General features: G+C 41.6%; 2 protein-coding genes and 1 long non-coding RNA gene across 3 annotated transcripts; 2 read left to right on the top strand and 1 right to left on the bottom strand.

Moving 5' to 3' along the window:
- Positions 1-9,363: 9,363 nt before the first annotated feature.
- On the bottom strand, positions 9,364-22,352 carry LOC311424860. Its single transcript, XR_014686215.1, has 4 exons — positions 22,327-22,352; positions 11,047-11,146; positions 10,864-10,937; positions 9,364-9,490 (listed from the first exon to the last, which is right to left on the bottom strand). It is a non-coding gene; the product is annotated as an uncharacterized lncRNA (long non-coding RNA).
- An 11,250-nt stretch (positions 22,353-33,602) lies between these two features.
- OBI1 (ORC ubiquitin ligase 1) lies at positions 33,603-56,039 on the top strand. The gene is made up of 6 exons (XM_084506767.1): positions 33,603-33,826; positions 38,211-38,346; positions 39,403-39,494; positions 41,139-41,387; positions 44,381-44,469; positions 53,690-56,039. Exons 1-6 carry the CDS (start codon positions 33,755-33,757, stop codon positions 55,182-55,184), a joined length of 2,133 nt encoding a protein of 710 aa, XP_084362893.1. The 5' UTR covers positions 33,603-33,754; the 3' UTR covers positions 55,185-56,039.
- A 7,562-nt stretch (positions 56,040-63,601) lies between these two features.
- On the top strand, positions 63,602-65,664 carry POU4F1 (POU class 4 homeobox 1; the record flags this gene model as incomplete). The annotated part of the gene is made up of 2 exons (XM_084503259.1): positions 63,602-63,780; positions 64,600-65,664. Exons 1-2 carry the CDS (start codon positions 63,658-63,660, stop codon positions 65,662-65,664), a joined length of 1,188 nt encoding a protein of 395 aa, XP_084359385.1. The 5' UTR covers positions 63,602-63,657.
- Between the last annotated feature and the right edge of the window lie 6,261 nt (positions 65,665-71,925).

The following is a 71,925-nucleotide window of genomic DNA, read 5'->3' as shown; positions in this document are numbered from 1 at the left end:
GCTATTCTACCTGATTCTGTCTTGTTATTTAGACAGGCATTTGACACACAGAGTAGAAAATTGTTCATCAACTTGCTCTTCCATAAACCACTTCTACTGGAAATTGATATCTTTAAAGCATTTCAAACACCATTGTTTACAGATTATTGACCTAACCTTATACTCTTTAGCAGGTTTGCCTTCCTTATCACAGATAATTAACTTATTTGGGTAAAATGAATGGCAGGTGTACAAAATATTGCAATGTAAGACTGTTAACATTCTATGACATACTATTCATTAGGAAAAAAAAAAAAAAAGAAAAAGACATGTTAGTGTGGCCTCCTTGAGGAAGAAAAATTTGGAAAAAAAAAAAAAAAAAAAAAAAAAAGGATGGAACTGTCAATCTCTTGATATTAGTGGACTAAATTATTTCCAAGAAGAAGACTGACACTGTTGTTCATATCTCCCTTGGCTACTACCAACACTTGATGCATTACATCGTATGGGTTGGAACGTTCACCTTTTATCCTGGTCTAACCTTGGAGAGCAGGATACCTGAGTTTATATCTATGCTAGAAAATGAAGTTGGCCACCATCTATTTTCTGGACATGACTGAAAAGCACAGTGCATATATACCAAAAATCATCTTCCTCTTCCTTCTTCCAAAACACCTACTGGGAACCATTGCTGTCTCAATCTGTATTTCCCAAACAACACTCAAGCACTATTTGGGAGAGAGCTAGTTCACCCCAAATTATGTCTATTGACTAATGGCTAATTTCAGGTGAGTGCATGCCAACGTTGGAGTCTGTGATTTGGCTCTGTTCAGCTTACTGGTGCAGATGTAGCTGACATGACTAAAACTGGGAGGGCATGGACCTTACCTTGCACATTACTCACACTAAGAAGCACAGCTGGAGCTACTGGAGGATCCCCTGTCTCAAAATGGGAAAGAGCGGCCTGCAGCTCCCAGGAGAGTGGATAAGATGTAAAACTTTTCTTCTTAGAGCTCACTCCTCTCTAAAGATAGGCAGTGCAAGCATACTGGAATGACTGTAAGTAATGGGCTATTAATTCTCATTTGTGAAATGAGACCATATGATATCATTTTTTACAGTGATGATAAAATTGAAACATTAATTATTTCTATGCCAGTTAGGAAGTAGCTTATGTTATGGACAAATGATTCTGAACTGTTCTCTACAAAGGCAAGTGTTCACAAACAGTACATCTGGACAAAACAGAAACCAAGTACGCCTATTTCTCAGAAAACAAAGCATTTAGAGATTGCCACAGGATGTGCAAACTGTACAGTCTGACACACCACCCATAGTTTTCTATAGAATGGAAATCTATTCAGGTTAAGAAAAGGACAATATAAGTCAAGCCTGAGTAAATGATGTCCAGAGTCCTTATCAGTTGAGTTTTTCTTTAAACAAGAAAAACATGTCACTATTGGTTAACTCTGCATGATGTTTAGTTTCAGTGAGAACTAGGAAGACCTCTTTTAGGTGTGTATGTACATATGTATGCACATACATAGTAGATGTATCAATAAAGACACAGATTAAATATACACGTACATACCCATGAAGATATATATTTCCAATTGTGCACAAAGGGGAACAGTTTTCAAAATAATTTTAAAAGAAATGGATTTAACTATTTTACATCTCAGCTGAATTAGGGTCACAGTACTTTGTGATGAGTGCGACAAGCAAACTCCATCAGTAAAAAATTTGCAATTGTCATTTCTTGATGTTAAATACATGTAATGGTTAACTGCTTGTTTCTCATTTCTTCTGCTGTTTCACCATAAAAATATAAGTAGATGTAGTTTCTGACCTTTGCCCTTTCCTCACACCACCACCTGCCAATGAAGACATTCCACAACATAAATAATTAATGCTGTCATCTTAATTCCTAGGCTGCTACCAAGAAGCATGTCCTCTTAACAGTTTCTTTTCTGTTTCCTCAGTCATTGCTGCATCCTGATGAAGTGCAACATTAATGTAACATTAAAGTGGCAAATTTAAACACACACAAGTGTGGAAATGGAAGCATTACCACTCACAAAAACGCTAAGTCCAGTATTTCTGACACTTAGCAAAGGTAAGATATTGAAAAGAAAACAAAACAAAACTGCTAGCTAGCAGGAAAAGGAAGTTGATTCCATACATTATAAAGACTCAATCATTATCCATGCTAAAGATGCTCAGTCTCTCTTGTGATTTCTGCTGTATTGTTGGCAACTGTAAAAGTTAAAAAATAAAAGTTTTTTAAAAAAAACATGTGGTTACTCAGATGTGCTCCACAGCTTTACAGAGGAGTTGCAGTACTGTTACACCATACTGCTGTGTTGTTTGTATTGCAAATTGGCAACTAAGAGCATTGCCTGTAATACTGATCACAGACATTAGAATTATTGGAGTATGGGGATGGTACCTACTATCGCTTTTAGAATCACCTACAGGAAGCCTAAATATACAGCCTATTTTATTGATTGCCAGAAAGGAGTAACTTGAAGAATCATTGCAATGCAAGATTGGCAGTCTCCAAATTTCAGAAAATATCTCTTTGTTCGAGATGTCAGGGGATGGCCAGTCATCAGTTTGCAATATTGAAATGGAAATTATTGCTTTGTCTTGATTCAGTTGCCTTCCATAGGCACCTAGAGCCATCCTACCTGGACTTCTGCTACTCCTACTGTTCTCCCATAATTCCTGTGTTATATGTCCCAGCCCCCTGTAAGTGTTTGAGATACTTTAGGGCATTTAAAATGGCCTGAACAACCTTTGTATGGGTCTGAGCCCTTAACAATGGAGTACAATTCAACTAATCTAAAACAAGTATCTAGTCTAACCTATTTTTCCAGTTCTCAAGTCTTTATCAGTGGAAAAGTACAGGCATCCTCCAAGGTTCTTCAGTCCTTACTGCAGTAGATGTCCAAGATGATTGAGACAAACTGTCTTTAATAATGTAAATTTGCCTTATTCTGTCCAGGAATACAAGACTTATAACAAGTAACTATTCACTTATTTCTCTAATAAATGTAATTTTAAATATTTTCCTAGAGATAAGCATATTAGAATTAGCTTGTATTTTATCCTAAAAATTATTTAAAATAAGGTATATAGAATCCTAAAGTTACTGAAGTCTTTAAACCCTATTTTGACTTCTATTGTATTTAGTACCTTGTAAAGTTTTCAGCTTTCAATGGAACAAAGCACTTTTTTCCCCTTAATATTCAAAATACTTTATTCAGAATGTGGAAACAGGTAAAATTTACAGTTCTGAGAAGGAGTATCATGAGGCCTGCTCTTGAGTTACATCTCCCAATTCAAAATTATTGGTGCACACAGATGGGCCTGTCTTTTATTTAAATATAAATTTCTAGAGAATGCAGTAAAGATTAATTTCTAGAGAATGTGGTTTTCTAAAGCTGCAGTTTTCAGCCTTTTTACCATACTGAAAGTCCCAGTGGAGGTTCCAACCTTTATATAAGAAATTTAAGTAAAGCACCAATAGCAGCATTTTCGTATTTAATTTAGCATGTGTGCATATTTGTTGATGGAATCCTAAAGATAGAGTATTGGTTAAATATGACAGGTTACTAGTATACAATTTTAAAATATAGAAGGGTAAGAACATTTTCCAGATCTACATTTTGAATTTAATTAATTGAATAAATTAGCATAAACAAGCTGATAAATGACCAACCCCTTCACTGGGGACTGGAAGACAAGATGTGTGAAGCCACAGCCTACCAGACAGCAACACCCATTAAATAGATTTGGTTTGCTATGTGACTGTCTTTTTCTAAATCAGGATTTCTTAAAACTCTGAATAATATTTTAATATTTTTTATCTATAATCAGATGAGATGAACCCTACCCAACATTTTGTCTGAATCATTATACATGTAAAAATAATTGGAAATCTCATCACGAGATTCAGAAATATATAATAAACACTACAAATAAATTTATCTTCATAGCACACCCTGTGTTATCTGAATAATTCATCTTCAAGTGTACGAAATAACATGCCCAAACTCATATTGTTATTCTAAATGAGTAACGCTGTGAATCTTATCAGAAGAAAGCGATCAAAATTTATTTACAGAGACCTTCACAATCTTTGGGAACTCAAGAAGCATGTTTCAGAAGAAAAGTCCATCTGATAACAGAGAAAGTTTCTTACTGGAAGTTCTAATAAAAACTATTGATGGGTGAGTGGCCTTCAAGTCCTCCATCACTTTTGTTTGAGCATAACAAAACTGGAAATGGAAAGAAAAATAAATTGATCACAAAAGTAATGTAGACAAGCAAGACAATCTTGTCCCAGAACAAATGGTTCTACCATAACTATCAATTTCACAATGGCACCTGTACCTTCTTAATGGACTGATGAATGCAATACATAATGGCCCACAGAAGTTATATACAGTGTTTCTTCAAATTTTGATGATGACATCTCCACATCCACTGTTGAAGCTTTTGTGTTTCTCCAGCTTCTCAAATGCTAATAAGTTAAGTACCTCTAATTTCATGACAGACAAAGAGGTTAGAGGCACCACTACACTCCATGGTAATTCAGCAGTAGAAGAATAAATATAGCACAGGGGGAAAAAAATTACGCATTCACTGCCAGTACCCTGGAGAGTGTAAAAAATAGTACAGTACAAAACAAATATAAACATGTTATTTAAAGTCATAGAATAAATAAATAAATAAATAAACAAATGAATGAATAAAGGAATGGAGGCTAAACCAGATTTCCATAGTAAAGAAAAACTACTGAAAGAAAGACTTAACTGTGTTCATGCATGCAAGAAGACTGGAGCTCAAATATGTGACAGTTACAATGAAAGTACTTGACACTTATGTCACTCATTTTTAGGACAATGTCTGACACATCTGCTCTAATACTCAGCTTTCACTACACAGGCAAGCTATACTGTATTATAATGAGTCTTAGACAATCACATCAGGCTCACCAAGGACTGGTTCCTTCTAATGACAAAGAGATTTAAGGGAGGGCTTGGTTTTAACAAATACTGTGAAAGTGCATTGGACACCACTAGCAAAAAGGGATGCATATCCTTCACTGCCTAGTGACCTTGTTCAAATGTCTCCCCAAGCTTTGCCTCTAAGTCAAATACACAGAAGATCCTATTCACCTGAAGAAGGTCAAGATTTCACCATGTAAATACTGGATTGAAATACAAATCAGGACTTCGCTGTTATGCAGAGGGATTTCTCAGTATACATGTATATTTACCAAGTCCTGACACTTTGACCAAGAGTTACACACCAATTAATTTCTGAATATGTTTAAATCATGAGGTCTGCTGAAATTCACAAATTTCCTTCACTCCCCGAAGTAGTTTAATATCATCCTTAAATTATTTCCATTTTGCTTTTTTAGTATAACCCTTGACAATGATAAAGTCTCTTGTATTATATCCTACAAGCGTGCTTAATAATCATTTGGTAATTTACTCGGAAATGTTTTCTTCTTACAGGTCATGAATTACTTGTGTACAATCAAATAAAAGAAGTTGATTTTAAGCATGCTTATTTTAAGAGTATGTTTTCCACAGGACAGATTCATAAAATGCTGGCTGTCACTTTCACTAGGAAAGATGAAAAACAGTCATCACAAAAGGGATTAAAAAAATAGGTCAAAGCTCAAATTTCTTCCACATACACTTTCACCTGTTCATCTGATAGTTTTGCTCTTCAAGAGAAATGAAAGACATCAAACCTTTCCTCCAAATCAACTGAAACACTGCAAGTCACACGTGGCTATTGTCGTCCACATGAAAGATTCTTTGTTTTCAGCTCATAAGAGCTAAATGGTTTGTATCCATACATTTGTTAGAAGAGCATGAAAAAGTAAGCAAGTGGATCTGCTAGAACTGTAAGAGAAGGAAAACAAGAAACTCTAACTAGCACAATGTAAAAGCCACAGGTGCAAACATTTCAGATACCAGCATACAAAAATAAAACAAACAAACAAGTATAAGTCAAGGGTGTTGGTAGCAGCTCCAAACTAAATATGGGTATTTATAAGGGAATAATGAGCAGGATTTTGTTGCTCCAGTGTAAGTATGTAGGACCATTTGAGACACCAGCATGGGAGTGACAGATACGATACGGGACTTCTGAGATCTCAATGCTCTTATTTTGGCAAGGTGGTTTATACAGGTTATCTCAAATATCAACTCTATCTCATCCTAGGTGTCTAAGATGTCATCATAGTCCACCTAAGTCCATCCCAGTTTGGGGAAACACAATACCTTTATAATTTTATTAGAATAAATACATTCTTTAAGTGCATGGCTATGTCTTACTTCAAAAAAGTTGCTTGTACACTGGAAGTTTCCAAGGCCACAAGCTACCAAGACCCAACACATCTTAGGAGCTAAGGCCTTCTCACCTGTTAATGAAAGAAATCTTACAGATGAGATTTAACAGAGTCACCCGCTGATGCATTTCATATCAAGGCAGGGTAGCTGGTGTGGGGACTCACAAATAGTACCACTGCTTGGAAGATTCCTCCTACTAATCATATCTTCACTCATACCATGCATTCATATCTTCACTGGGAAAATGCTGGAGTACTACAGTAAACCCATACCCAGTTTATCCAGGGTTCTGACTTCTGAGTTCTCTGATGACCCACATTGCAAAAGTACTATTTTGCTCCTGGGACCTTGTTAGGAATGAACCATCTAACACCCTTCAAACAGAAAACAAAACAGAAAAACAGAAAACAAGTGGAGTATGGGGGATAGACCACTGACAGGAGCACGGATTAGAGGCAATACAGAGGAGATTGATCTAAATTTGATCCCCTCAACCCTGCACTTGCCTGCTATGCTGGAAAAAAAAAAAAAAAAAAAAAAAAAAAAAGTCAGATGTACCACTTTTTCCATAGGCTAAGGATTATTCCCTAAGGCAGATTCATCAGGCAGTGCTGATTTAGCCTTAAACACTAACCCCAAGAGAGAAATGCACAGCTTTCTTCAACTGTTCGTCACTCCACCTGGGTTTTTCATTGTACAAAATATAGGAAAAAGCCAAATAGATTGCACTGTCTTTCTAAACGTCACACTTAACCCATGTGTGACAAATGAAAAAAAAAGTCTTTAAGGAAGGTAGATTGTGGGCTGTAGATTGTGTTCTGTCATTAGCAATATTGCAAGCAAGACCTGCTGTTGAAAGAAGCTGAGGAATCTGAAGAATAAAGGGCAAAACTGATAGCAGGAGAATTATGGAAACAGGAAATGCTGCAACTGGAGGGGACAATCTATCTCAAAAGATTATTTACAATTCAGAAAGATGAGAGCCAATGTTTGTTACCTGAAAGGAGGAATTCAGGGTACAAAAAGGAAGGAAAGGAGGAAGATAGCTCAGGCCCTGATTTCCAGGAGAACCTAGGAAAAACACATTACACCACTGACTTCTCTATTTTACAAACTAACACTTTTTACCTTACCGATTTCTTTTCACCTCATCCTGTTGCATGCAACCATGCATCTACTGTTGTGAAATAGAAGTCAATGTCAGCTCAGGAGAAGTAAATGTCTGGATTCACAGAGACACATAGAACCAACATGTTCTCACTTTGGGTCTCTTTTCTCTTCACAAAGGGTGGTTTCTCTAATGCTGCTTTAGATAATGGAGGAGAGATGGAGAAATGTCGTGTGGTGTCATCAGAGTTGTTTTAAGACTCTACAAGACAATCAACCAATATAGTGCAATAAACACAGTTCTCATATGTTTATTTTTTGTAGATGTAACCTCTTCTGTTATTACAACTGCAAATTATAGTTAAAAGTCCACTGTATGGTATATATTAATTCCACTCTAGTTTGTCACAGTTGCCATTGGTTCGAAAAGAGTTTCCTTGTACTAAGAGTTTATTTTACAATTATTAATTAAGGATTGAAAAAGGAAAAAGGAACAATGTTTAAGGAAAGAAAAAAAAAAAAAAAAAAAGTGGTCATCTTCCTGGAATACATTAGCAAAGTCTGAGCTAAATTAGAGAGCTGATAAATATATTAGCAAAGCACCAATAGTGCATAATGAAATCTTTTAAGGAACATAGGGAAAAGGAATAAAGTTATTAAAAATAAATGTCTTTTTCTACAATGGTACATGCAAGGGGTCTCCACAGTATTAAAGCATATAAAAATAATGGAGAACAAAATTGAGCTGTGAGCTCTGAGATTTTCTACATTTGCTTATTTTTAATGTAGAATTCAGGCAGGTGTCTAAGGCGCTATACTACAGTTTTATGTATAAATGAAACAGTAAGTTTCAGTAACTTGAAATTAATTTAGATTAAAATTAAAGTTTAGCTCCAAATGGAATTGAGTTATGAAATAGTCCTGTCAAAAATGAATGGAGATCTAAATTTTAAATGTCTATTGGCTAACAGAATAGTGGAATATAGGTTAAAGACTGTGATCTGAATCCCACGCTTACTAAAGAGCATATAAAACCAAGCCTTTAAGGAGAAGTATCTGGCCCATATAAGACATTATTTCATCTTGTTACCAAGTTGGTAATATTTACTTTCATCCGTTATTTTATAAGTACAAACTGCTTTCAAAATGACACCGTACAAATCTTAATCTGACTTTTATGTTAATGTTTCTGAAAAAATGTCAAAAAATGAAATATATATTTTTAGACTCTACTAATGCTTTCAAGCCACATTTGCTTTCTTTATTTAAAAACAAACAAGCAAAAAAACCCACATCAGTTTCATTATGTCAGTACTATCCTAATCATTTGGATATTTTATTAAAATATACATCAATAAGAAATGTTAAAAATCAGAAGTGACATTATTTTGGAGGGTGAATTGCTAATAAAGCAACACAGATTTTCATCCTGTGTGAAACAGCTGGACCATGACGAGATCACATTAGCACTAATTAAAATGATATTTTTTGTGCAGTTTTTGTTAATCCAGTTTCATTGGACTCAAAAGGATTTTTGAAATCTGTAATAAAGGCTATTATGTAACCTTACTCTGGTTCTCTTGCATCAGGTTACTGTGTGAAATTTCACTACAATAAACCATATTTTCTTAAAACTCTCACTCAGTAAAATCAATATTTAGTTTTTTACTATTATAGCTGTTTTTTCCCAATATATGATCCTCATTTAATTAAAAAAAATTAAAGCTCTAATTTATTTTTGCTTGACGAACAAGAAAAATATCATATTAAAGACAACATTTTGCCATGTTTCTCTTTCTCCCTCACTTTCCTGGGTCCCTGTTGTTCCCAATGTATAATTTGCAAAACATATTGCTTCAATACTTACAATGAGAGAGGCGGCCCAGCTGTGGGAGGGAAAGGACAGCAGTCTCCAATATTACCATAATAATCTGCCTAAGGTCCCATGAGCCCTCTGGAGTATACAATTCTCTATACTGCAGGCCCCAGCTGGAGAATGTTCTCTTGACATGTATGCCAACCTTTGCCTGCAGGCAAAATAAAAAAAGGCAGAGAAGTAATCATGAAAATAAAAAATCTTGTCAACTGTGGTAGGATGCAGTTTCCATGTTTTTTTGCTCACGTAGGCAGTCATTGTGCTAACAAAATGATAGGAGACTTAAAAAGACTGCAGCTGTTATATGTTTAGCTGGAGAGGGTAGAACATCATGTGCCACGTTAATTCTGCAATTCTAACTTTCAGAAAAAAAATAAGCAGTGATATTGTATTACTGTCAATATGCATGACAGCTTTATTTACCTCCTTTTCCAATGGCTGCTCATTACAGGATTTAAGCAGGAAAGTGAAACCCTGACAATGTTGTGCTAATTGCAAAGGGCCAGACTGTGATCCTCTTTGGGTTGTTTTTTGTTTGTTTCTTTGTTTTTGTTTTGTTTTGTTTTGTTTTGTTTTTTAGTGATGAAGGCTCTCAGGCAAACAGTCTTGCTGGCTCAGTGGGACTAATTGGGAAGTACATGCCACTGTGAAAGGCATGCAATTGGCTTAGTGAACTTTCCAAGTAAAAATGCGTAACTTTAAATGAAATAATGCAATAAACAGAAAAAAGTTTGGTTAAAAGATTTATGTATAAGATCAAAAACCAAATATATGCTTTTGCTCTTCAGTTTCAAAATCAGTTTTTTCCAGAACCCAAGGTCTTTCTTCTGATTGCATTCACATGGATGTAAGTAAGAGGAAAGCAATATACAGAGCTTAAATCAAGTCCGACATAGCTGCAGATTTCTGAAAAATAGAAGTGGTCTTCTGTAAAGAGATAAAAATTGTGTGTTTACCAGTTGTGTGTACAAGGCTGTATTTTCAAAACAGTGTTGTCAAAGTATGATTATTTACTTTTTTAACCCTAATTAAAACTAACCTAAGATTTCCTTTTATTTTCCTTTGCCATCAAATGGCATAGTATTTGACCTCACTTTAACCCTGTGCATTTTACAGGTGTACTCAAGGTGGAAAATACCAGTACCCAAACTGAAAGCCTTACCCTGAAAAGTCTGAATGAGTTCGGAATATAATGTCCATCAAAGAGAGTCATACGTTTCTTTATCTAATGATAGAAAGCTTTTTTTCATAGAGCAGATTTGTGTAGTCATAAACCTGTATGCAAGAAGAGTGAAAATGTCTGTGGAAAGCTAACAGGTAAGAAAATTGCTGATCTGCTGCTGGAGGCTCAGAGTACACAGGCATGAGAGAGACCCAGAGACAGGCTGCTCCCAGCAAGAGAAGTTTCAATGCAATCACCATCTTCCTCCTCCCTTCCTAGTGCCTTCTGCCTTCCTACTCCCCACTTTCCTTTACACAATTAATACAGGCAAGTCTGTTAATTTCAAAGTATTTTTCACCTACCTCTGTGTGTACATGTATATATGTGTGGGTTTTTTTTGTCTCCAAAATCACTTTGCCTCCTTTCTTCAAGGCATCTAGAAGCAACAAGAACATGTATTAGCTTAATAATTGCTCTTGAAGGATATGTACAGCAGCGAGTTAAAGAGTTCGATTTGTTGTCTGAAAGTGGAAGTCATTACTTACGCTGGGTGGACTTGGGAGAGACCTTGTCTGTCTGGCACATGAGTAAGATCATTCTTTAAGTCTGCAGGCTCACAGGCCAAGTGGAGCTTAATTGAAGACGCTAGAGAATTTAAAATGAGGAGAAAATGAAAACAAAATAAAATATATATTAAATCTACCGGGCCAGGATTACACAGCATAGAGAGTATTCCATGTGGATGTAAGAGAAAGAAGGAAGCATGGCCAAAGCATATTTATACAGACTTTAACAATGCTCCCTCACAAGATTACTGGAATTGAAGAATGGGACTCTTTGGAAATATGGGGCTTTTGGAGTCCAAGGCACTACTAGCCTTTAAGAGAAGTTTTTATGTAGTGCAGCCCTGGATATAGGTGTCTAAACTGTATATTTGCATTTCATTATGGACAACGCAGTCCATGAATAAATAAGATCCACGTCTTACCATGGAATGAGTAGGAAACCCAGTTACTGTCATTGTGGCTGAGTTAGGTATATAACCTCGCTATCATCTGTGTTCTTACAAAAATGAATACAAGTTTGGGGTGGCATTTCCTCTCTGTCTTCTTACTTGTTATAACTATTACTGCTTGTTACATGGCTTGTGTTAACTACTTACTCCTCTGAAGCCACAGCTCTCTCAGTAAATTCAGCATTCCCTAGTGCATTCCCTGGTGCTGGTGCTGTGGTCAACTTACATTGCACAGCCCAAATGAGAGCAATTAAACCCAGACTGTACTACTCTCTGCAATAGGGTGGCGCTATCCAAGCTGCTTACTGGGAATCAGCATTGGCCTTTCTAAACTCCCAAGTCATCCCCAGTTTGGGAAAGCACTACTCAGCATGGGCCAAAACCACGGGCAGAAAGACTTCCAGTGCTACTTACCAGTACAAAGGTAGTAGCATGAACACATTTTGCTTGTATTTGAAATAAATTTAATCAAAATTTTTCAGGTTAGTGAGACCACCATAAATGCAAAAGAATAGTTACCATCTCACAAAGCTACTGTAAATAGTTCAAAAAAGTAGGCTATAAATGGGTTACAGATCTTTGTGAAACATTTACACTTTATTTGCTGGTTCAACCACTTGAAAATAAATAATGTTTGACATGAAATGTCACTGTGACACAAAAACAAAATGATTTTTCAGAAACTGTAAGAGGAATGTATGCTAGATTAAAAAAGTATGGTTGGTTTTTGTCTGAGACAATTTTATCAGTTCCAACCAGAAAGGACATATTTGGACTTACCTGAATTTGCACTTTCCTTCAACTAGGTCTACTCAGAAATATTAGGCATGGCAGTAAGTATTTCAGTTGATAATCAATGTATGTAGGACAGAAGGCCAGGGTCAGATTCCATTAGAGATAACAACAACAAAAAAGTCTAGAAGAAAATGTATTTTGACAACTATAGCCCTCCCATAATCTCCAAATTAGACAATTAGACAGTTCCATGTCTTTGTCTTGATGGTAGGGATAAAAGTGGGGGTTTTGCACATTAATTTTCTCTTGCTTTCTTTACTCAATGGAACGAGATAGACTGGCTCAACCCACTTACATCAGGCACCTATTTTTGCATGGGATGAAATCTGGAAGTCCATGTGTCTCTCCAATGAGAGCCTAGTCAGCTAGCTGATTAGACAGCCAAACTTAGGTAAAATGAATGTTGTGTTTCTGTTACTTCAAGATGGTTTGGAAAATCCCTCTAAGCATGTACTGAGATGTGCCAAGCGCCTTTAAAAATCCAGCTCCTGATCTTTGCAAAATCCCAACCACCTGTGTTATGTACTCAGTTTGCAAGTACTTTCCTGTACTTTACAAACTCCCTTGGCTCACGTCAGCAGAAAATATTTGCAACCAGTCCAAACAGCTCCAACTGCAGATGCTGCTGAGAAGCTGGCTCAGCCATGCAGTAAGAGGTCGGCAGCCAGCACAATACCTTAGGACACTGACAAAAGCAACAGGAAAGCAAAGGATGTATGCATGCAGCCAAATTGTAGTCCTGTTATGATGGGAATCAACTGGGCATGCCACAGCAGCTAGCAAAGACATGGTGCTGAAGAAAGGTATGGTGGGTGTCTTCCTAAAGAAAGGAGATCAGAGCGGGTGTCCAAATAGAAGGACAACATGAAAATAAGTATTTCTACCCTCCAGTGAGTGAGACAAAATTGCAGATCCATTATATTTCTCACTTTTAGGGGCCTTCAGCACCTATACTCAGCCATACAACAAAACAAAAATAGTTGTGACTTTGGTGGTAGGGAGTCTCCCATGTTTCCTTAAAAAGAAAGTAGTACAGAACTACATATTCATCTTCCTGGAAAAGTAAAAGCTTTGTATCCTATGTTATTTGCTACAATGCTTATCCCAGATGGGAACTGCTTGCCCATCAAGGGAATATGTGCTGAACACAACACACTGTTGTACTGTACCCTCAGAGGTATGAAAGCAAAAAGAATAGAATAGTTAAAACTGAAAGACTATTGCAAGTCTGATCCAAAACCCACTAGAATATTGGATTTTAATGAGTTTTGATTCAGTACCGGCAAATTTATTCCTGAGCGTGAACAAGAGGTTTGTAAGTGAGCAGCACCACTTCCATGAGGAAAACAGGAGGTTTCTAAGAGCAATATGAAGCATAGTAAGCAATGGGATGGGCTTTTAAAATTACTAAACATGCTTAAAAATAAGGTTATTGTTTAAAGTTAGAAAGTTACTGATAGGTGCTTAAAAGAAACTTAATCCACAAAGAGGAAATTAAGTATAAATTGCTAGGAAAAACAAACAAACAAACAACAAACAACAACAACAAAAACATATCAGAGCAACTCAAAAGATGCAGAGATTTTTGTTTGGAAAAAGAGAACTGGGAGTACTGAAAGAAAGCAGGATTATGGTGTTGATAACCAGAGGAAAAGAAAGTTGTGTCAGGCCTCAGTCTATTCTGTTTCTGATTTGTATAGTATCAGTTAATTTATTCTCTCCTTCTCTATGTTCCCTAGTGCTGTCAACATGCTGGGCTCAATTCACCTCCTGTTCAAGAAAGATCATGAAGCTGTGACTGAGTTGTTTGAAAAAGGAAAACTGACTGTGATAATTCAGATTAATGTACAGGCATCAGTTTTCCTTGGCAAGCTGTTAACACAGATGCAAGTCTTTACAGAGGCTCAGCTCTGCTACCCAGACTCTCCCCTCTCTGCTTCCCTAGCTCCCAGTGGAAGTGAAGGGGACAGTGCCAGGCCAGGTCATTTTCCTTCTTAGTTGCTGTCCTTGACATCCACTTACAAACCTAAAAACATATTTATACACTATTTGTTTTGCTGTCATAACTAAAGCTTTCCATCAGATACAAGAATCTCACTTCAAAATACACCAGAAGATTACCTCTGTCTCTGAAAGCTCTTGGGGCCAAGTCTAATTTACTTCTTTAGGGTCAAAGGGAGGGGAGAAGCTAGTGATGGAAATGTCATTCACTGGAGGGCCAAAACTAATAACATTGCACAGAAATAAAAATGTAAGTCTGACCAAAAAGGAAACATAAGAATGTAACTCATACAACCATAACTCAAAAATAAGAAAGATTACCAGATCTGTCTTTAAAAAAAAAAAAAAAAAAAGACAACTTATTTCCTTGTCTGAGAGATATAACTAAAATAGTGGCTGCTCCTAAGCAAGTAATATTATTATTATTATTATTATTATTATTATTATTATTATTATTATTATTATTATTATTTGGTGGTGGTGGTGCTCAGAAGGCTGATCTGAAAATCTGAGTTTACAGAAGCCATTGATCCAAACCAGGGCTGTTGGCTTGGTGGATGCAACAGTGATGCTGAGAAAAAGAAGCCTCATCTATGGTGAAGCAAAAGTTAGGGAACTGTGGCTTCTGCATACATAGAAAGTTGCATGCAGACAGAGATTTGAGCAACCACAGGACAACTTGAGCAGAATTTAAAATCTCTAATACAAGACTAGTTAATCCAGAAATCCCAAATCCAAAACCTAGGTTTAGTAGCTGAAGCATCTCAGCATCAAATTCTGAATATGTGTGAAGTTCTGCTACTGGGAAAATGCCAGATCTGAAAGAGAGCCGCTGGGATTCATGAACTACATGAGAAAGTGTAAGTGCTGCATGGTTTTCAATTTCCATGCTTTAGAACCCCTTACAAAGCAGTGTGCAAGTAGCATAAGGGAGTTGGTGTCACAGAAAAAAGCATGCTCAGGTTGTTTGCTTTACACTGCTTAAGCCAAAACTTACAGCAAGAAATCAGTCCTGCTAAGGCCACACTGCCCATTATTAAGGTCCAGGGACATGTTCTGGCCATATCTCAGCTACACACTGGGAGCACTAGGCCACTGCATGCAGCACTCTCATGGTTGTGTTTTTTTTTTATGCTGCTATTATTACTCTGAGTTCAATTTAAGGAAACCCAGGCTGCTGTCTGGGCAGGATCCAGACTACTCCCCAGTCTGAACGATGAATGGGACATGAACATTCCCTCATACATGGAGGTTAAGAAGTAATGCTGCTGAGGGTGTGCTTAGTCCCACGGGTGGCAGTAACTGTGATCTAACAGGCCAAGGTTCATGCCATATCTTCGCCACTCCTCCACGCTTTTTGTTCAGAAAAGAAGTTTCTGCACTAGAAACATCAAGCAAATGAACCTTACCACTGTAACTGCCCCTTCACTCCTTCTCCATTCTCTCATTCTTCCTGGTCATCCCCTCTGCTGGCCTCCAGGCTAATGAGAACAATCATTAGCTTTTTCATTTTTTTTCCTGGGAAAGATATTTGGACATGAGTAAGTAACAGTGCTGCTGTCCATGATGAACAGGAAGGTATGCATTCTCAGCCAAGGAAAAATCCCGTGGTTATTCTTTGTATGTTACCCATATGTTTGTATCCTTTATTGAAAAAAGGGGGCCATGAGGAACCTGCTTTCCTTAAAGACACGTTTGTGATATTGAAAATACATATATATTTAACTACTTTAGTAATTAATCTGAGTTCCTTACATTTATATATCTGCTCTTCAGAGTCAGAAATAATAAATAAATTCAATATTAATTTATCTATAGATAAATTAATAAAAAATAAAAGTTGTGTTGCTCTGAGACAGATGCCAGCAGCATCTGGATGGTTATGTAATGGTTTAAAGCATTTTGAGAACCTATGATACAACTGCAACAACAAAACCCCCACAATGTGACTGCACTATTTATTCAATATAAGTCTATACAACATGCTGCATTTCCATGTAAAGAATACCTTATACTGAGTATACCAAGTTGTAGAGGTAGGTGAGATTTGTTGGACCTCTTCCACCTTCCTGCCAACATAGTATCATAACGTATTTTAAGCATACTTTTTGTGCTTTGTCCAGTCTAGATTAAAAAGAAACTTAGTGTCTAGAATTCCTTCAGGGATTGTTCCACAGCCCAAAAAATCTCACAGTCAGTGTCATCTGATGTTAGCACTCTATTTCTTCCTCTCCACTACACCCTATTACCCTTAACTCCCTCTCAGACCATCTACTATCCCAACTCTTCTGTATTGCACCTGGGCAATTGCATCCTTCAAATTCTGTAGATCGCTATGAATGTCTCCAGTTTTGCTTTGCAGAGCTCTACATCACTCTTTTTACATATTTTAAAAAAGGTTATAAGTTGGTGATGGTATCAATGTATAAAGGAGTTTAAAAAAAAAAAAAAGACAAATGGAAGTGGGGTTGGAATCTGGAATGCAAGAAAAGGTAGACTCGTAGAAAGACACAGAAGATAAAAAAAAAAAAAAAAAAAAAAAAAAAAAAAAAAACAAGAGACCAAGAAGGGTTGATTGCTGAAATAAATCTGCCATGTTTGTTTTTTTTTTTAACCAGATCCATGGAAACTAGTCATCCAGGATATAATCTTCAAATATGTTGTGCATCACAATATCAGTGAAGTTTATTTACATTTGAAGTATAAAGAAATTCTGCACTACATTTGCAATAACAACCTCATGCTTCCCTAAAGACATTTGTTTGAATTAGTAGATCATCTGAATTAGCTTGAAGGTTTGTTGGGTTTGCTCAATGTTGTCAACAGAAATAAGCAGTCCTGTGTCCGTACTGCTTTGATAGCTTCAGCTGAAGGTTTTTGTTAAAGAAAACACTGGTGAAAAGCACGACTTGTTTATTAAGCATTTTCATGTGCTTGTTCAAGCAAGATGTCTAACAGCAGAAAATAACAATAAAGTTCTGTACATGGGATAGTGCCTATCAGCACCCATCTTGTTCATCCTAAGGGGTGACCTCAGGAGAGGCTGTCATTCACCATTTCTGATGGACATGTTATGATTTTATGCCCAAGTCATGATTCTATCAACTAGTGTTTTCTTTACAAACATGGATTCCCAGTCAGGCCACAATTTGATGTGGAATAGCCCTTATTAATTCATACAGGCCAAAAATTAAAGCTGGGTCACTGCCAGAAAATATACCTTTTCAACAATCCCTTTCAAACAGTTTCCTTTTTGCTTTTCATATAATTGTGACAGGATCTGGTTAATAAATAAATAAATAAATAAAAAATTAAAAAAAAGAAGCTTTGAAACAATGCTCACTACAGTATAATTCACCTAGTATTTATCTTTCCAGATTCAGTACCTCTTATTTGATGTAAAAGAATGCAAATGTTATTTTTAAGTTGGAATAAGCTCATCTTTTTATTCTACCATGACATCATGTATAAAAAAAATTATATCTATCCTTTTATGAGTATAGTTTAATATTAGAATGCCAGTATTACTGTTCTAGTATAATACTTTTTTATGCCATTTTCCCTTATGTATTATTACCCTGAGGGATAACTAAAGAAGAATCTCTAGAGTTCCTTGTGAAGCCTTTCCATGAGCTATTTTCATATCGTGGGGCATTGTTTTTTGTTTGTTTGTTTGTTTTGTTTTGTTTTGTTTTGTTTTGTCTTTGTTTTGTTTTTGTTTTTTCAGGAAACTTCATTCATAAGAAATTCTGAGGTTGCAACCCAGCAGAAATCAGCTTGATTATTCTTTGTACTCTTCTTCATACTCATATTGATACCTTGTATCAATATAAGACAATATTAACTAGACACTTAGGAATATTTTTCTCCTGTACAAAACCAATATCCATATGGCTAAGTGTAACATTCTAAACATGAAATAGTCAGCCATATTCTCATGTTCAATTTGTCTTAAAAACACTCTTCTCACCAGAAGTGGAATTCTATCCACGATTGCAAATGTCCGTAATTCATGTGCAAAATTCTTCCTTGTGATAACTTTTTTTTTACGTTATAAAATTAACCTTTAAGTGCCATTTCACAATCTTCTGGTGCTAGAAATGTGCAATTTGTGCCTAAAGGAGGTTTTAGCTTTCCAAAGGAACATCTGACTTTCCAAAGGAGCATTTCTCACAAACTTTGGCTTTCCAAAGGAATATGTCTTGTTTTTTCATCCTGTCCTGTTAGAAAGTAGAACACTTACAATCATGTAAAGATATATATACATGGAAGAAGGACTATCCAAGGTGGCTTTGCAAGGACGTATTTCAGACAGACTGCAAATGTTGGAAAATATGACTATATGAAATGTGTGCATTGAAAAACTTGAAAAGAAAGTTTTTCTGCCTTCAGTGGAAAGGTAATTTAATCAAACTTCGGACTGCTATCTCAGTTCACCAGCCCATACAGATCTAATATACAAAAGACCTATCTTTCCTCTGGGAAACACAGCCAGCTGCAAGTACTCTAGGTATACTCAACTCTGTTCACGCAAACTTAAAAGCACATTTATATTAAACTATTTAGATTAGAAGTAACATATTTACAGTGTAATGGTATTGCTTGTACAATGGCATATCATGACATCTGCATCTGTTGGTAGGTAGGTAAGCAGGTAGGAAAATAGAAAGGCATTTCAACAGATAGGTGTGGTCTCACAACATGACTATTAAAATGTGGTACCCTTGGCAGCAGAAGTGGTCATTTAATGAAGACCGTTGTACATGTAAGTTAGGTTTTAACTTTTGTAAACACCACCTAGTTGCTATGGCTGGAGGCTCTGTATAAATCATTATATATTCAACAAATATATTCAACAATTTAGACAAAGTCAAGAAGCAGGAAATCTCCGTTTCCATATTTAAATCTGCCTCCATTTACATAATTTCTTTATTTTATTAACTTGCCAATATATGCACCCCATCTGCATACTGTATTGAAGATGTTTGGTTTTTTTGTATCCTATAGTCACAGAATTTCGTATGGAGCTGTAGGAAAATAAATACAAGTTGTAGTGATGGTTTGTAAACTTTCTCTAAATAATCAGATCAACAGAGATCCATGAACAGATTAATAAAATTGCTGCTTATAAGGGACAAGTTAAGGCTTCAAGTCACAGACAAATTAGGTCTTACAGAGCAAGCATATATGGTCTCTTCCAAGCTCACATGGGGCCTCTTCCAGAAAGCTCAGGATTGAAAAAGCCAGCCTACAAAGCCTCAAGCACCTGCTTCAAACTTAATGCTAGTAATCACATTAGCATTAGTTGAACTTCTCTTGTGCTTAAACATGTGTAAGTCTTCACAGGATTGGTATCTAAATTCAAATTATTAGACTTTTATGGAATACAGAAATTGCAGACTGTATAACTCTTAAGAAAAAATGCACTTTTAGGGTTGATTTTACTCACCTAAACAGTCCAAAGTTCTAATAAAATGCAAACAGAATAATAGCATAAAATTATTCTTATCCCTTATTCTCAGCAGCATCAGTCAATGAGAAGAAAAGACTATAGCCTATCCATATTTAATTATAAAGAAGGTTTCTCTCTGATTAATTGAATCATTAAGCATGCACAGATACATTTCATGGTATTAAATATTAGTTACCTTCCAGTATATTAAGAAGTAAAAATCAGAGTGGATTAAATGGGAAGAATTATTCTTAGTGTACATCTTGCAGTGCATAAAACCACTCACTTGTTTCCCAGGAAACGAAAAGGAAGCACAGACATTCAACACAGAGCAAGAAAATGCATGCAGTCTGCAGAACAACTGGAAAAAAAATAATCTTGGCCTCTCTTTAATTTATGTATGGTTTTAGCCATTGTACTGTTTATTCTAGCCTTTACAAAAGAACAATTCCAGCATTTCTCATATTCCTGTACTGGCATTTGGTGTAGGTATTAAAAATACAATAAAAATACTACTTTAGGCATGAGACGACATGGAAAAACATATCCAACCAAAATATCTGCATCCTATGTTCACAGTTGGGAAGGATTGATCAAAATGTTTTTATTTGAAAACCCTATTTTTTAATTAACAAATAACTGCATTAACAAATGCTGGCCTCAGCTTACAGGTTTATAAATGTACATATACAGAATTGACACCCAAATAATTGATTTGTATCGATAACTTCATTAAAAGAAAGTATAATGAAGAAAGGGGAAGGGGAAACTCAAAGAAAGGGTGTCACTCAAAGAAATGACAAGGCTGAGAGAATAGTTTGGAGTATTTTTTTTTTATTTTTTTTAAGCTGCCATGCTGTGCCTTTCACAGCTGCCTACACTTCATGTCATTAATAACCAGTAAATAAGATCTGCAGGTGGGCATATAGGGCACCCTGAGCCAAGAAGCTGTAGCTAAGGCGTCTGTCTCTAAGATGGGTGGCCAGGCTCATTTGCACAAGGCTGCTTATGTTTCCATAAAGAAGTGTAACCCTACTTAGCATAGCTTCAGGGAAGCTGCCACAATACAGAGAATGCTAATTACTGTAACCAACTGGCAATGATGCATCCAAAATTAAATGGCCTGTGACTGAGCAGATGAACATTTTTTATAGCCCTAAGTTCAGGGAACATGGATATTCTGTCAAATTAACAGACAGTCTATTTGGTCTTAATAGGTAAATTGAAGTCTTTTTTTTTTTTAAAAAAAAAAAAAGACGTTTAGATGTGTTATTAAATTATCAGTGTGAGTACAGTTCTCCTTCCAGTTTAAAGGCATCCAATTTGAATCTAAAATACCCATAACCAGCAAAAATCAAAACATACAAGAAAAATTCATGGCCCTTGTAAACTTCATTTTCAGGAGCAGATGCAACATGGCCTCTGCTCCTACTCTAGGTGCCTGCTCATCTCTTTGTATTCAGACAAAATTCCCACTGAACTCAGAAGAAGCACTTGAGCACAGAGGCCTCCGGGCACAGGCACTGCAGGCTGCCTCCCCTGAGGTCCTTGGTCTTCAGTTCCAGGGAAATTTGGGGGCTTTTCAGGAGAATATCATAAGATCAAAGTTTTTGCTTGACTCTCTACAATGAGCTTTAACAAGCAAATCAAAGCAAAGGCCAGATATAAGTAGCCCTTGATTCTTGCTGATCGCACTTCACGAATGAATTACCTACGTATTTCAGCAGAGATGATACACCAGTCCGGCTTTCCTACAAGCACTCTCAGCAAATATATGTATTCATCAGCTGCCTTTACCATCCTCTTTTAAGTCACCATACCTGTATTCCCGAGTAACAGAAAATACTTGAGAAGAGGAAAAAAAAAAAAAGTAAACTATGGAAAAGGAAGTTCAAAAAAAAAAACACTTTTTATTGTCCGAGTGTAATCCTTTTCAAAGGATGTTCTATAGCAAGCAAGGCTTACAAAGAAAGCAATTGGTGCAGTATACCTGGCAGAATGGTTCATTAACAAATTAATCCGTAAGCAAGTGGCTGGTTTCAGGGAAAGCAGAATTGTAATCAAGCCTAGCTTTGTCTCCCCCCAGATGATAAACAGATGGACCTAAAACCCAATGAACTTAGGATATGATTACAAAAATGTCACTGAAATCAGGGCCTTTAGTTACTTGTCAGAGTTCCTTTTTTTCTGCTTTTTGCTGATCATATTGAATTGAAACACAGATGTCTCTTCATTCCAGCTTCCTAATACAAAGTATGGGATTCACCCCATCTGTCTTAAGACATATTTACAGTGTCTGGTCTACTCAACCTAGGGTCCCTTTGCAGTCAATAGAGAGAAACTAGGCCCTTTTAGAATATAATTCATCTAATCTATTTAGAATGTTTATCTTAAGAAATGATGCATAATGTCCTAAAAAGCTCTGTTTCTCTGCAGTGACTCTCAGAAGTGTTTGGTAAGATTCGGTCTTATGTCAATGTCTACATCTTTTGGCTGGGTAAAGAGGCATCTACAAAAAGCCTCTCACTCATTTTTCAGATACCCAAGATGAAAGCCGCATACCCTTCATGAAGGGTTCTTCAGGGAGTTCCTTAAAGAGTGAATGCACCTGGGAGAAGTCCCCTTCGTGGCCACTGGGACTTGTGCAGCCTCCATCTCTGTCATCCACACGAGCACAGAGAGACAGGGGGAGCTGCAGGGACGAGCCAACCGAGGAGTGAAGCTGGCAGAACAGCTGCAGCCACCGTTCAAGTGGGAACTGATGGATATTGATAACATTGTCTGAATACCTCTGCAGTTTTCACAGTGGACCCTCTTTCTCCTTTGCTTATTGGCTGCTTTCTCCAGTTGCTTCGATCTTTGCTTTTCCATTTTTCCATTTACCTCCTAACATAACCCCCCTGGATAGATTTAAAAAACAATAACACAAAGCTTATAAAACTCCAGCAGTTCCTGGATGTATGTTATATCCTTCCCTCCCTTTCTCTCTTGTCTATTTCAGAGCTGTACAGCAGTCTATTTCTTAACTGTGTTTTCCTGAAACTAGCCTCAGAGGCAAAGTCTGCATTTACCTGAGCTGTGGTGTCCCCCGAGCACTCTGAAGTCTCTGAAGTCGTGTCTAACAAGCTACCATGAACTATTAAAAATGGGGTGGAGTGTTTCCGTTTTAATCTGGTAACATTGCCATCACAGAAAACAAGAAAAAATATTTGTATGTTAAATGCTTTTGTAAAGTTTAATAGCAACGAAGAGACAGAGAAACTGAGACTGTAGACTTCAGAGGTAAGTCGAGCAGGAAAGACCTGGGACTTAGGGTCCGCAGCATCTTGCATATCCTGCTGACAAACGCCTGGTCCTGCAAGGAGCCATATACAATGCCCTTGTTACCACCATACTCCAGAGGTCTCTGACTCTGAGCCAAGGGTAAACACATGCATCAGTAAAAGGCAAAACAACACTATTTTGCATTTTTAACAAAGAATCTCTTTGAAAGGCTTTCAAAGATCAGGTGAACTTACTAAATCAACTTAATCTAATTAATATGAAATTCAGAGAGACAGAAATATCTACTGCATATACTAGCAAGAAAGATAATTTTTTTCTCTTACATATATTATGAAGTTAAAATTATCTCTATGAAACACACAGCTTTGCATATTCTAGATTAAAATAACTGTGTATTTAGGGAGATTTTTTTTTTTTTTAAAAAAAAGCATTTCCATAAACTAGTAGCTCATATTAAGCTACAGGATTCATTCTCAGAAGCGCTGAAGTTGTTGAGCAGTGAGTTGCTGAAGTTGTTGAGCAGTGAGTTAGTGACACAATATTTCAGTGCAAAAACTCCAGTTGGGCCATTTTGCAGGTGTTGCAGCAAAAAGCCAGGAGGAGCTGGGGCACTGTTACAACCATATCTCTCTATTGTTTTGCAGCTTTTCTTTATCTTCTTTTCTGCCAGGAAAGACTGTCCAGGATTACTGAGTTTAGTACAAAACTTAACACACTGCTCACATTCGCACTAGCATCTGTCAAAAAACACAGGATAAAGAGACAGCTGGTTCAGATCACCACACTATTGTAAAGAAGTGCTCAGCAGATATTTACAAGATCTCCTTAGCATCCCTTTAATTTGAAGGTATCAGCTGCAACTGGACTCAGAAACATGATTCTGACTTTGCATCATGCAGAGAACAGACAGGGATATCTTAAGGATATAAATGGCGTAATTTAGCACAATCCACCACTTCTAGCACTCCTGTGCTGGACATAACTGTACCCATAGCAGAAAATTACATACAAACACTCCTTAATTTGCCACAGTACAAAACAAACAACTTATGTCCATGATCTTGATGCCTCATGGACAGAGAAAGCTAAAAATGACTTTGACTTTGCAGCATACAGATGAAGAGAACAGGGGTGGCAAACAGATCAGAGAGAGCAAAAACTTATTTATAATTTAAGATCTTATTTACCAATCTATTTATGAATAGCCAATGTTATAAAACAAATGTGTTATTTGGATGGTCTCTGTACATTGCCTTTGACATAAGCCTTATGGGACAACTCTCCTGAAAGGGCACAAAAACTCTGGGTACAACTGAGATTTAAAAAAAAAAAAAAAAAAAAAAAAGGTCTGAGAACTTGCTGTAGACTGATTTCATTTTTATGGGAAAAAATTAGTTCTGTGGATATGCCACATATGAGAATATTACACAATATTTCAGTAAATGATTAGTACACTTTGATTGGTGAATAGGATTCTGAAAAGGAATTTGGAATTCAAGGACCTGAACTGTGTGGTTGTCAATCTTAGATATTTCAGTAGTGACAAAACTGATCCCTTCTCCAAATTACACACCAGTATCAGCAAAAATAAGGATTGCTGACAGGGGTTCACACAACTCCACTTTGTATGGATGCTGAGGAGACCAGACCCTTCCTAACAGCATTTTTATTTAAAAAACCTTACAGAGTTCTTTTTATAAATGCAGTTCCTACAAAAACAAGTATTGGGTTCACGCCCAGGCATGAAAGATGCAGTAGCAGACTCTGCAAGAGCACTTCCAGGTACCTTCCCCATCCTGGAATGGGTCACTGTGTCGTGTATGACCTCAATGACAGGGACTACAGCAGGACCACAGCACACTTGATAGATGTATCCACAAGCACACCTACTCACATGGCTTGTCTGCAGCTTGGGAGAGGCCAAAGAGCAGAGCAGACACAGCACTGGATGGCCATCAGGAACCCATTATTACTTGTGATGGACTAAGAGGAATCAGGAACACAGCCACTGAGGGTGGGTCAGGAAACTCCAGTGCACCATCTTCTTCCCTTGAAAAAATCCACATTTACTTTCAAATCACTCCTTTTGCCTGAGATGACAGCGGCTTGCAACTTCCAACGAAATAGGCTTTTTACAGGTGACAGATGCAAGCCAGAAGGCCCTACTGGTAAACACTGTGGGTACACAGGACCTTTCAGGATGAGGTGACAAACCTGCCGAAAGGTGGCACAATGTGCAGTGCCTGCATTGTTAGCTGGCTGCTCAAATTAAATTTTAATAGAACTTTTAAAAATAATTTCAGCGTAAACCACAATGTATGGGAGTAAGCCTAAATTAATAAAAAACTATCTTTCAAGAATGAAAAATAAATGTAATCTGAGATCAATATTTATGAAGCTGTGATTAATTGACTGATGACCAAATGATTACAAACTTCTGTCTGAGGCAGCTACTCAAATGTATTAGCTTTGATGGAAAAAAATTAAAAAAAAAAATACAAACTGGGTCAATGAAAGAATGCATTCCTAATCAATTTTTAATAGCACTTAAGATTTTATGATTTTTTAAACTTTCCGTTTAATAATTAATCAGAAAAATGAATCTAATTTAAACAAGGTGCTGTAAGGTGTTCTGTATCTGTTTGATGGTGTTCTTAATGAAGAAATTCAATTAGGGCTGACTTTTCATTATAAATCTCTGGTTTTAAGGAATGTTCTGATTGGCTGGTAAACATTTGAGATGGGGAGAATAACTGAGGTGAACCGCACAGCTCAGCACAAGCTACTCATTAAGATTTTACACCATTAATTCCAGCTTTCTATTGCTTCCAAAAAAAAAAAAAAAAAAAAAAAAAAAAAAAAAAGGTTGTGATCTCTATGATCTTTGTAACTTTTTAATATCACAGGGGGACAGATCGTCCAATGTTGGCATGCATCATGAGGTGTACTTCACCACTCTCATAATCATAGTTTAAACCAATCAAAGGCCTGTCACAATTGCATGCATATTTTCATAGAATGGTTTGGGTTGGAAGGGACCTTAAAGATCATCCAGTTCCAAGCCCCCCCGCCAAGGACAGGGACACCTTCCACTAAACCAGGTTGCTCAAAGCCCCATCCAACCTTGTCTCTAACACTTCCAGGGATGGGGCATCCACAGCTTCTCTGGGCAAACTGGTCCAGTGCCTCACTACTCTCTGAGTAAAGAATTTCCCCTTAACATCTGTCATGGTTTTACTGAGGTAGGCATCTGAGTTCCAACCACGGCCACTCTCTCACTCCCCCTTCTCAAAGGGGAAGAGAAAGAAAAAACAATGCAAAGGGCTCAAGGGTTGAGACAAGGATGGGGAGATTGTTCAACAATTATTGTGACAGGCAAAACAGACTCAGAGTAGGGAGATAGTAGAATTTATTGCCTATTACTAACAAGCTAGAGAAGTGAGAAACAAAGGAAAGAAACCAAAAATGCCTTTCCCCCATACACCCTCTTCCACCTCCTCCCCCCAAGCAGAACAGGGGAACAGGGTAATGGGGGCTGCGGTCAGTCCCTAACGCTTCATCTCCGCTGCTCCTTCATGGTCACTCTCCGACGCTGCTCCACGTGGGGTCCCTCCCACAGGATGCCATCCTTCCCAAACTGAGTCTGCAGGGGCTGCCCATGGCCAGCAGCTCTTGAAGAACTGCTCCCACATGGCTCAGTACCACGGGGTCCATCCCCCAGGAGCAAACTGCTCCAGCACGGGTCCCCCATGGGTGGGCGGCAGCTCCCCCCAGGCCCCCTGCTCCTGCAGGGGCTCTCCATGGGCCGCAGCCTCCTCCAGGCCACATCCACCTGCTCCACCAGGGGCTCCTCCACCCATGGGGGGGCTGCAGTGTGGAGATCTGCTCCATGTGGGACCCATGGGCTGCAGGGGGACAGCCTGCTCCACCAGGGGCCTCTCCACAGGCCGCAGGGGAATTGCTGCTGCCTGCCTGGAGCACCTCCTGCCCTCCTTCTGCACTGACCTTGGTGCCTGCAAGGTTGTTTCTCACGGCTCTGGCCAGCAGCGGGGCCCTTGTCTAACATGGGGCAGCTTCTGGATTCTTCTCGCAGAAGCCAACCCTATGGCCCACCCACTACCAAAACCTTGCCATGTAAACCCACTACAACACCTTATCTAAATCTCCCCTCTTTCAATTTAAAGCTGCTTCCTCTTGTCTCATCACTATTTGCCAACATAAAAAGTTGCTATCATTTTTATAACTGTCCCTTAAGTATTGAAAGGCTGCAATGAGGTCTCCCAGAGCCTTGTCTTCTCCAGGCTGTCATTCAGGCCGTGTCAGTGCACAAGACCATTCATCAATCTCTCGCTTGGATTCCTGGATAATACGCTGCCTGGTGAGCTCTTCTCGCAATATGTCAATGTGCTTGAAAAGTTTGTCCATCTGGGCATATTTACACCCATGACGCCCACCTACCTCTGCCTTCAGTCCCTAGCGGGTCTTCCAGATTCTGGAGTTCCCTGAACCTGAGGGTCTGGGCAGCTCCTTCAGTCCTCACAAGGTCTGTCTGGGTGTAGGCATCTGCCCGGGGAGGTTGCAGCCCCTCTGTCTGGGTTTCAGCCTCAGCCCAGCAGCTGCGGCAGGTGGACATCATTTTTGTTTCAAGTAGCATACTGTTTCTTTTTGCTCCCAGAATAGAAGAAAGTGGCCTGTCCAATATTTTCTCAGTGATATATCCCATATCAAAAACTCTGGCGTAAGGAGGAACATTCAGTAGTAGCCAAAATTCGCAGAATAATGGCCCGATCCTGAAGCTGTTCCCTGTGTGGCCGAACAGAAGTACAGGTCTCCTTAAATCGGTTAAACCTTTGCAGATGAAAGGCTTGGAGAGAGGTTTCTCTTGCATAAAAATTAGATAAAACGCACCCTTTTCTCTGTTACACTGCCTATTTCACTAAGACTCTGTATCTACTTGTAAATAAGCACAAGATGCAATGCTCAGACTGTGTACCCATACGACACATACCTTTTGATAGTTATGGCTCTGCCTGGTGCACCTTTGGGTCATTTCAACCAGCCTTCCACCAGACAGCCACCAGGCACAGCCCAGCACGCAACACAAACCTGTTTTTTATTATTATTATTATTTTATTTTTTTCTTTGTAGGGAGTGAGCTTAGGCAATGTGGAGCACCACATGGCCCTAAGATCAGAGAGCACCCCTTGACATTTTGCTTTTAGCAGGATAGACCTGGCTTTAGTGCGTGTCTACATGGTATTGCAAGGTGGCCATGAGCCTGACCTCTGCCCAGGTCTCTGCTAGGGCAGAGTGCCATACTACGTGCAAAAAGGCAGCCTCCAGCACAGTGTGGGCAGAGCTCAACAGAACTGCCTGAAAAGCCCGTGGATATATCCTTAGGCTAAGACATACAATTACAGGTGTGTCAGAGAGAGCTGGCACAGCATAATACTTCTGGAACTTCTTCTTGCCCTAGGATGTCATTCTAATATAATTCAGTTTGTTCGGATAAAATATTCATCTGAAAAAGAGTCTGACAGGAAATCAACCTCTTACATGTGCCTCAAAAAGAAAAAGGAGCATAGTCTAATCTCCTAGGCATGAGCATAGTCTAATCTCCTAGGCATGCAAGTTGCACCAACTTCAGATATAACCCAGCATTTGTATTTACTCCTTTGGTTCCTTGCTGACACATGGCAAGAAAAATGAAGGTGTTAGAAGGGCAAGATCAAAAAAAGTCTCAATAAGGTCATAGAGAACAGGGTTTTTCTTTTCTTCACTTCACTTTGGGCACCTAAAAGTAAGAAGCCTAAGCTAGTTGCTTTAAGTCCCTTTGTGGACAATGCAGCTTGAGAGTGGGTACATTCTACTTTACAATGAGATGTTACTGCAGTTAAACTCAAAAAGAAAGCTGCATCTATAAACGTAATTTGTCATCTTTGATTGTTTTGTGTGAAAAAGACTAACTGCACTAAGCTTATCCAAGGCCGCCAATGTCAAGCATTATTAAATTGCTAAAGTGAGGCTCCTACTCTGCCCCCAGCTCACTTACCCAAAGGGCAGAGATTTACACTCTGGCCTCTGGCATTCTTTTCATTTCCTTTCTGGTAGCACAACATTTTTCTACAGTCAGAAACAAAACATTGTTTTAAAGAGAAAGCCAAAATTCACCTTTGTTTCAAAATGAAAACTGAATGGGAACTCACAGAGAACAAGAGTAGTCTACCATACAGAGAAAGTTACAAATTTCCACTGTCCTCTGAATGGCACCAGGAACCAGCGAGGCAGATGCTGCTGCACAGGAGGGTTGTCACTCGGCAGGGCTCGTCAATAGTAAAATCCTGAGCAGGGGGGCCTGTCTTCATCCTTATTGAAAGTAATTGGTTTAAAGCACAACAGTTTTGAATTTAGGCACTGGAATCATAAGCTTAAATCACTTCTTTACTCTTGGGCAAATTTCACTCTACATTCTCCTAAACCAGGCAAAATCACCTGGGAAGCCCTTCTTAAGAGCTAAAGATCCAGCCTCGTTTCTTAAAGGCAAGCTCTAACAGACTTCACTGTTGCAGAAGCAGATAATGACAGGGGATACTCTGGCTTGGTACAGCTTGACGGCATCCAGATATTTCTACCTCAGCAGAACGAGGGGAAAAAAATAGTGTTTTACACCTATTTGTGCAGGTGTAAACGATGACCTTCAACTTAGGTTTTCACAACATAAAGACATACATCCAAACACCCAAATTATTAGAACCAGTATAGATGCATTAGTTACCTCTTGCTTACCACATGGGCTAATTAACTGAGACAACGCTGTTCACATGCTCACCTGTGCTCCTAGCTATCTCTGCATAACACGTTGGTGGGAAACACACAGATCTAAAATATAAGTGACTCATGACTTTAATCCAAAAATACCAATGACTTCATTCAGCTTCAGGAGTCAAAAAATTATAGATGACTCCCAAGTTTAAAAGAATTAAATAGCTCAATTTAGTGCTCTGACCAGCTTATCTCGTCCTAAGTTGGTTCCTTCAAAGTTCTCATCAAATAAACTTTTGTTTTTAATAAGTAATGTTTTTTATTTTTGCTGTTCATTGTCTCAAGGTTTCCAATATTTCAGGCGCACATGGCTCAGTAATTTCACAAACAGAGCCCAAATCCTGGGATGTCATCAGTGGTTGGGTTCTTGGCTTTCGACCTGTCCTTTTTCACCCTTTCTCTGTACATGTATTAGCAGTGGCCAAACACTGATCTCCTACCCATTTGTTTGATCCTTATGCCTAAGAACTTCAGCAAACATAGCAGGCATCCCAGGAAGGTTTTTATCTGTTGCATTCTATTTTGCAGCCCTGTGTGTGTCCCCACCACTCAGTACTACAGTGTTAAGTGGCCTGGACCCTTTAAAGGCTTGTTACCTCCTGTAGTCGTATTATATTTCTCAGCTCCCCTTAACTGCAGCAGATTGTTACCCCTCCAGCTCCCTTCTTCTCACTCTCTGTGTTCTCTCTCTCTCCCAGCACTACAGAATTAAATATTTTCCATGCCCCTGAAGAGTCGGTAACATCATCCCATAAATTTCAACTAAACCTCAGGCACTACTAGATCACAAATAATTTCTGAAGTATTTGTTCACTGACTAGGCATCCAACTTCAGCAGAAATCTGCTAAACAAATAAGTTTAACCTCCTTACTCAGAAAATGTATTCCTTTTAGCAGCTTATTCAGAGAAATAAGCTCCTTTATGAGCCTTTTTGTTTAAGAGAAAATATATACATCTCAACAGATCTTGTCCTCTAACAGGTCACTTTCCGGTTACGTACAATTTTTTTGAAGTGGTGGAAGTTATGCTGTTGAAAGGGTTCCTGCTTCATCCCAGATTCATTTTAAAGGGTTTCATGTGTCAATTCTAAGACATATTTCCTTGTTTTTGATTTCTCTTTCATGTATTTACCCTTTCTGCTCTTTTTATAGTCAATTTCAATAAAAATCAATATACAAAAGCAGCAAAGAAAGATAAATAACAGGGGTTTGTTGCATTCCTGAATGTTTTGCTTGCTGCACAATAAATTCACTTAACTCACACCATGCTCCAGTGGTTCCCTTTAAAGTTCAAAACCAGATAATTTTATACTTTCGAAAATCCTCCAGGCAGCCTCTTACCTAATCAACAGGTTGATCATGCCAGGTCTAGAAGTGTCTCCTCACAGGAAATGTCCCCCTCAGCCTCTAACAAATAATGGTACACATATTACGTCGCTAATTGATTCTTTTTTTTTTTTAATTGATATTAAATCAGTTTTTCTGAAACTTACTAAAAAGTGATGCATTTTAGCAAGTGAATATTCAACTTTTATCGAGTACAGCTTACTCAGAACTATCCTTTCCCACCTAGGAATACGTTACCATGAAAGCTGCCAGGCACTGTTGGCACTGCAATGTCAGTACGGATTAGTTTGCTCACTTTATTTGCAGTAACTCACCTATATCAAATTGAAATGCACCCGTGCAACTCTGCTGTGTCGGTCTAAGATACTTTCCTTGTTAATCATTGCATCCACAACTTTATGCTTGTTTGAATTAGCTGCTCAGCATTCCCAGCATTTATCATGTGGTGCAATGTTAAATCACTCAGGTCTGTAATTTTCAGCATGCTGTGGCACGTTTACAAGAAACTACAGGGATCCCGGGACCGAGGTCAAGCTAACAGACTCCTACAAGCCCTGTCCCACAAGCACTGCTTCCCAGCTGCTGTCAGGCAGCCTGGAAAGCACAAATCCTGGACTTGGAGGGGCGTTGGTGGAAGCAGGGCAGCTTCCAAGTTTTCATCCATGGGTTTACTTTTATGAATTCTCAACAAGTCTCCACTGGGCATTGTTAGTCAAGCGTTGATGCTCTTGCAGGGCTTTCAGAGTCACAGTTTCCTCTTTGCCCTCACAGCCACAGCTGCATGGGCCATGAAAATCCCACCAACTAGCAACCTCTTGAGCAAGGGGTGAAAGGTTTTGGCTGACTAGGCTGTGTGGGAGCTGGCGGTTGACAATGGACATGAGGTTGTAGAGGCACAGGGCTGATCCTGTAGCACTGGGGAAAATGGCCAGTGCCAGCCAGTGCTCTGAGTAGTGGGGAAGGGGGGGTTGTGCCCTGGGTAATTTAAATCATAGAACCATCTCGGTTGGAAAAGATCTTCCAGATCACCAAGTCCAACCATTAACCTGAGCTACTGAGTACCATCACCAAACCATGTCCCTTAGTGCCACATCCATGTCTCTCAAATACCTCCAGGGATGGGGCTTCCACCACTTCCCAGAGCAGATCATTCTGGTGCTTTCCATGTTGGTTGACCACCAGCTGAACATGAGCCAGCAAGTGGCCAAGAAAGCCAATGGCATCCTGGCCTGCATCACAGGTTTAGATTGAACATTAGGATGAATTTCTTCATAGAAAGGGTCATGCGCTGGAACAAGCCACCCAGGGGAGTGGTGGAGTTCCCATGCCTAGAGGTACGAAACATAAGAAATGTACGGACATGGCATGTAAGGGACATGGTTTAATGATGGGACTTGATAGGTCAGGTTGTTGGTGATCTGAAAGATCTTTTCCAACCTAGATGGTTCTGTGATTCTGAATCTCTTCCAGGTGCAACTTGAGGCCGTGTCCTTGCATCCTATCACTTGTCACCTAAGACACTGAGACCCACCTCACTGCAACCTTCTTTCAGATAGCTGTAGGTAGTGATGAGATCTCCCCTCAGCCTCCTTTTCTCCATACTGAACAACTCCCATTCCCTCATTTGCTACTCATAAGTCTTGTTTTCTGGTTCCTTCACCAGCTTTGCTGCTCTTCTCTGGACACACTCCAGCACCTCGATGTCCTTGTACTGAGTGAGAGCTTCAAACTGAACAGGGTATTTGAAGTACAGCCTCATGAGAGCAGAATACAAGGGGACGATCACCTTGCTGGTCCTGCCGGCTACACTATTCCTGATGGAGGCCAGGATGCCATTGGCCTCTTTGGCCACCTGGGAACACTGCTGGCTCATATTCAGCCCAATGGGATCCACAGCCCAGCCCTGTTTGTGCTATTTCAGAGCAAGAGGGACAGTGGAAAACAAAAAAAAAAAAAAAAAAACAAAAGAACAAAACAAAAAAAACAAACAAACAAACAAAAAAAAAAAAGATGTGGAGGAAGGCATGGGGGAATTAATGGGATTTAAAATGCTGGCGTTTAGGTGGCACAATGAAGACCATGGAGAGAATGGTTTATCGAGGCAAGAGTGGTTTACTGAGGCAAGAGTGGTTTACTGAGGCAGGAATGTTTTCCTGAGGCAAACACACACCGCTGTGGCCCCACTCCATCCAGACGCCTTTACCAAACTCTCCCCACCACCCCCGCTCTCCCCTCATGGGGCCGAGCCATGGCGGCGCTGTGTGTATGTGGGGGTGGGGAGGGGTGCCGCCATGAGGGCGCTTCCCCCCTCTCCTTTCCCGGGGGGGGCGCTTCAAAAGCCTGCGCGCTGCGCTGCGCTCCCCCTCCATTTCCCCCCCCATTCCCCTCCCCAGCACCGGGCGGCGGCGGCTTGGCCTCGCCGGCTTGCCGTAGCGGGGCCGCCTTAGCGCTGCCTGCCTGCCTCCCTCCCTCCCTGCCTGCCTCTCTCTCTCCCTCCCTGCTTGCCCGCGGTGACTTCCGTGCGGGCGGCGCCGCCATGTCGCAGCACGGCCCGAGCGTCACGCTGTCCCTCACGCTGCCCATCACCTGCCACATCTGCCTGGGGAAGGTAACGGCCCCGCGGGCGGCCGCTGCCCTCCCTCGCCGCCCTCCCTCCCTCCCTCTCTCCCTCCCTCTCTCCCTCCTCAGCTCCCACCCTGCGAGGGGCCCGGGGGTGGGTGCGGGGCGGGAGGGGCTCGCTGACACCCACCCGGGGGGGACGGGGGGGAGGCTGGGCTCAGCCCCGCTGCGGGGCCGCTTGGAGGGGGGGGAACCGGGGGAGACCCCGGCGGGAGCAGGCACCGGTGGGGTTACACCACCCCCACCCAAAAAAAATAAAAAATAAAAAAGACGGAATTTGGACGTAGTGCTTTTGGGGTGAAGCTTTTTGGTTTTATGGGAGGAGGGGGTATTCCATCCCAACAGGAGCTGGGATGCCGCGAGGCTCGCGTTTGGTCCCCGTGCGGTGTCGTGGAGGCCCAGCGAAACAAAGAAGAGGGGTGCAGGACCGAGTGGGTGTAGAAAGTGATGAGCAAAAATCGGAGCTGGCTGGAGGAAAAGAAAAGTTTTGATTTCCTTTCTCTGACCCGAGAGGGTCCCAGGCGCGGTGCTCATCTCTGGTGTCCGCTCCCGGTATTTGCTGGGCGCCGGGAGCCCCCCGAGCCGCCTGCGGGGCTGTCACCGGTTGCTTCTCGGAGCCTCCCCTCGTCCCTCACGGTCCCTTCGTGCTTCCTCCCTCTCTGCAGCACGCCTCATAAAACAAAACATCGATTGTTGTAAGGGCGAAAATAACCCATGTGTTTGTGTCTGTTATTTACCGTCCCTTCTCTTTCTGCCCCACGTGGGCTCGGCTCCGAGGCCTTTTCTGCTTGCGTGGTCTCAGAAGACGAGGAGCGGTGGATGTGTCAAGCAGGCAGAGCGCTGATAGTAGAGGTGGTTGCACACCTCTGTTTCTCCAGTGTCTTACCTGTGGCAGAGAGTGATGCTCTTAGCAGCCACGTTGACTCATTTCTTGGCTTTCCAATGGGACATGAGCAAGCAGGAATGCACTGCTGTTATCCCTTGTATTTATTTAATACAAATGGAGAGCATAAGTTTATTGTGTCTAATGCAGAGCGGATACTCCTCAACAAGGAGGAGAGCAAAATCAAATTGATAAGGTACTCAGTGTTAAATCTTATCTTGGTGGTTTTCAAAATAATGTCAGCGCTTCATAGCTTTGCTGTGTAGTCATTCGTCTTTTGCTATGGAGCCACTGGCTCTTCTCAAGCCTCATCCTTCCACTTCTCTTCTGGAGTTGACCAGGGACTGATGTAACTGAGTTTGTACTGGAAGAGATTTCCACACTCTTCTTTCATGGTATCTTGCACTGAGGTAATTTATTAACATTATGTAAGTGGATCTAGTGGTGACATCTCTAATGAAGGTCTTTGAATGCTTCCTTTTTCAGTTACATTAAGTTTCAATTTTGCCAAAGTTGGCTGCTTTGACTGTCCTTTTAACACACATCTTTGTGCATCACTGAAAAGCATCAGAAAAAGCTCTTCTCTTTTCAAGAGTAGGGCTGAAGAGGGGGAAAAAGGTTATTCAGTAAAATAAGGAAAAAAAATCACAGTTTTTACCAACTTGTTGGGGGGACAGAAAGCAGAACAGAGGGATGACGTGTTCTAGTACTTCTGTGTTTTGTAGCGTGGGCTTCAAATTGAATATGAAGCCCACCCTCTTGCTATCTGCAAAACGTGCAGAGGATTGGTTGCAAACCAGGAACTATTCACTGTGCTTAGTGGTAAGTGGATAAAAAGAGGTAGTGAATAGAAACTTGTTCAGTAATGTCATCCGCTCGTGTTTAATGAAGCAGAGATCTTTTGGGGGGAGGAGGGGATAGAAAATATTAGATAGAAAGTAGTTAGCGTGAACAGTTTATAAGCAATGGTTGCAAGGTGGGCAAATGACCATTTATCACAAGTGCTAATTGCTTGGATGAATTTCATCTTTGTAACCTGAATGTTCAATTAACATAGTCTGGGCTAGTGTCTAATGTAGTTGTGTTCATAATTAGCGAGGAGGTCAGCAGCTGGCTGCATCAGGCCTTCAGGTTGCCTGCTGCACAGTGACTGAAGGTCTCCTGTTGCTTTCAGTGGTGGTGGTGTGCTTCGGCTTGGGCCTGCAGTTCTGTGTGTGCTGAAAGCCCATGGGATATGTCCAGGGGTTTGTTCACTGGTGTCAGTGTGCCTGCTTTTTACTTTGCCTGCTCCTCACTTAGTGCTGCTTAAAGGCCCAGAAGAGGCATGGATGTCTGCAGGATCTGATTTTGATCCAGGCGGGAACCACGCTGGCGGGGGGGAATTACTCAAATTCACCGAGCTAATCAAGTCTTCCTAAATAAGCTGTAGCCTTTCCAGTCATTATGGTCAATTGAGGAACTGAAAGGGTGCTGTAATTCAAGTAAAATGCTCTTTAGTAATGAGTGTGTCATGATCCCCACCCCCAGGCTTGTCACAGACAGTGGCTCAGGGTGAGGGGAAGGGGCCCCCGGCCTCGGTGTTTCCTGATGACATCTCGGTAGCAGCTCCTGCTGCCGGGGCACGGATTGCTTTGTGTGGATTCTGAGCTAACGCACGTGTAAACCTCAGCCCTGAAGTGAAACGTGTAAATGCGTGTAAATCAGGAGCACTGTCCCCCAGAGAGTGATAAACGTGACTTACTATTTTGCTAGAGATATGGAGTAATCATTCACTTGCAAGAAGTGTATATCCACGTCAGGGTTGGGGTAACTGAGGGTCTCTTGCTCCCCTGGGAGGAGACCTGCACTCCTGAAATGTCTTTCCCTGTTTGGACTATTTTATGTTATTCTGCTCTGTACCCTATAATAGCCATCCATATAACTATTCTCATATAATGGCTGCTCCTGGGTTAAAAAAAGAAAAGAAAAAAAAGACCAACTAGAGAAAAAAAAGTTATTTTCTTCTTCTAGCTGCTGATGGGAAAGCTGGAAAAAGCTCTCTCTTTCTGGTAAAGAAAAGCAGTCAATAACAAGAATGTGTTTTTAATAAATGAAATTGTAATATTTAAATGTTTACAAAGCCTTGGTGTGCTAATGCTTGCATTAAACCCCCAAAAAGCCACTTTAATTAGAAGCAAAAACCTGCAGGTGCCTGGAGAAATCCCTTAGTCTCCGTATGGACACCTTCAGTAACTTGAGTTTCTGTTTGTGTACAGACAGTCCTTAGGCTCCTGTCCCACACACAAAGCAAAATGAAGAAGGAACTGACAGACCTGGGTCCTTATACAGATGTGTGTGTATCTCAGTGGTAAAATACTTGGTTTCTAGCTTGTACAACACTGAGTGTGTGGGCATGATTACTACAGGGCACATCTAATCTGTTTTCCAAGGTGGTTTTTAGCTGTCCTTTCCAGTTTCTTGATTCTCCCTGCCAACGCTTCATTTTTCCTTCTTAGTTTGTCTGCTTTGCTGATAAAATGAGCAAGGGAAATCTCAAGGCTGGTGAGGGCTTTTCTTTTTTGAAGCTGAAAGGATTCGCATGAACGTGGGCTTTAACAGCTTCACAGGGGCCATGAAGCAGACTCTGAAGCAGAACACGCCTCTACCCCCATGAGTCAAAATATGTTTCTTGGGCAGAGATAGTGGTGGAATAAAAACAAATAATTACTTTTAAGGACCTTAACAGAGATACTAACATTAAGCCTTGTGAGATTTGAGAGTGTATTACTATAAATTGTACCAGGGCACCTCAGTAAAGTGACGGTATAGGGAAAAGTTTTCTCTGTATCATATTTGGTCCCTCTATGCATACTTGAGAGGAACTGTGTCTGATTGCAATACTTAAGCTGCCCCATTCTTGGGTATTGACTTACTAGTAGCAATGCGTATCTAGCAGGAGGTTTGAATTAGTGATTGCTGGTTCATATTTCTGCTCTGTGGTTTTGGCCCATATCCTCGTTAGTTTATTTCCATGAAGCTGATTATGTGCAAGCTAGGGTTAATCGGCAATGCCACTTCAGTGGCAGCTCTTTCAAGGCAAAGTGCTGGTTGTTGCTTGGGGCAATCTCTCAATCCCTCGCTGTTGGGAATGAGTGAATGTGCACGTTTTGGTTCTTCCACAGAGGAGCTCATTTCACTGGTTGGCTGCAATTCATGGAGATGGTAGGATGAGGGAAGGGCTTCTGCCACACCATGTGTTGATGAGCTCTGGGGATCAAGAATCTTTAGTTTTGCAAATAAAGTTACAGCTGTCATGTCACTAATAATAGGGAAATTTGGTGCTGTAAGTCAGGAGCCCACTTGTAGCCTGGGGAAACATCAGTGTCTCTTTCCTGCTGGAGATTGAGGCAGTATGTTTTCATACTCAATTACCTGAAAGGGTTTTTAAGTATTCATAGTGTCTTTCTGTTTGTTTGTTTTCCTTCTTTCCTCTCCTCCTTGATGCGGAAAGGTTCGTCACCCTGTAATCTGTGTGAACAACCACGTCTTCTGTTCCATTTGTATTGAAGTCTGGTTGAAGAACAATAATCAGTGTCCAGCTTGCAGGATTCCCATCACGCCTGAAAATCCTTGCAAGGAAATCATAGGTAAGGACAACTTTAGGCTTTGAAATAACTGATAGGATAACTTTAAGTTGTCCTAGTTTAAGTTGTCCTATTTAAGGACAACTTTAACAATAGCTGATAAGGACAACTTTAGGCTTTGAAATAATTTCTGATATTTACTGATGGTTGAAGTTTTCTTGGGTCCAAAGATGTCTGGATTTATTTTTTTCTTTAAAACCAGCCTCTGACTTTAAATCTTTATTAAAGTATACATAAGGTAAAAATTCCAGAGATGATGTGTATAATAACGGCTTGATTATTCAAAGGTAGCAAGCACCCCACCACTGCAATTATTATTATTATTTTCAATCTTAGTTGGACAGTGCCTTTTGCTGGAAGAAAGGCATCTCTCTTCAAATATCCTACCTGTATGTTGCAGCCTGTTGACCTAAGAGGACAGCATTTAGCTGAGAAATAGTGTGCTTAAATCCAGAACCTTGAATGCGCGTGTTCTTTTTGACTGTTGGTTGTTATTTGGGGATTGTTCACCTTTTGCTTTATTTTTTAAGAAAATGTGAAAGCTACAAAACTTGAATGAGGATATGAACTTCCCCAGGGTTGGAAAATAACTGGTATCTTGATTTGACATAAAATGTCACCATTGCTATTTGGTTCTAATAGGAAAAATATGTATGAATAGTCTTACTTTAGAAACGTATGCTGTCATGTGTTAAATAAATGTATGTGTGTTGGTTTTATGTCGCATTTTTTCCCCCTCCCTTAGATCTGTTTTAATAGTGTGGTCTTAAATAAGGCATGATTCTGTCAAGGATAATATGAAGTTGAAAAAAATTCAGATGTTGTGTTCCTGCTGTGAGACAGGATTTTGACTTCTAAACATCACTAATAGATATTCCTGTCTAACCTGTTCTGAAAATGAAAGGTTGTAGTCTCCCATGGTGGTAGATTGGTCCAATATTAGCTGTATTTGTAGCTGATATTATGAAAAGCACTACAAGCTGGATTGCTAAAATTGAATTGACTGAAAAAAAACCAACAATATTAGTTGTTTGTTTTTTTCCTTCTGTGCTGCTTTAGGAGGGACAAGTGAAAGTGATCCTATATTTAGTCCGACAGTCAGAAAACACCTACGTAAAACAAGGCTTGAATTGCTCCACAAAGAATATGAGGTAAGCACATGGGAGCATTGTGATTTCCCAGATGAACTACAACTGTTAAATTACTGTATGCAACTTGATCTTCCTGCTTTGAGTCCTGGTGTCTTTAATTTGAGCAAAGCCTTAAGCTGAATCTACGTGGAACTGAGCTGCGTTAATATCCCACCTTCTGGCTGAGGTTGGGGAAGGCATTTGCTGGTGGCTGAAGAGGTCCGGCAGAAGCCATGGTGATGCTCTATCTAAGCTACAGGTACCCAAATGCAGCCAGTTCCAGAGACTGGAAATTCAACCCTAAGATACTATGGGAGGGTTTTCTTTATGCATATTGGGCATTGGGGTATTTGTTCTGTATTTGGTACAAAGATAAACATTTTCTGAAGTACTTTGCTATTACTTGGGGAGACTAAACCTCTTTTTAAAGAGAAATGCCCACTGGAATCCTCTGGTATAGGTTAACTTCTATTATTGTTGCTTTGTTGAATGAATGAACGGATGAAGGAATGCCTGGAAACCTCTCTGTTCTTCTGCTGGAAAAAAAAATATCTTAAGATAAAAAGGTATTAATAAGGAATATGATTAGTTTGTCTTCTCAGTTATTGTTTCCGTAGTAGCAAGAGTGTGAAGTCACCGCACATTTTTCAAAGAAACCTGTCTCACAGCAAGGAGAATGAGAGAAAAGAAACAGATGCTGTATAAATATCCTTAATGCAAGGGAGGTGAGGGCTGCCTTACAACAAGTTTGCCTAGAGCTCAGTTTCTTTCATAGAGCGGTCATGAGAGGGAGGTTTCCTGTGTTTCTATTGAATCAACTCCAAAATGACACAGATGGACACAGGATAACATAAATGTCTTTAAAAGTGAATCTATTTAGAAATGGTTATTAATTTTTAAGGGGGGTGGGGAGAGTTTGATTTTTTATTTTGTGCAAATAGGCCTTGAATAAATACCATCATATGGTCTACTTTAATAATCTTACCCTGAGCAGTGTAAGTCTTAAGTTGGAGAACAGTGAAGAAAACATTTTCAGGATAAATTACTTTTTATCTCTTTAGCAACAGGCTTTTGAAGATTTTTGCTTCACTGTGGCTCCAGACTGACACAGCTAGTTGGCTTTTTTTTTTTTTTTTTTTTTTTTTCCTTCTAGTCTTTCCTGAAATGCTTCTACTTTTATGCAGCTGGAACAGCCTTTTCCAGGCAGTGCTCTGTCCATTTTGAATGTTGAGACTTTCAGCATCTGACCATGTGATGTTTCAGAATGGATCTCTCATATCGTTCTCAAATAACAGCAAATGAGTCAGCAGAGGACGACCTTAAGAATACTCTTTATACAGGAAACCTTCCCACAGAGTGCCCTAATAATAGATTCATGTTGCTGACTGCTTTGAAGCTTTTGGTCTGCCTGCCAGTTTGTTCAGGGTCCTTTATGTAGTCAGGGGATTCCCTTCACTAAAACCTTCACTATGCTTGAGTGTGCAGGTTGATTAAAATCCTGCCTGGAGCACAATACATAAGCATATTTAGATAGATGCGTAAGTAAAGGCATGCATCTGGGCTTGCCAGAGAACCCATGTTTCTAAAGTGCTGTGGGAACTTGCCAGTATTATTTAATTAATCTCTCACATTATTTTAATTCCTGTGAATTTCTGACATCTTTAGGATGAAATAGAATCCCTGCAAAAAGAAGTGGAAGAACTGAGAGGCAGAAATCTCAACTTACAGACACAGCTGAAATCTCTTCTGGATCCTACAGTGCCAGTTTCCTCTTGCCAAAATGAGGAAACTAGCCAGTCAGCAGATGAAGCAAGTACCAGTGGCCCAGAAACCCCAGAGGAATGGAGCAAAAAGCTGAAAGCTGCCAATGATATATGTGAAAAAGTGATAGATAATGTGGAAAAGTTGAAGGAGGTAATAAATACATCTTTTTCAGCTATCTGGCCGTGTAATTTTTATGTTAGTTAAACGGGTGAGAGCTGGCATGACCTCTGGATACTTCATAGATCTAGAAGAAAAGGGGGAAGAAATGAATTCCAGTGATTGTTGGTGTATCATAGTATTTCTATACAGTCTTTGCACGTGTCAGATGTTATTGCTTGTTCTAGTGAGCCTTGTATATGGCTCTTCCTCAACTCCAGTGTCACTCTATGACTGGGTAATTGGATTATAGTAGTGCTTGTCACCAGTATTGATGACCAGAATTTTCAGGCTTGCAATAATCTATATAATATATCTATTTTACAACATTCAATGGCCAAACGCAGTACAGTTGGCTGAGGCAGATTTTGCACTATTGCCCTCCTTGCTAACCAATATTTTTGGTGCAATTTGCTGAGACAGAGTAACTTGACCCTTTGACCGAAAATAGACAAGCTTCAGCATTTTATGACCCAAAGATCCTTTAGTGAAAACCTGCAGCTTTTTATACAACTTGAATGTAATAGAAAAGAAAACTTGGTGTTGCAGATGGGAGGGGGGCGAGGGGTTGAAAACCCAAGTAAATAAAAATACTTTGCAAAATCTACGTATGGGCACAGGGAAAATCATGTTAAACATTGACTTAGAGTGAAATTTCGAGATTAACTTGAAAGGGATAGTGTTCTTTCTTAAGAATTAGTACTGTTCGTTCCCTCTGCTAGACTCAAAGGTGCGCATCATAACATTCTGCCATTTTGTCGTTCTTAATGAGACACTTCTAGATTTGTGTCTGTGCAGCCTAAAGGAAATTCTGGTCCTGATTAGACTAATCTGTGCATGGTAAACACTAAAAATGAGACAAAGTAAACTGAGATTCCAAAATGAGCTTTTTTCAATAACATGGCTAGACTTGGGCCTCAGCTTTACAGACAGGGACACAGCTGGCCTCAGGGGATCCCAGGAGCATCAGTCTAGTTGGCTAAAGGGGATTCACAGCAAGGAGTTCTTGTCTGTTGTTTGTTTGTTTGTTTGTTTGTTTGTTTGTTTGTTTTCCATTACGTTAAACTGTACAATCTCTGTGGTGACAGGTTTATAACGATTTTTCCAAGATAGGTAAAAATAAGAATATATAGTGAAGATTGGGGCAGGGGTAGTGTGTGTGTGTGTGTGTTTTGTTTTGTTTTTCTCCAGCATAACCCCAGCAATAAAAGGGTTTTGTGTTTATGGAGTCTCTGATTTTGAATAAGGTTTAGATACAAATAGATTGTTTAGATGAGTTTTAGGGATGAAAACTGATGCAGATACTTTCTTCCAATCTGTTTCCTGTTCAACAGCTGCTCAGTTCTGGAAGTACGTGAAGTCACTTGACTCTTCTTCTTCTTCCTGTCACTTTCTAAACCAGTCTATGTCAGGAAAGGAGTCAACTTTATCCTTTAGTGTCCTAGGGCAGAGACTCCCAAAGTAGACATTGTAACGTTGAGTGGAGTCAGAGCAAATCCAACAGTGCTGGTACAAACCCAGTGGTTAGGAATATTAGATAAGTATGCTCACTGGTAGTGTGGTTGCATGAAGTCATTAATCTAGACACTGCTGCTTGCGGGGGGATTCCTTGCAGATCACTGGCTTGGAGGTCAGAGCACTCTATGGAAGGAGACCAGAGAAGTTGGGGTCTACCTTCCCGCGTGCCAGCTAGGTAACCTGTGTACCAGCTCTACACAAGTTGTGCAGTTTTCTCTTTCATTGTGTGGCTGAAGGAACTATGTCTCTGGAAAGAGAGAAAGGTCTTGGCTGTGGAGGCAAATGGTTTGATGCTCCTGGATTCTTAATACCTTCAGAATAGCTTTTCATATTTATTTATTTATTTATTTATTTTTAATAATAGAGGAGTTGACGCTCAAAGACCCAGGGCCTGAGTTTACCCTTTCTATTCCTTCTATACCAGAAATCTCTACTTTTGTCTCTAGTAATATTGTAGTTTTTTTGTTTTGTTGATTTATTTCTCCTCCATTACTCCCTCCCCTCTCCACTGTCTCAGCCTCACTCGGGAAGGTTGCTGGGAATATTTTGATAAGTATTTAGAGTTTTCTGCCTCTCTTCTTGCAGTTTGATGCTTGTAACAAAGTACATTGCACTCACAAGCCCAGATAATCTGTATCATACATGATGTTTCCACTGCATACTAGAACTGAGACTGTGACTTACAAGTCCTGGATTGGTGGTACAGTTTTCAACATACGGAGACTGAGTAGACTATGAAATGCAAAGAGTTCATTCTACTTGTTAGGATGGTGGTGTTCGTAGTTCTGAAACACGGCAGCAGGAAAGCTTCTCTTTATATGAAGTACCTTGTTAACAAGAGCATCTGTTGAACTGAAAAGAAGGAATTGACCTCAATTCAAGGAACGAGAAGGGTTCTGAATCAAGAGTCTTAATCAGAAAGTCCTGCAAGAAAGTGAAGAATGACTGCAAATAGCTTGTCATAATGGATTTGCATCCATAGGATAACTGCTTTGAAAACAACAAGCTAAAAAAAAAAAGGGAAAAACAAACAAACAAACAAAGTAATCTTAATCTAATTTGGGGTGGTGGAAGCTGTTCTACATTAGTTTTGCTGATACCTGCATGTTGTAATGTTAATGCACTTAACGTATTTAGTCATGTGGAAAAAAAAAAAACATGGAATTGCCATTAGTACATCTCCTTAATGACTTTCTGTACTAACTAACATAGCTGTGTTTATTTCCCTAGATAGGACACTTGCAATGTATTTTGGGAATATAAATTAAAAATGTCTGTTCGCTATTCAGTTTTGCAAGCCATTTCCCATGGTGATTTTTAAGTGGTGTCCCTGTCTGAAAGGCTGTTTCCTGCCTTCACATTTCTAGTTCTGTCTCTTTAAAAAAAAATCAGAAACAGCTTGTCCTATAAATATTGGAAGTCATTTCTATTTTACTGTATACTGATTTTTTTCCTTTTCTTTTCCTTAGGCAAATAAGAAACTGAGCATGGAAAACAATAGCCTTTTAAGAGAGAATTTGCGACTAAAAGCTGAAGTTGATAGTAGATCACCCCAAAAGTATGTGAATATTTTAAAAGCTTCTATATTTTATTTATAGACTCTTTAGCTGTTGTAGGACTTTAACTTAAAACTATGGTGGTGTACATGGCATTGTATATGTGTCTCAAGGTAGACTTTGGAGTTTTTATCCTCACAGACTTGAGTGACAAATGCAACTTAGAGAATAGTGGCAAGTCTGCGGTGAAGGAATATGCACTGGCTACAAATGCTGTTGTGTTATCTGGCCAACACTGGAGAAATGGATTTATTGAATTCTACAGATAACTTATTTTTTGTTATTGAGAAATTTCACTTAAATTTGATATCCTTTTGTCAATGCAGGTTTGTTACTCTGTAGAGGTTCTCATTGTTTGCATTTGGTTTTGTTTGGTAACTTGGTTTTCTTCCTTTTGCTGCCTTCAGGGTTTGTTTTGTGAACTTAGACTTCTCATTCAAGGAGTGTCCCTGACAGTCTTGTGCCTGGGCAAGGCATGCAAAATCAGGCTTATGCAGCATGAGGACATCATTCCCAGAGCTGACATCTGTGTTTGATGTTTCTAAGTAGCGAAAACATCAACAACAATTACCTCAAAAAGCAGAAACGTTTCTATACTGATTACAGCTGTGTACTAAGGTACCCCCCCTTGGAAGTACTTTGTAAAGCAAAGTGATCACATTTTTAAAGTTCTGTCTTAGAAAGATAAGAGCGATTTTGGCCAAAGTTTTACACAGTGCTTTTGGAGAATGGGGGTGGGGGGGCATCCTTCATAATGTGAGGGGAGAGCACTCTGGGTTTCGATCTAATTCACAGCTAACTTGCTGGAAGATGAAATTCATCCTTACAGAGAGCTTCCTTGTCAGACTGTTTAAGACCCCAGGAAAGCAGATGCATGATCCTTGTGCATGTGATGTTAAATGTATAAAGGTACATTTTGACCTGATGTCCCCTAGTAAGGGTGATAAAGTACTGCTAAAGGTCTTGGCAGTGGAAAGGGATTTAATGGCAACAAATACCTTTCTCCCATAAGGCTAGAGAGTGAGATGGCAAGGATGGGAAACTTATTAATAGATGCAACCAAATAAATCCTAGAAAAGAAGAGCCAAAAGAAACCAAATCATCTACCTCAATTCTGTTTCAATAAGGTCAGGTAAACTCCCCAGTGGAAGGAATTTCAGTTTCTTCTACCTGTACCGTCCTGTTGATCAAAAAAATCAGATGTGAAGGGAGGGTGAACCAGACTTTGCAGACTGGTTATTTTACCATCTTTTGCCCATGCAGCATAAAAGAATAGCTGATGATTTTCCTCTTTAGAAGCACAGATAGAATTAAATGTTATTAGAAACTGGCCATAACTAAGACCTGGTTTTGCAACCCAGACGCCTAGTTGCATTCTTCCTGTGTGTTGGGAATGATTTTGCACAAGGTAACTCCAGAGCTATGCATGGAGATTGGGAGAACATGAGTTGGATCAGGCTTTAACTGGCTCAGGAATGGTTTCTACACTTCAGAAGTTTAGACAGTTGCATGCTTGTACCCTGCTTCAGTTATCTTCAACTTTGGTGTACCACAAGAATTTAAGTATACGCAAGGAAAAAAAAATATCTTGGAAGAAATCCTACAGCATGTTAAAGTTAGTAATTTTGATGTTCCCTGTCTATACCCGTTCAGTCCTAGTCTTGTCTTCTAGAATGAATTCATCCAACTCTTCTAGGTCTGTGACTTAGGATGGAAAGTAAGCTTCTGATTTATTTGGTGTTGCTGTATACTCTAAGGTCTCTCCATTGCCTATGGATTTCTGAAGCTGTGATGCTTAGAGCTGGGTACAGCATTCCAAGTGAAGGTTCGGTAGTACTGACTTACAGCAGAAAAACTGTCCCATCCTTATATCTTGTAGTACCATTTTTGTTGTTTCCTTTTATTTGGCATTTCTAGCAGAAATGCCCAGTACCAGTTCTGCTAAATAGCTACTTTAAAAGTTAAACCAGTACCACATTTTGCACTTCTGCTGCTAATGTCCCCTTACAAGTGTGGGACTTGACCTGTTTACTGGCTTTCTTCAGGCCGATGGTCTGATGCTCACGTCAAATTTTAAACAGTTGTTTTGAATTCTAGTCCCATAGTAGGAACTCCATGGAGTCTAGGGACTCTATTACAGTTCAAACATGGTCTCTACCATATTTGTTTGGTTACCATATTTTATAAATTCATTCTTTGATCCTTATGGTCATTAGTCTAGACAATATCTAGATCAGACCTAACATTGAGACACTTTTGAAATGTTCTTCCAGTTCTGATGTCAAACTTTGATAACTAATATTTATAAGACTTTTAAACTAAGCTTTACATCCTGAATAGTTGTTGCAATAACTTAGCCTTGCCTAAGAAATCAGAATGTAAGGCATTAACATCAGAACCCAACGATGTCATGTTAGTTAAACTTCTCTGTGTGGGTGCACTGATTTGCAAATTGCAGTTGGTTTTGGTGCACTTCCATCATTGTTCAGATGGTAAATTTGGGGAATACATTCTGAATGGGTCTCTAGTACAATTTAAAATAGCTACTGAATTACATCTTTGTAATTTAATGTCACCACCATTCCTTCCTTCATCATATTTCTTAGCTTTGAATTGCCAGGTAAGGATTCACGTTTAAACAACTAGCTAGGTAACTGACTAATACTTGAATCAAATGATTTGGGAAAGGATTTGTCAGTATTCAGTTTCCTTATCCCAGATGTAACACATTTTCTGCATAATGACACTGGAGCTAATTATCATAATTTAAATAATTTTAATAGGCCTTGCTTTATAGCAAAGGAAACTCTGATAGCAAGTGAAAGATCCCTTTGTAACATGGATTTTACATCTGACATCACAGGGAAAGTATAGTTAGCCTTCTTCAGTGGCTAACTGAAGAAAAAAACTTTCCTTTTATCATAATCTTGAGTTGTTTTTTCTTTGATTATCCATTGAAACCTGCTGAAAAATATCATGTATGTCATTGCTGCAGGGTCAATCTTATTGATGGGGGGTTTATGCAATTTTTTTTAATAGATGTTGGTCATTGATTGGGGTTTTATTCTTTTTCTTCTTTTTACTTCCTGAAACATTTTTGAGAATAATTCCTCAGACCCAGAGTTTAATTTTTGAGCAAAACATATAGAAAGGCAAAGATGTATACCAAACCATCATGAAGTTGGGACATAAGCCTGAAAAGCAAGTAGAGGTAAATTTCATGCTCTGATTCTTACCAGAAACCTGTGCTAATCTCCCATTTCTCAGGCAGATCAGATTGTTTGGTAGTTGCTTGCATGCTCTTCACTTGTTCTTTCTCCAAAGGAATTCTCTGTGACTTCTGTTTTTCTGGTACAGAACAGGAAAACTTCTAAAACTTAAGTTTTGCAGGATGATTAAGCTCTATGACTTCCAGCTCTACTTAAAATAGAAAACTGTTAGGTCCATTGGCAGAGCACAGTGGATCTAAAAGCATTTTTGGCAAAAGAGTGTTTGCTTTTTACCTGAAGGAAAATAACTAGCAAGTCCATCCACTCCAGGGTATAGCGTATTTTATGAATGGTTAGATTCAAATTAGCTTGAATCAGACTCCTAGGCTTCCTAGGAGCCTTTCCCCTAAATATTTAATTTCTTCTGCCAGTTAAAATCCCAGTATGAAAAACAGTCTGTAACATGCTGAAAATTGTTGCATTATGTCTTTTTTTAAATTATTTTGTGGTTTTTGTTTTTTGTTTCCCCCTTCTCCAGTTATATTATTTTTCTTGTCTAAATTCATGACTTTGGGTATATGCACGCCAAAATCTTAGGTTGTTGACTCTGTAGGTCTTACGTGCAATGTCCAGTTTTTATTCAATTCAAATATTCCCACTCATGCCAGGCTACTCAATTCAGTCTGTATTTCACTGAGCCTACCAATAAGCTTCTAGTAACCTGTGTCCTGCATGCAGGTTTCTATCTTCCTAGATAGAAACCTGGGCTACTTTCTCAATCTCCCTGCAAGCTGGCTGTCCCAGAGGAGTGGCTATTTTCAAAGACCAGCTGCAGTATTGTCTTAGAAGTAAATAGGAGAAATTACTGTTCAGTAGCCTTGAGAACAACTTTGAGTTCTTGACCCATAGCACTAAAATGTAAGGAAGCACTTAGTCTAAGTAAGATTTAAACCTGGAGTAGATGTGTGTTGGTAAGGATGTTTAGATGTTACTTGGTTCTGTGGGCTTTCTGCTGTATTTGTGGAGTTTTTGTTTGGTTGTTTTATAGTAATTCTGAGGTAACCTCTTCTGGCTTATGGCATTCACCACCCTGCTGCTCTATGGTTGTCCAATAAACAGCGAAGCTCAGTCTTACTCGTGATGTGAAGGAAACGAACTTTCCTGGCATCCAGGAGAGAATTTTGTGAGATGTCTCTAGATCAGTTTATACTCTTTGAACGGTGCTGTGAAGAATATTTACTGGCTACTATCTGCCCACTTTGAAAAGAACTTGCTTTCCTACAAGCTTAGGAAATTAGCTCTTGCAAGAGTTTCTCTTGCATCCTTCAAGGAGGAGCTATTGCCTACGTTCTTCTGTCATCTTTTCTGCAGAATGGAAAGCAGTAGTAGGCTATACCCAGGGCTTTGTATTAAATGCAACCAAATTCCTTTACTGATCCATTTTTCTAGATTCAGATCTGAAATAGAGCAAGATGCTTGAGGCCTATCTCTCTTTCTATTTTTTTCTTGTTAGGATAAAGCTGTCTAAAAAAAAAAAGCTGTCTGTTTGTTAAACATTCCTGTATTGATATTACACGCTGCTTTAAGGAGATTGCCTATAGCCTGGCACGTTGTCAAGACGTTGCTGCAGATTGCCTTTCATAGCTGCTGTAGAGATTGCAAAACTCATTCTTGTCCAGCTGCATCTGGTACATGATGCTCTTCACAGAAAGGCTGTAGAACACAGTATTGCTTTCAGATGTTTTGCTGGATTTCCTAGCTTTCTTCCCTTCTTAACAGCAAAATCCAAATGAAACGTGTACTGAAAATATGGGACTGGGTTTGGATGCACGCTCTGGCATTGCCCTAATTTCAATCTGTGACAAGCACTGGCTGTACATTGTCACTTCCCAGCCTTGTTTCATTTGGTGGATGAATCATGCTCATGTTTCTGAGCCTCAGAGCATTGCACAGTCTGGACCATCAGGTGATTAAAACTGGAGAATCATCTGCCACGGTATCCTTAAGATTTCAGTCTTTTTCATATATGGTTATATAGGAAAACTCTGGCTGCAGTTGCTTGCTGTATGGAAAGAGGAATGTTTATCTCAGTCTGTGTGGTTTTAAAGGGGGTTCATATGGAGTTAAGGTCTAAACTAGACAGGGTCATAGTCCGTGGTCACTGATGTGTGTAAACAAAACCCTAAAGGTGAATTTGTGAAACCAATAGATAAGGAGAGAAGACACAACCGAAGAAACTTGATCTCTTGTAGGTGAGAGACTACTAAACTTTCCAAACTGTTTCTAAATGGACATCTTCAGGAGTATTCAAACATAACTGAGGGAGCAGCTGTGGGATAATGAAAGAAGGCTGCTCGAGTGTTGTAACTGTAATGTTAGTTCTTCTTGTGCACTCATCTGACTGCTAATTTTCTGATTGGTGGTATCAAGCTAAAATACTGTTGGGGCAAGGTGAAGGACTTTGACTGAGAAAAGGCCCTGAAATACAGGATTTAGGTGCTCATCTAGACATCCAGTGTTACTTCAGGTGCTGTAACATATCCAGTACATTCGTCCAGGGCTGGCAGATGTGGTACAGGACCTATAGCAGATCGTATTCTCCCAGAGTGACAGCTGAAGGCCAGTAGTCAAGTAAAGGACCTTATGTCATGGGCTGCCAGTGCTAGAGGATCCAAATCCCAGCTGAAATGTATTCATTTACTTTGAGTGACAACTAGTTTCTCTGGACTTTCCGTTTTTTCTAGAAAGGAGGTACTTGAAACAGATGTAGTGAGATACAAACTCACTGTTCAAGGGATATGACTGAAGAACAAGTCCACAACATTGGAAATATTGTGGAGAGTATGAAACGTGCTCTTTACCACGTGCGCTGAATAGCTGAACTCCTACTGATGGATGTCTGTTCTTGTTCCCAGGTGTGAAATGGTTCAGATACTTTCAAGGAAAACAATTTATCTGGAGTGCCAAGCCAAAATTTCACTTATTTTCATGTAACTGTTGTGTGTTTTGTTTTGTTTTGTTTTTTTTTAATTATTTCTACCATCAAGCTATAACTCTTTGACTATGACACAGCTCAATGTACATCCAAAGGAAGAGGAAATCACTCAAAGTGGTTTTGTTAACAGGATAGGGAGGATTCTGGCTTCTTTACCCAAAATGTGTGTGTCTTCTAAACTGTTAGCTGACCTGCCAGAACAGTCACTAAAACACCTATGTCATCCTCTTGTCTAGAGTAGTTGGTTTAAATATGTGCACTGTAATAAGTCTGTCTTAAAAATCAATGTCCTTGAAAACTTGGGAGATAAATGCATGGAAGTCTCAAAGCAGGAACAGAAAGGAACTACTGCTCTGGTGTTTAACTGCAGAGGTAACTGTTTGTATTCGGCATGTCAGCAGCTCCATTTCTGAAAACCAAAATTCCCAAGCACATCCCTCTACAACAATTAACATATTAGTAATGCTGTTTGGCTTTGAACAACATCCTGCACTTTTTTTTAACCTGAGGACACTTGTTATAAAAGTTGCACTTGAGAATACAGTGCTTCCTCCTCGTAAGCAAATCTCAGGCTGTCACTAATGCTATTTGCATTAAATAAACATATTACACCATTCTTCCATTAAATAGGAGTTGCCAGGTATGCATATAAATGTAAACACGTTCAATTTGTATGTCAAAATGTGTGTTACAGCAGACCCCAGAAAGTCTTGCTTATTCTACATAAGCATGTTTCCTTGTCTCTTAATCCAGCTGTGTTTTTACATCATTTTTATATCCTTTATTGAGCAGTACAGGTTCACACAGCAGTAAGGCTGTGTGAACAGGCCCCTTAGAGAAAGGCAAAATAAGTACTTCTGGATCTCTAGGAAGCAAGAATAACCTTGCTTGGGCCTGGCCATGCCATAGTGGCTATCTCACTCAATGTTTTAAACCAAAATCTGAGTGAATTAAAGGGGGGAATAAGTCAAAATGTGTTGCGTGTGAGGATGCTTATTTCATTGTAAACCCCCTCTTCACCTGTAAGTGCAGCATTCCTGAACTCGCTGTGATTCTGCTTTTATCTGGTTTCATATGGGGAAAGCTGGTAGGCTGGTACAACTTTTCTTCCACTTCCCCTCTTACAAGCAAACAGAAATGGAGAAACTTCTGCAATGAGAGGAGAAAGCTTGTTACACAGAGTGAGCAAATGAGAGAAGGCCTACTTTCATTTTTGCCAAGACAAAGATAATTGGGTAGAGATAATTTGTGATTCCTTGCCGTGAGAGTTCCAATCAAGTCAGCTTCTTTTGGGGGCAAAAATCTTAGAACATCAATACTCATAAATATAAAACTATTCCCTTGCATTTTCGTACCTGCACAGCTGTGAGTAGCAGATACCAAAACTCAGTGGAACTTGGACTGATCTGATTTAAAAAGTGGTCTAGTAGCAATTCTGTGAAAGAACTGACTGGGACTGTGGTGTGGATCTTTCCCACCACTAAGTTGCCCACATCAAAATCTTCAGAGTCCTTTAAATATGCAGAAGCAGCTGAACAGTGACATACATCAGTAGGTCTGGTCGCTCATGCCCAACTTGTTCAGGGCTTGTGATACTCCTTATTTCTTTCCCTCACTGTTGGTTTGACCACATTGCAGTTGTCAGCATTGAGCAGTCTCCTGCTACTTCAGGCTTAATTTAGTTCCTTGCTGGAAATGCTTACACAGACTTATGGATATTTCACCAGCATAGCCATGGGCCACTGATAAACCTCCTTCAGACCTCATTGGTCTAAAGGTTGCAGTGGGAGCATCTCATGAAGGGGTAAGGGGATAAAATGAGGAAGTTTGTGGAGGAAATGGAGCAGGAATTCCCTGTGAATCTGAGGGATGCTAAAGGAGGAATAGACAGAGAGAAAAAGGGTGGAAATAACCAGGCAGTCTTTGTGCTGGAAGAGTGAATATAAAGCTGTGCTGTAACACAGGGCTGCAAGGTGGAAAGTGAGTGTTAGGTTAAGCCCAAATACAGAATTGTCATTTCTTTGCGATATAAAACCATGCATGTCAGAGTAATAGGGTGGCTGCAGGTCTTTCCCTCCTTCCTAATAACACCAGAACTTTAATTGTTTTACCTTTCTGTAAATTGAAAGTCTTGGATGGAGCAGGAAATTCCCTGGTGCCCACCTGTCAGTGACAGGTTAGAATTAGTCAGGGCATATAGCTGAAACCTTCACCTGCCCTCTGGGGAAGGTCAGTCTTGAAAGCTGGTGGAGGATGGGGGGGAAGATAAGTCTGTATCTTTGCAGCTGAAAATGTGCTCAAGCTGGAAGCCCCACAAGCACACAACTTTCACAAACCACAAGTGGCAGGTTTATTGGAGTGGAGTGGAAGAAGAAATTACATTGTTCCAGTTGTAAAGCTCAAAAAAAAAAAAAAAAGTAGCTCTGAAGTAAGTGGGAGTACCCACTTGTGATGGCCAAGGAAAAGCCGTATATCTAACAGGAACACAATTGAAATGGTCTGCATAAGTATTTAAACCACCTCAAAGGACTATTGCAATTTCTGAACTTCGTATTGGCATTTTGTATTTGACAAGGTGACATTGTGTAGGAAATGTATTGTAAAACAGTGCTGTACTGTAGGAAAATGATTGAATGTAAATATTTCAAGATGTGGACCACTGTTCAAATGTTATCATAAATCTTTGCCATTGTTTTAGGGGATAATTCTTCATGCATATTTGAGTTGAATTGATGGAACCAGCCCCTGGAAGGGTAATCTGCTTGTTATTGCCTTACTACCACTAATAGTTTAATTTTGGCTTTTCAGGTATTCACTGCAACCTATACATTATATATGATGATTTATTTATTTATTTTCTTAATTAGCTAAGAAATACAGTTCTCGCTTTTATTTTCAAATTTAACCAGTTTAATAGCTTTGTTCTTTCTTTACGTTAACTTGAAAAGCATGTCCTTTTCCAGCTTAATGTTTTTTGTTGTTTGTTTTTTGTTTTGTTTTGTTTTTTACTACTTGCAGGTTTGGTAGGTTTACAGTAGCCGCACTTCAGTCCAAAGTAGAACAAAGCGAACGTGAAATGAACCGTCTTAAAAAGGCACTGGAAAGAAGTGATAAATACATAGAAGAAATGGAGTGTCAGCTTTTACAGCTGAAAAATGCAGGTGAAGGAACCCAGACCATGAGTGCTGTTAGTGAGAGAGCTCTTTCTGCAGAAGCTAAAGGAACTGAGAGCAGCGAAGACACGACGTGTTTGAAAACGCAGGTTGAGGAGAAGAAAGCTGTGACTACCGGTCAAAGTTCTGACAGCCTCGAACAGCTGTCAGGTGACGGAACGTGTTCAAGCTCTTCTAGTCAAGATGGTTCAGCTGGTTCAAACAGCCAGTGTGTCCCAAAGAAGGAGCTATTTCCAGGATGTCAGGGAGCTCTCCTGGATGAGAATACTACAAATATGGATACCTCCTTAGAACAGCAGTGGAATAAAATTGAGGAGTGTACCCCATATAAGGATGAAGAACTTTATGATCTTCCAGCGCCATGCACTCCGGTTCTGTCTCTCAGTCGTCTTCAGCTGAACACTCCCGATGGAAAAGAAAACGCAGGGAAACCGTCAACGTTCCTGAGAAAGCTGAAATTTGAAGAATTTTGTGACACTTCAGATGACTGCAGCAAAGATTCTCCAGAGCACAGCACAAGCAGTGAAAAGAAGATGGACTGTTTTACTATGGGAAAATCAGGGTTTTGGGGGACTTGCCCAACGAACTTTGCTGAGAACTTAGATTTTGATGAATCAGCACAAAATTCAGTAGCAGGCCAGTCAGCTGAAACATCAGCAAAATCCAGCGATAAAGCAAGTTCGTGCTTACCTAAAAGGCTGCATACTCTCTGCTCTTCTGAAATGAATCGCACAAGAACCTCCAGTGAGACATCTATGGATGCCGCCTACCTCGATAAAATTTCCGAGTTGGACTCGATGATGTCTGAATCAGACAATAGCAAGAGTCCTTGCTATAATTTTAAGTCCTCTGATCTTGATAATTCTTCAAAGTCAACAGAGTGCTCTAAGCTTCTGAATGAAACTGAGAAGAAACTGGAAGGGATGAATGAGGAACAGAGCATGAAGTGTTCGGAGACGAGCGATCTACCAGTTGACAGAGCTGGATGGAAACCTGCTATGTTTTCCATCCTCTCCCCATCTGGACTAGATATGAATGACCACTTCCCACTTTTTACAGGCCAAAACGTAGCAGCTAGTGAAATCAAGCCTCCGAACTGTTTATTTCAAAGAGAGTTTTCCCAGAGTTTACTATTCAGTAACTCACAGAGGCTATTTGAGGAACAAAAGTTTGGTTCGTGCTTTTTAAAGATGTCATCTGACCTGCACACCCAGCTTAATCCTCCTTGGGTGCCTTCCTTTATTTCTGAAAAGAAAAACAAAAATATCAGTCAGTCAACCAAGAGGAAAATTCAGAGCAGCCTTTCTAGCGCTAGTCCATCAAAAACTACCAAGAACTGACTCTGTGTGGAAATCAAACGCAACTCAAAGTTGTCAACCTGCAAACGTTTAATATTTACCAAGTGAACTTCATTTTTAATGACTTTCATGCAGTCTGATCCTGCCTTTTTCTGGCTAAGTGTAAACTGAACATTCCCTTGCCCATTGCAAGGCCTTCCCTAGGGAAGAACCATTCCAGATCTGCTTCTTTGGCTGGAAATCATGTTTACTTGGAATTTTTGTGGGATTTTTTTTCTTTACCTTTTAAGTTTTCAGGTATCATGATCTTCCAGTTGTGAGCACAGTGAATGGCTCCGTTGAACAGGACAGTTTTAAGTGGTCTTGTCAAATCCATCACTTATGTAAGAACTTGTTTTAAAGGTTACATTTTCCATTCCTAAAGATTACATTTTGTGTGTGCAAGGCAGCTACTGGCTATATATCCTATGGATTCATGAAATTGCTATAAAACAATGTCAGTTTTGCCATAAAACTTGCCTCCAAGAGGAAATGTTGCTGCTTTGACTGTTTCATAGCACTGTACTGTACTGAAACTATTGTTTTAAGTGGGTATAAGGTAGCAGTCTCTTTCTTTTCAGGGTTACACTACTTCAGTTAGAAAACGTTGCTTCTTTAACACTGCAAACATGGCTTGTATTTTTTGAAGTTAAGCACAATTTTTAATTTAGTTCCCAAAAAGTGTTGTTATTCTAAACGTGTTCAGTATGCCTATGTAGACCATGAAAATGGGTTTGTATGCTAATGACTTGTTTACCTAATGTGCACTGAACATTTTACATTAATACTGTACCATTTTACATTAATACTGCATGCTTTTCTATGTGAATTGAATAAAACATGTTATAAGCACTGTAATCCTTGATGTTGTCTCTCAAATATTGAATTAGCAAAAAAAAAAAAAAAAAAAAAAAAAAAAAGAAAGAGAAACTTCTTTTTGCATGATTTGGAAAATATCTGAGTTTTTTTATCGAACACAAATGTGAGCTTATTCGCGAAAAAATTCCCTTTCTCCTCCTTATTAGATGTATTAACCATTCTGGTGTCAGCATCGATACAGTTGATGGAAATGGCTTTTGTCCTCTCTGGAGGTGACTCTTCCACAAAGTATTGCATAGGTCAACATAATGTGAGGGCCTACTACAGGCAAGAGACCTAATTAAGCCGCAGAGCAAAATTGGTTTCTTTGCATTATTGTGTTTCAAGGTTTTTGTTTGTTTTGTTTGTTTTTGTTTTTCAGGGTATTTTTTTTTTCCTAAGGGCATGTTTAACTGTAAGATAACTTTTTTTTTTTTTTTTTCCCCCTGTATGTATAGGCATTTGCTGGCATTTTTTACAAGCAGACATCCTCAATTCATCAATACGTATGATATGAAAAATCTATACGCTGCCTTTAGTCCCCTTGCAGAGTGATAGGCACTGGGAAAATTTCAATAGACTGGCTCTTTTGTAAAGTCTTGTAAGCAGTTTGACCAGGAATTACATTTCATACTGCATGAATGTGTGCACACATTGCAATCAGGGTTTTTGTTTTGAAGTGGGACTCTTTTTTGTTTGTTTGCCTGTTTGTTTTGTTTTTGGAGAAATAAAATTACCAAAAAATCATTCAGGCCATACATGCAAGGTATCTTTCCTGGTGACATGCAGTATGACATTGTGCTTTTTGTATACTACTTTCCACAGTGTACCACCTGGATTTTAATCTTTGAAGAAAAATCTAGTTATTCTGTTTTAATTTAGGTTTTTATTTTCACTTTTTCTGAAATAAAGAAGCATCCTTAATAAACATCTGGACATGAGCTGATACTTTAGCCAGTTTCACTAAGTCAAAAGATGCTGCCTTGATTTCACCCTTTCAGGGAAGAGGTGAGGGTATCTCAAATACATTTCTAAAATATCTTTATATTGCTAAACAATCAATGTAAGTGTTAAGGTCACTATTGCTTCACTGTGGTTTGGCAGGATGCGTTGCAGTGGTTCATTGTGTACTTCTTCAAAGAAGAATTGTATACTTCTTCAAAGGTAATTTTCAGAGATGAGAATATGAATACAACTGATACATGTGAAATCAAGCTAGAATAAAGGAAAAAGCTTTTCTAATGCTACTTCCTAGTCTTTTGGTCAGGAACACCACTTATGGGCTTGTCCTTCAAAATGAGCATTTTAGCTTTACATGTCAGGCAACTGGATAGATGAAAAAGAGGAGCCTAGGATTAGGAAAAATAAATAAATCTGAAGGTCACGGTCATAAACTTTATATCTCATTCTCAAGCAGAGACAAAGAGATGTTTGAGGACAAGTTCTGGGTTTCCGTTTGCTCAGGGATGGTAACTTCCAGCACTGTGGCAAGACTTAGTGTAGTAGTCTATAACAGGCTGTTTCCCAGCTGTGCTCACTCACACTCAGATTTCAAATGCAAAAACAGCGAGTAGGTTGTGACTGCATCCAGTGCTGTAAGTGGGAGCTTGTTGTGTTTCATGACTTGGGAAGCTTAAACATACCTGAATTCTTGTATCTTAATCTCGGTTATGTTTATTTGTTTGTTTATTTGTTTTGTTTTAAAACAGCGACCCCACTGTAAATTCTGCATTTTATTTTGGTTAATGTAGATTGTGTTCGTTTTGGCCTAAAGTTTGGCAGAGTAGTTGGTGCATTAACAACTTCAAAAAATTAGCTCTATGTAATGACAGAATGGGTTGGCTTGGAGGGGACCCTTGAAGATCACCCTGTTGGATCCCCCTGCTGTGAGCAGGGACATATGCCATTAGATCAGGCTGCCCAGAGCCCCCTCCAACGTGACTTTGGTGGGGCATTCATTACTTCTCTGGGCAACTTGTTCCAGCGTCTCACCACCTTCGTCATGAAAAATTTCTTCCTTACATCCAATCTACCCTATTTCAATTCAAAAAGGTTAATGAATTTCCTCGGTTACAGGTTTCCTCAGTTATAAATTTATTAGCCATATGGGGGGCTTCAGTTCTCTGGGTTGCATTCTGTCAATGCTGTGCTTGCTTGGTCTCTTGCTGTACTTACCATATTCTCTGAATAAAAGCCTAAACAAGGGTCCGTTGCTATCCATTTTTTTATGATAGTTATGTGTAGTAATGTAGGCTTGGAATATACAAGATCTAAAACTTAAGTATCGCAATTTTGATTAAGACAGGAGATTTTTCAAAGTGGTGATGTCTAATGATATCTAATAGCTCGTAAATGTTTTACTCAATCTAATTATACTTGCTATACTAAATACCAGGCAACTTGCAGGTTTCGACGTAGAAGAACGCGCTCTGGGGGTACTGATGCTACAGAGGGTGAGATTGCTGCCAGCCTCAGCTCATCACTGGTAGAAGCTGTTGGGCTGTATTCAACATATGGGTCAGGTTTTGGCTTCTTTGCAGATGGTTTTACCCACGGGATATCTGGCAGATGACCTGTTCCTCCCCAGCTCCCTGAAGGCCTCGAGAGAGCCTGGTTCTGCTTGCTGCTGCTTCCTCAGATCGAAGCTTGTGCTACAGTCACTCTACTGATTGGCATCAGATACCGACTTGGGATATGTCTGGGTTTTACTGTGTTTTATTGTCTTTTTCTTTTTTAAAGTATCTTCAAAAGGGGATTGAGGGCTAGTGTACAGCTTATGTCCGTAATACAAGGTGCACTAACTTGCACCCCACTTCTCTATTTTAGTTGTTTCTCACACCAAATAATATAATTAAGGCAGTTTGAATCAACTTATTCCGATCTTAATGCTCACACAGCATCAAAGCGTGTTGCTGCTGCTAGAAAAGAGTCCTGCCTCTGACTCCCATCAGCCAAAGGCTTGGAGAAGTCTTTACACACCTTCTCTGCACTGTGGCTAATGCAAATGTCTTGCAAGCTATGAAGCCAACACACCTTGGTGTAGAAATGCCCCAAGTGAATACACTCAGGCTCCTCTCCTCTCTTCCCCTCTCCTCTCCTCCCCTCTCCTCTCCCAGGCTTGGAGAGGAGGAAAAGTAACTCCAAGGTAACCAGAAATGGGGATTTGGGGTTATCCCAGGGACAGCCTGCAGTCAAAGGTGACGGGCAAGGTGCCCACTGGGGAGGTGCTGTCCCTGTCCCACCGTTGTTGCCTCGGTGCCACTTAACGCCAACTGGGAAACCCTTCATCAGCAGAGGGACAGAGAAGCAAGAACAGCTGCTGCAGGGGAAAGCGTGCCTGTGCCTTGGCAGCCAGGAATGTAGCACGGGAGGATGAAGCTGGGCAGAAAAAAAAAAAAAAAAAAAAAAGTTTACTATTTCTGATTTTTTTCAGCTTTTTCTTGGTAGAAAGCGTTGCCTCTTCTGCTTTTGCAGGCTACGTGGCTGCTGCCTGCATTCTCCTGGTTTTCGGGGCACCCAAAGGGACGCTGGCAAAGCCCGGGGTCCGGGGAAATGGGGGGCGGAGGGGGGGTCCCGCTGGTCCCCGCTGCTGGAGGGAGGCGGCACGGGGAGGAACCGGCCGGGGATGGGGGGAGAAGAAAGGGGGGGTCTCACCCTTCCCATCGGTGCTGCCGCCCCAGGCAGTGTTTCCCCCCCCCCCCTTTTCTGTTACCAAAACCTGGTGATTAAGACGCGAAACTAACAAAGAGTTTCTCTCCCACCTTAACCTTGCACACAATCCTTTAACAAATTAATTAATCCTAATGAATTAACACTTCATTTATTTAAACGCGCTACAGTTCATGAATTAAATTTTCATGCAGTGATTAAAGGCTGTTAAAATATGCATGATTTCGTTAAAATTTTATAATAAATCAGGGCAATGTGTTACATGACAAGGCAACTACTTCCCAGCCCCTCGCTTTGATTCGCGCCGGGAGTAGGGGGGGGGGACGGGACTCCAAGCCCCATTTTGGCAGCTGGGGGGGGGGCTGGACTTGGCCGGCGGCCTCCCCGAGCCCCTCTGAGCCCCTCGTCCTTCACCGGGACCCCCACGGAGCCGGTGCTGAGGGCGAGCATGGGCCGGGAGGGGTTTTGCCGGAGGGGGGGACACCGCTGAAGAGGGGGGGCGAGGAAGAAGTTTGGTAGCCACAGGCTGCGGGGCTCCCCATCGGCCCCCTGCCTTCCCGAAAGGGATGTCGCCAGCCACCTTGGGACACCAATCACCACCGGGCGTTTCAATTTTTAATATGACAACACTCTACACTTTGGCTGCAAAAGCAATTATTGCAGCTTGTACATCAGTAATTAGCAGGTCTTTGCTGATGTAAGGAAAGTCCTCATTAGGACATGGAAATACTTTTTGTGCATTCACCCAAAGGGTTATTTTTTTTTTTTTTCCTTCAGAAGGTTGATTTTTATCATCTAAAGGGAAAATAGCTTTTACACTAAATGGGATATTGACTTTCCGTGAACTTCACCAAATAACACATGTACTGTAGGTTTTCTCTCGGTGCTCTCACTGACACTCGGGGTAGGACAAATACCGCGACAGTAAAAAATGCAAAGCTAATGTTTGGTGGAATAAAAATATCCAGGAGGTTTACAATGAGCGGTTCTATAAGCCCCACATTGACTTCTTTTTTAAAAAGTCAGGCTGTATAGCAAACTCTGATCAGACGTTAATACTTAATATCCCAGGCTTTAGTATATTCATCTTTGGGGAATCCTAAAAAGAGAAATCAAATACAATGGGTTACAGTAATTAATTTATAAATCGGTTCACTGTGGGAATAAGGGGTTACTTTATTACTTTCTCGAGATAGGCAGTTCAGTCAATTAAGGAAATCTGCCTATTCCTTGCCTTGGAAGCCGGAGAAAACTGCGGGAGACAAGTGGATGTCTTACGAGCAGATATATGCCTCCTGTACCGAGCATCTCGGGCCGTAAGAGCAGGGGAAGGGCGGTAAGGGGGGGCAGCGCCCCCGGCGTTTGAGCTTCCCTCTCCCGAAATCATGGTCAGGAAATGTCCCAGGGACTGCGAAGGGAAGTTTTTGCTCTAGGGCTTGGAAAGTGACGAGCCGGGCAGAGCGAGCGCTGTCTGGACAGAAAGGAATAATGATGGTGAAGATTATGAAATTAATAATAATGATGATAATAATAATGATGGTAATAATAATAATGATAATAATAATACCTCTCCCTCCCCGTGGCCTCTGCCTCCTCCTCGCCGCACTGCAGACAAAAAGTTCCCAAAACTTCCCAGCGCAGCCCGTGGCAGCAGGAAGCCCCCGGGGGACGCCGCCCCAACCCCCCCCCCCCCACAGGGTTTTGGGGGTCCCTTTCCCCAGCGCCGCAGTTCCTGTGGGTGCTGCAGGCCAGGGAAAGCTGGGACGCTCGGCTTTTTTATTATTATTATTATTATTATTATTTTATCTATTTATTTTTATTAATATTATTCGGGAGCTGGGCACTTCCCAGCAACTTGGCGAAAGGTGGTGGTGCCTCCCACCTTCCTCTTCCTCCCCTTCCCGGGAGACTTTCTCTTTACCAGGTATGGTAGCTTAGGAATAAGTTACGACTTTAAAAAAAGAAATAAAAAAAAAAAAAGGAAAAAGAAGAAATGAAGAAATAAATCCGCATGAGGTGATACTTGGCTGCCCTGCTGCAATGGTTTCGGTAAATAAGGGGAGCCCAGGAGCGGTGTCTCTGCCTCCGGTGCCCCCCTCCGAGGCGAGCTGCACGCAGGCATCCCAGGGGAGGCGGTAATGGATGGAGACCTGGCTCCCTCTCGCCCAAGTAATTGGCACTCGTTCCCTCCTTCCTCTCGGGCTGGCCGGGGAGCTGGGGAAGGGTTTATGGAGACAAACGTGGACTCGACTCGTGCTCGCCCTTTCGGCCTCCCACACGCCCAGGGGGAGGCCGGCAGGAGCCGTCCGGAGCCCCCCGGGGCCGCCGCCACCCCGGGCGGCTCCTCCTGCCCCGGGGGACGGGACCCTCCCCGCATCGCTCCCCCGGGGGTTTGGGCTACGAGTTTACACAAGTCCGTAAGGCGGCTGAGAGGATAAAAAGAATCTGCTCTATAACGGGGCGGTAGCCCCAAATGTCACTTGGAAAAGGAAGGGAAGGTTGTTGGCTCTACTGTCGCTCTCCAGGACCGTTTCAGTCAAATGGGAAAGTGCTCGAAGAATAAAACACAGAGGGAGAGGGAAAAGAGAGGAGAGACAGACAGAAAGACAGACAGAAAGACGGAAAGAAAGAGAGAAAGAGAGAGAAAAAGAGAGAGAGAGAGAAAGCAAGAAAGCAAGAAAGCAAGAAAGCAAGAAAGAAAGAAAGAAAGAAGGAACAAGACAAAAAGAGAGAAAGACAAAAAGAGAGAAAGTTTTTCTCAGATTACTTTTTCTTTTCAGGCTGAAACTTTGCAAGTAGCAATCGACTTGTTTCTTGCATCTAGAGTTTCCCCTTTAGCAAGACAGAAAGGGGGGTGGAAGTGAAAGAGGTGAAAGAGGGAGACAGAAGGAAGGAAGGAAGGACGGAAGGAAGGAGAAGAGAGAGTGAGAGAGAGAGAGAGAGAGAGAGAGAGAGAGAAAGAAAGAAAGAAAGAAAGAAAGAAAGAAAGAAAGAAAGAAAGAAAGAAAGAAAGAAAGAAAGAAAGAAAAGAAGGTTCTGTCTGTGGCTGTTTTCCTCTTCAGACCATGCCGTTTTGGTTTGGCAATTTGTTTTTCCCACGCTGGAGGAGCAGGGTCTCGCAGGGGAGCAGCGAGCAGACAAGCAGACAGACAGACAGACGCACCGCCTCCCCTGAGGAGCGCTCCCCGTGCAGCAGGCTCCTGGCGGGCCAAGCGGCCGCCGCAAGCAGTGCCCGACACAAAAACTACACGGGGAGGGGGGGACGAAGCCGTGCGGGCATCGCCGGCCTCCTCAAAGCCGTGCCCGTCGCCGGGACCCTTCTCCAGGTGCAAGCCTGGGAAGCAGCGAGTCCTCCGCGCATCTCCCCGCGCATCCCCCTGCTCAGCACCCTGCTCAGCACCTCCCGGCAGCCACAGGTGCCGGCGCTGCGAAGGGTGCGAGCGCTGCGGGAGATGCAACAAGGCGCGGGGAGGCAGGGAGCGGGGGGCGGCGGAAGGGAAAAGAGGAGGAGGAGGAGGAGGAGGAGGAGGAGGAGGAGGAGGGGAAGGAGGAGGAGGAGGAGGAGGAAGGGGGGGAGACAGCTGATGCCTGTCAAAGCCGGAGCCGCCGCGCTCTCGCGAGAGCCCGCCCGGCTGTAGCCACGGGATGCGGGGCTCAGGTGCGCGCAGAGCGCAGCGCAGCGCGCCCGGCGCCGGGCAGCGGCAGGCAGCGGAGTGAGGAGAGGCGGGGGCCGCAGGGAGCCCACCCCAGCCCCGGCCCCGGCCACCCCGGCAGAGGCGGCCGAGGGGGCAGGGTCCCCGGAGCCGCCACCGCCGCCGCCGCCGCCGCCGTCGTCCTAGTCCTCGGCATCCCCCCCCCCTCCCCGAGCCCCGTCGGGAGGAGAGCGCCCCGAGAGCACTTTTGCCCCGACTTGAGGAGTGTTTGTGGATTTACATGCCAAGCCTTCAAGATGATGTCCATGAACAGCAAGCAGCCGCATTTTGCCATGCATCCCACCCTACCTGAGCACAAATACCCCTCTCTACACTCCAGCTCGGAAGCAATAAGAAGAGCATGTCTACCAACTCCACCGGTAAGGGACAGGCAGCTGCAGCCCTCTTCTTCCTTTTCTTTTCCTCCTTCTTGTTCTGTTCTTTCTTTCTTTCTTTCTCTGTTACGCACGCACGCACTCTTTCTCTCTCTCTCTCTCTCTCTCTCTTTCCTGTACACTGCATGTATGTGTATGTGCATTAATAAAAAAACCGCTGCGAGGCACATTTTGACAAGCGGCGCTTAATGTTTTTTTCATGTCTTCCTCTGCAATCATCTGAGCGCCTGTGATCTTTTTTGAAAGCGGTGTTCACACGAGTCTCCGACTTCATCCACTTTCTGTATTAATTTTTATGACTCGGCCTCTGAAAAGGAATGCGCTTTATGTGCTCTTGTGTTTGACATAATTCCCCAGCTGAGAGTTACAGATCCGTTTCTTCTCCTCCCTCCTCTTCTTCTTCTTTTTCCCCCTTTCTTTTTCTTTCCTCTTTTTTTTTTTTTTTTTTTTTTTCCTTTTCATTTGTCCCCTTCGCACCTCTCTCTTTTTTTTCCCGGATCCTCCCCCGGCCGACTCTTGGCTTCTCCTTTCCCTCCTTCACTCCCTCTCGTTGTCGTCCCCCGTCCCTCTCCCATCCCTCTCCCCTCCCTTGCCCCTTCCCCGCGCTGTCCCCCGCTCGCTCGCCCCCCTCCCCACCCTCCGCATGCCTCCCCCGGCTCCCCGCTCGGTCCCCCCGACCTCCCTCGCCCCCCTCTCCCCTCGGGGGCTCCCCCCTGTCTTCCCCTGTCCCCTGGCCGCCGGTCGCCCCTGTTGTGCCCCGCGGCGCCCTCCCCGCACCCCGCTCTGTTTTGTGTCCCTTTGCAGCTGCAGAGCAATATCTTCGCCAGCCTCGATGAGACCCTGCTGGCGCGGGCCGAGGCTCTGGCCGCCGTCGACATCGCCGTGTCGCAGGGCAAGAGCCACCCCTTCAAGCCCGACGCCACCTACCACACCATGAACAGCGTGCCCTGCACCTCCACCTCCACCGTGCCCCTGGCGCACCACCACCACCACCACCACCACCACCACCAGGCGCTGGAGCCCGGCGACCTCCTCGACCACATCACCTCCCCGGCCCTGGCCCTCATGCCGGCCGGGGGGGGCGGCGGAGCCGGCGGCGGCGGCGGCCACGACGGGGCGGGCGGCGGCGGCGGCGGGGCCGGCGGCGGCGGCGGGGGAGGCGGCGGCGGCGGCGGCGGCGGCGGCGGGGGCGGCGGGGGCCTCATCTCGTCGTCGGCCCACCCGCACCCGCACATGCACGGCCTGGGCCACCTCTCGCACCCGGCCGCCATGAACATGCCGTCGGGGCTGCCGCACCCGGGGCTGGTGGCCGCGCACCACGGCGCGGCGGGGCAGGTGGCCTCGGCGGCGGCCGTGGTGGGGGCGGCCGGCTTGGCCTCCATCTGCGACTCGGACACGGACCCGCGGGAGCTGGAGGCCTTCGCCGAGCGCTTCAAGCAGCGCCGCATCAAGCTGGGGGTGACCCAGGCCGACGTGGGCTCGGCGCTGGCCAACCTGAAGATCCCGGGCGTGGGCTCGCTCAGCCAGAGCACCATCTGCCGCTTCGAGTCGCTCACCCTGTCCCACAACAACATGATCGCCCTCAAGCCCATCCTGCAGGCCTGGCTGGAGGAGGCCGAGGGCGCCCAGCGGGAAAAAATGAACAAGCCCGAGCTCTTCAACGGGGGCGAGAAGAAGCGCAAGCGGACTTCCATCGCCGCCCCGGAGAAGCGCTCCCTGGAGGCTTACTTCGCCGTCCAGCCCCGGCCCTCCTCCGAGAAGATCGCCGCCATCGCCGAGAAATTGGACCTCAAAAAGAACGTGGTGCGGGTTTGGTTTTGCAACCAGAGACAGAAGCAGAAAAGGATGAAGTTTTCCGCCACCTACTAAACAAAAAGAAAAAGAAAAAAAAAAAAAGAGGGGAGGGGGCCGGGAGGGGCGGCCCCGGCTGCGGGGAGAGGGACTGTGTTTTTTTTTTTGGGGGGGGGACACGCAGGGACCGCCGCTGTCCCCCGCGAGGCCGTGGGAAGCTGCCGGGGACCGAGGGACGATGTAGAAATAAACGCGAAGTACTCGAAGAGAGGGGGTGCGGGGAGGGGGGGGAGTGAGGGGCGGGGGGGGGATGCGGGGGGAGCCGCTCTCAATTATTAAAACGCAAAGACGCCGGGACACCACCGAGAAGCAGGAGGAGGGAGGAGGTGGAAATGCTCTAGGAAGCCGCGGGGGTCACTTCTGCAGCCCCATCCCCCTTCTCCCCCTTCTCCCCCCCCCCACTCCCAACTCAGATCCCCCCCCCCTCCGGCAGAAAGTGGGAGAAAGAGCAACTTAGAGCGTAACCACACAGACACACACCAATAAATACCGTGACAGCAACAGCCACAAACCGACCAACCTAAGTCACAACTTTCAGAAGGAAAACAAAAAAAATCCGAACAACAAACCCGAAGGCGAAAACTGTCGGTGATGATGCTACTGCGTTTGTTTTGCTTTGGGTCTCTTTGCGTTGCTTTTTCTTTCTTAAGAGTTTTCTTTCTTTTCCCTTTGCTCGGTAAAGGAGGACGGCGGTGGGGGCTGTGGGGTTGCTCGATTTGGGGGCGGCTTTTGTCTTTGGTTCTGGCTGTTTGGCGTTGGTTTATATTTTTTTGGTTGTTTTTGTGATTTTGCTTTTATTTATTTACTTATTTTTTTCTCCTCGAATGCTGTTTTTCGCGAGGCTTTGGCGATGGGTCTTGTCTGCGCCGGGGGAGTGGAGGGAGCCGGGCTGGGGCCGGGACTTGGGGCCGGGGCAGGGGCCGGATCCGTGCCAGCCCCTCGGTGCTGGGCACCCGGAGCGCAGCCGCTCGGGAGCAGCCCCTTTGCTCCCCGCTGCTGCCGTCGTACCCCCAAAAGTTACTTCCGAGCCCCTTTGTCTCTGCGGGGTTGGCTCTCCCACCCCTGCCCCAACAGGGATGCTCCCTCCGTTTCCCCTAACCCCGAGAGGAGGTGCAGAGAGCTTCAGCAGGGCTCGTGTCCCCCGGCACCCCCGTAAAACCGCTGGATTTGGGGTTCGTGAGCAAGGTCCCGGCCCGGCTCCCCCTGAGGGTTGGGGGTTATTTCAGCCGGGCAGCGACCGCAGCCCCGGTGCGAGGAGGCAGGGGCTGAAATGACATTTGGCTCAATGGCAACGGGAAGGGGCTCGGAAGTCGTTTGGTGGAAATAATACACCTCTGGGGGGGGGGGGCTGCTGGCTTTTTTGGGGATTGGTGTGGGGGGGTCCGTTTGCACTATCCCAGCCTCCCGGCTCGGCAGCGATGCTATTCCGCAATAACGGTGCTGGTACTGCTAGGCAGGGTGTCTCGCGGATCGGGGAGGGGGGGGAATAAATAAGAAAAAAAAAAAAAAAAAAAAAAAGAAAGAAAAAGGTCAGAGCTCCTTATGTGAAACGCCAGCTAGGTGCAGAAGCCATTGCAGGGTCCGGCTGTTACGGAATGACTGTTAATGCTTTTAAGTAAGGCGGTATCTGTGAAGGGAAAATACCCTCCCGTCTAAATCAAAACAAACAATAGACTGAAATTATGCATGACCTAAAAAAGACAAGGAAGAAAAAAGGCATAGAAAGATCCGTGATAAAGTCTCGATATTATTTATTTATTTAACTATTTATTTTATTATTATTATTATTATTATTATTATTATTATTATTATTATTATTTTGTGTATCATTGTTTGCAGCGCAAACATTCTATGCATTTTGAAACTGAGCACTAAATAGACTAGCTTCTGGTAGAATCTTTTGTGGATGGTGTAATTTCACAGTTTAACTGCCTGTTTTCACCGAAAACACAAACATTCTTGTCACGTTCTTGTATTTAGATTTAAAAGAGGTAAAAAAAAAAAAAAAAAAAAAAAAAAGGAAAAAAAAAAAGAGAAGGACGATTGTAAATATTTTCTTTAATGCACAAAGAAAAAAAAAAAAAAAAAGGTTACAAACTGCAACCACGTGTGGATCCTGAAATGTCTCACTGAATAATCTACCTGTCCATGTATGTTTGCTGAGCTTTCTCCTTGGTTGTGTCTTTACTATATTACTTTTATTTCTATCAGAAATATTTCTGTACGCCAAAATACAACAGGGAGATGCGTCCCAGCATACTTACAAATAAATCAAACGTGAAAACAGAATAGTTATTATTATTGGGTGCATTTAAAAAAATAATAATAATATTTCCGAGACACGGCTGGTAAATTCAAAGTAGAGCAGTTAGCCGATAGGACTAATTCTACCAAAAAGAAAATAGTGAGAGATGTATTTTTCTGCTAAATCCAGAAATCATTACTTTGAGATAGCTCTTATGTGAAAATCGGTGCTCTGAATAAAATTAACTATATATTAGCTGCGTGTGTTTCTTGAAGTTTATTCTATAACTGCAGAATATAAATCAAAGTAAAATTTTAAGAAGGACTTCTGAAGTATTTCTTTTCAGTTTGCTGGAAAGGATTATGCACCTACAAAATATGTATAAAGAAGAAAAGCTTGGGTGGTTTCAGGTTTATATGTTGTTCTGACTGGCCTAATTGCACTTAATTATGTAACAAAATACTTTATTTTTATTTTGGGTTAATAAATATGAAAATCCTAAACTGATCTCTCCTTATGTTGTAAATGCCATTGTTCATTAGGAACGTATAGGATGCCACCTACTGCTTCAAGTGATCAAAGAACCTCTTTCTATTTTCTGATGACCTGTGACTAGATCAGATGCCAAATGTAAAAAGTTACTTAATAGCTGGGATTATTTCTTCTGTAGACATATTTTAGCCAAATCTTTTTGATTTCGCCGGTAAATCTGTGAATCAAGACACGTGATGTTCAGAAAAGAATAATACGTTCAAAAAAGCTGTGATTTTAAACAACTGTTGATGTTGAAAAATAAGCACTAAAGGTATTTTTAAAAACATAGATCTCGTCCACCGGAAATTGACTTGTTTCTGTTGTTACTAACTTGAAATGTCATCAGAATTTTTAATAAATGCATTTGTAAAAATATTATTTTATAGAAAAGTATTACCGGATATCATTTTTGGAGAGTCAGGAATGAACAAATAAAAATAATTACCAACGTTGTTTTTTTTTTTCCCCATCTGCCCCAGATGATTAAAATGTTACAAGCGAAAACACATTTGTATTATACATAATGGGCAATGTATGTATTGAAAAGTTAAGGAGTTTGTTTTGTAATCAGTACAATCCTTATCTAGTACAGAGAAAAAACAATACGTTAATAAACCAGATCATGAAAATAAAAGCTTTGCAGGGTTTCCTATTTTTTTATGGTAGGAAACTGTGCAAAACCGGAACGGTCTGCTTTCCGTCGGATGAATCTGAATATTTCATTAAAAAAATACACGAAATACTCATGAGGTGTTTTTAATAAATGCCTCGCTAAACATATCTCAGGAAATAAAACTGAAAAACAAAAGAAAAGTGTGTATATTCGTGTTTGTAAGGATGAACAGAAGGAGCGCTAAAACTTTTGCTTCCTTGTTAAAAAAAAAAAAAAAGGAAAGGAAAGGAAAGGAAAGGAAAGGAAAGGAAAGGAAAGGAAAGGAAAGGAAAGGAAAGGAAAGGAAAGGAAAGGAAAGGAAAGGAAAGGAAAGGAAAGGAAAGGAAAGGAAAGGAAAGGAAAGGAAAGGAAAGGAAAGGAAAGGAAAGGAAAGGAAAGGAAAGGAAAGGAAAGGAAAGGAAAAGATAAAAAGGAAGAGGGAAAAGGAAGAGGGAAAAAAGGAAAAAGGAAAAAGGAAAAAGGAAAAAGGAAAAAGGAAAAAGGAAAAAGGAAAAAGGAAAAAGGAAAAAGGAAAAAGGAAATGCCGCCCCCGGGTGAGCCCTCCTAGCCCCCGGGTCCCAGTCCCTGCGCTCCGGCGGCTTCCAACGGGGCTTGGGCAGTCGCCAACGGGCTAGCGGTAGCCGCCTTGGTTCGTGCTCGCCGGTGCTGTTCACACTCTCTTGGGCAGGGTTGGGCCAGCAAAAGGGCTCCCAGCCAGGGTTTGGGGTCGGCGGCGCCCCGCTGCCCGGCCGCCGCCTGCCCTCCGGGTCCGTCCGCAGGTAACGGGACACAAAGCGCCAGCTGCCCCGCGGTGCTCTGGCGTTTCCCAAACGGTTTAACCCCTCCCCCCGGTTATTTATGGCTTGCTTTTGAGCCGGTGCTATTTTTTAAGGCTTTATTGTATTTACCTGCTGACTCCGAAGAAGAGAAAAGCCTAATTGATTTTAACAGATCGGGCAGCAGAACTCCAATCCGCATGGGAACCTGTTTCCACCTGCGAGACAGGCAGATTATTATCAGTAATTATGTTATTTAAGAGTTGATAAAATATTAGAGCTCGCTGCCTGCCGCCTCGGCCCCTTCCTTCCCCAGCCCGGCCCCACGCCGGCAGAGCGGCGGTGCTGCAGCGCCGCTTCCATCACGTGCGGCGCGGAAGGAAGGGTTGCTGCAAACACAATTACACAGCCGCCGTTAATAATTCATGGCCTGAGATTTGGAAAATTAATAAAATGAATTATAACAAGAGGCTAATTAAAAACTTTAGTAATTGTTGTCAAGACAGCTTGATGGGAGGCATGCTGCACGACACCCCTCCCCACCACCACCCCTCCAGCTTCCCCTTCTTTCTTCTTCCCCTTCCGCTTTTGGGAAACGTGTTTTTTTTTTTTTTTTTTTTTTTTTTTCCTCCTTTGCAACCCCCCTCAGCACCTGAAGGAGGCCCGGTGCGGGGGAGAAGCGGGGCTGGCAGTGGGTGAATATATATATATATATATATATATATATATATATATATATATATATATATATATATATAGGTCAGCTCCAATGGGGATGGGACCAGGGTGGTAGAACTACAAACAGACCTCTTTGCGTTGTGGACAAACGGATGGATGGATGGATGGATGGATGGATGGATGGATGGATGGATGGATGGATGCATGGAGGCATGGAGGCATGGAGGGAGGAGGTATGGAGGGATGGAGGCATGGAGGCATGGAGGCATGGAAGTGATGTGCATATGGATGGATGGGTGAATGGATGGATGGGTGAATGGATGGATGGATGGATGGATGGATGGATGGATGGATGGATGGGTGGGTGGGTGGAAAGGTAGAAGGGTGGATGAATGGGTGGATGGATGAATGGATGAAATCCGAGGCTCAAAAGTTCATTTAAAATAGGATCTGACATATAAATCTTCGAGGAAGCAAAGAGAGCAGCAGCCACCGAAAGCTGCCCAAGCCCTGCCCTCAGGAGAACAAACGAGGGCTGGGGACAAGCAGGGGACAGGCAGGGCACGCTGGCCTCCGCACACTGCTGCGCACTTTGCGCCTCTGTTTTCCACCCCTGCCCTTCCTCCTGTAGGCTGCGGGCACAGCTTCCAGCCGGCCCCAGCGCGGCTGCTGCTGCGGGGCGGGATCTTGCCGGTCCCAAATTGCTCTCTGGGCTTCCCCTCTGGGAAGATATTCGTCCTCATTTGAACTGAGCTTTAACTCCTTCGGCCTGCTCGCCTAAGTCTGCCGGAGCATCTCGAACTCTGGAGGAAGGGGGAGGGAGGGGGAATAATAAAATAAAAAGTTCTTACACGCTTCTTTTTAAATATATATACTGGGAAGCGAGGCGGGGGGGTCACTTAAAAAAAAAATCTGATCTCATAAGAAGCTCTGAGGACAGAAGCGTTCAAAAGGCGTCATATCAAAACTAAACACCTAAACTAAAACGAAACTAAACAGCGCTGCCACGCTGCGGGGAAACTGTGACTTGGCCCCGATGTGCTTTGTCGCGTCCCCCGGGTCGCCCAGCCACCGGTCCCCCCTGGCCGCCAAGGCTGCGGCACCGAGCAGCGGCTGCAGCCAGGGTATTTTGGGCTGCCAGCAGCCTCATATCCTTCTCACAGGTAAAAGATAGAGGGTTAAAAGTGTAAGCCAAAGCTAACACCTGTGAAGTTTTTTAATATTATTATTATTATTTATTTTGTTGCATTTTATTTATTATTATTATTATTATTATTTCCATTCCGTCCTCTTTTTATTTGCAAAAGATGCTCCTTGACGAGAGGATAGCGTGTCAACATGAGCACGTCTTTGTACGGGCTGCGTCGAAAGAAGACGAGGCGCCGATATCTGTA

This window comes from Aythya ferina (assembly GCF_964211825.1).
Source record: "Aythya ferina genome assembly, chromosome: 1".
NCBI lineage: Eukaryota > Metazoa > Chordata > Aves > Anseriformes > Anatidae > Aythya > Aythya ferina.
The sequence above is the reverse complement of the archived record's forward strand: the minus strand, read 5'-3'. Positions and strand labels throughout refer to the sequence as shown.

Bases quoted from the DNA above. Each gene is read 5' to 3' on its own strand.
- OBI1 (XM_084506767.1), top strand. From the start codon at position 33,755: ATGTCGCAGCACGGCCCGAGCGTCACGCTGTCCCTCACGCTGCCCATC. The intron at 33,827-38,210 runs GTAACGGCCCCG...TGATGCGGAAAG, and splicing joins GCCACATCTGCCTGGGGAAG to GTTCGTCACCCTGTAATCTG. The intron at 39,495-41,138 runs GTAAGCACATGG...TGACATCTTTAG, and splicing joins TGCTCCACAAAGAATATGAG to GATGAAATAGAATCCCTGCA.